The 72,089-nt window shown below is 34.3% G+C and overlaps 1 protein-coding gene, 2 long non-coding RNA genes and 1 other non-coding gene across 5 annotated transcripts; 3 read left to right on the forward strand and 1 right to left on the reverse strand.

The window, feature by feature from the left end:
* Window positions 1-3,896: 3,896 nt before the first annotated feature.
* On the forward strand, window positions 3,897-5,156 carry LOC107913914 (uncharacterized). The gene is made up of 3 exons (XR_001688662.2): window positions 3,897-4,137; window positions 4,379-4,402; window positions 4,475-5,156. It is a non-coding gene; the product is annotated as an uncharacterized lncRNA (long non-coding RNA).
* A 333-nt stretch (window positions 5,157-5,489) lies between these two features.
* Window positions 5,490-7,017, forward strand: LOC107913918 (uncharacterized). The gene is made up of 3 exons (XR_001688664.2): window positions 5,490-5,600; window positions 5,900-5,947; window positions 6,775-7,017. It is a non-coding gene; the product is annotated as an uncharacterized lncRNA (long non-coding RNA).
* Window positions 7,018-31,901: 24,884 nt separating this feature from the next.
* On the forward strand, window positions 31,902-53,386 carry LOC107913932 (callose synthase 3). Of its 2 annotated transcripts, XM_016842604.2 has the most exons (44): window positions 31,952-32,111; window positions 32,199-32,236; window positions 32,540-32,785; window positions 33,685-33,785; window positions 34,838-34,962; window positions 35,076-35,169; window positions 35,328-35,438; window positions 35,515-35,631; window positions 35,738-35,830; window positions 36,884-36,975; window positions 37,088-37,214; window positions 39,288-39,425; window positions 39,557-39,633; window positions 39,712-39,802; window positions 40,363-40,488; window positions 40,577-40,694; window positions 41,501-41,835; window positions 41,921-41,973; window positions 42,063-42,123; window positions 42,411-42,492; window positions 42,579-42,628; window positions 42,726-42,812; window positions 43,197-43,331; window positions 43,437-43,531; window positions 43,614-43,698; window positions 43,774-43,934; window positions 44,066-44,189; window positions 44,286-44,386; window positions 44,485-44,626; window positions 44,995-45,146; window positions 47,064-47,173; window positions 47,254-47,379; window positions 47,499-47,567; window positions 47,728-47,914; window positions 48,005-48,155; window positions 48,725-48,844; window positions 48,997-49,115; window positions 49,196-49,279; window positions 50,615-50,727; window positions 50,817-51,046; window positions 51,127-51,924; window positions 52,012-52,062; window positions 52,179-52,364; window positions 52,840-53,386. In XM_016842604.2, the coding sequence occupies exons 3-44, from the start codon at window positions 32,599-32,601 to the stop codon at window positions 53,086-53,088; spliced, it is 5,853 nt and encodes a 1,950-aa protein (XP_016698093.1). In that variant the 5' UTR covers window positions 31,952-32,111; window positions 32,199-32,236; window positions 32,540-32,598; the 3' UTR covers window positions 53,089-53,386. The 2 variants fall into 2 exon arrangements, with proteins under 2 accessions (XP_016698102.1, XP_016698093.1); XM_016842613.2 differs by having other exon boundaries at window positions 31,902-32,236.
* A 6,579-nt stretch (window positions 53,387-59,965) lies between these two features.
* On the reverse strand, window positions 59,966-60,072 carry LOC121220699 (small nucleolar RNA R71). Its single transcript, XR_005917916.1, has one exon. It is a non-coding gene; the product is annotated as a small nucleolar RNA R71 (small nucleolar RNA).
* Between the last annotated feature and the right edge of the window lie 12,017 nt (window positions 60,073-72,089).

Consider the following 72,089-nt stretch of genomic DNA (forward strand, 5'->3'; position numbering starts at 1 on the left):
TTAAGGTATTAATAGCTGCGAGTCAAAGAACTAGATGTTCCAAAATCAGTATTTAAAACTCGATATGGCATTATGAGTTTCTTGTTATGTCATTTGGTTTGAAAAACGCTCCTACTGTATTCATGGATTTGATGAACAGAGTCTTTCAACCATATTTGTATCGATTTGTGCTCATATTCATCGATGATATTTTGATTTACTCGAAGAATTAAGCCGATCATGATAAGCATTTGAGAATTGTGTTACATACATTGCGAGAAAAGCAACTTTATGCTAAGCTTAGCAAGTGTGAATTTTGGTTACCATAAGTCAAATTTTTAAGACATGTAATTTTTGTAAAAGGAATCCATGTTGATCCTAACAAGGTTTCAGCTATTGTGAATTGGAAATCTCCGCAGAATATTACAGAAGTACGTAGTTTTCTTGGCCTAGCAAGGCATTACCGACGCTTTGTGAAAGGCTTTTTGATTATTGCTTCACCGATGACGAAGCTTCTCTAGAAAAATGTTTGTTTTGTGTGGGATGATAAATGTCAATAGAGTTTTGATCGACTGAAAAAGATGTTTACAGAAGCCTCAATGTTGACACAGCCTGAATCAGGGAAATAATATACAGTGTTTAGATATGCTTTGCTGAAGGGATTAGGTTGTGTGCTTATGCAAAAAGAAATGTAGTAGCGTATGCCTCTCGCCAATTGAAATCACACGAAAAGAATTACCCGACGCATGATTGAGGACTTCCTACAGTAGTGTTTGCTCTAAAAATTCGGTGACATTATCTTTATAGAGAAAATTTTCATATCTACACCGATCATAAAATTGAATCTTCATCAATAGGTGGCTTAAGCTATTAAAAGATTATGTTTTGATTATTAACTATCATCTTGGTAAAAGAAAATGTTGTTAAGGATGCTTTAAGTCAAAAATCTTTATTTGCTTTAAGGATGATGAATACTCACTTGACTCTAAGGCATGATGGTTCTATTTTGCCTAATTGAGAGTTAAACTGACTTCTCTTCAGCGAATTACAGAGTTACAAAAAAATAATTCTTAATTGAATTTGAAGCATGGATCTACAGAAATGGGTCAAACTATGAATTTTAGTATTGGGGATGATGATAATTTGTATTTCAAAAGTCGTTTGTGTGTTCCAAATGATGTGTCACTGAAACATGATATTTTGAATGAAGCTTACAACAGTACCTTCACGATCCATCCTGGCAGTACAAAAATGTATAATGATTTGAAGCATATGTATTGGTGGTCAAGGATGAAACGTGAAATATCTTTGTGGCTAAATGTTTAGTGTGTCAACAAGTGAAAGCCGAGCATCAGATTCCATCGGGTTTATTACAATCTATAACAATTCCAGAATGGAAATAGGAACGTGTCACAATGGATTTTATTTTTAGATTGCCTCTAACTCCGAAAAGGAAAAATGTCGTTTGGGTTGTTGTGGATAGATTAACTAAATCAACGCATTTTATTTCAGTTAAAACAGACTATTCATTGGAAAGATTAGCTGAATTGTATGTCGCTGAGATAGAAAGATTGCATGGTGTCACTACACCAAAATAGGCTTTTAGCGGCGCTTTTAGCGGCGTTTGGATAAAAAACGCCGCTAAAGATTGATCATTACCGGCGCTTTATGGAAAACCCCACTAAAAATAGGCATTAGCGGCGTTTTCCAGAAAGTGCCGCAAAAAACCTAAGCCCAACGACGCTGTTTTTTGAGCTTTCAGGGATTTAGCGGCGTTTTTAAGAAAGCGCCGCTAATGCTCAGGGCTTTAGCGGCATTTTTGAGAAAGCGCCGCAAAAAAACCTAAGCCAAACGACACCGTTTTCTAAACTTTCGGGATTTAGCGGTGTTTTTAAGAAAGCGCCGCTAATGCTCAGGTCTTTAGCGGCGTTTTTAGGGAAGCGCCGCAAAAAAACCTAAGCCCAACGATGCCATTTTCTGAGCTTTCAGGGATTTAGCGACGTTTTTAAGAAAGCGCGCCTAATGCTCAGGTCTTTAGCGGCGTTTTTGGGAAAGCGCCGCAAAAAAACCTAAGCCAAACGACGCCGTTTTCTGAGTTTTAGGGGATTTAGCGGCATTTTTAAGAAAGCGTCGCTAATGCTCAGGGCTTTAGCGGCATTTTTGGGAAAGCGCCGCAAAAAAACCTAAGCCCAATGACACCGTTTTATGAGGTTTCGGGGATTTTGCGGCGTTTTTAAGAAAGCGCCGCTAATGCTCAGGGCTTTAGCGGCGTTTTTGGGAAAGCGCCACTAATGCTCAGGGATTTAAAATAATTTAAAATATTTGTTAAAAATGGAAAAATTAAAATACTATTATTTAAAATAATTTTAAAGTTTTTTGGATACATTACTGATTTTTTTAGTTTATATATTAAATAATTTCTTATATAATCGTAAAAGAGATAGTATTAATTTTAAAATATTGAATTTATTATCACTATAGTTTAGGGTATATGGTTTAGAGTTTAAGGTTTAGGTGTTACCATTTTAAGGTTTATGGATTATAGGTTTAGAGGTTATGGTTTATGGTTTAAAGGCTAGGGTTTAAGGTTTAAAGGTTATGTATTAAGGGTTTATGGGTTTAGGGTTTTAGGGTTTAAGTTTAGGGTTTAGGGTTTAGATTAACTAGTGTTTTCAAATCTATATATTAACAAATTTCTTATATAATTGTAAAAGATATAATATTAATTTGGTTCTTCAAAATCGATATAAGCTATATCCAAGGATATCCCCATCTTATCCCATCCAGGTTCAGTATTTTTAGTGCTCGGTTCAGTTTTTTTATCCAGTTCAGTTTTTTGCTTGTTTTGCCTTGCCCCTGCCATGATCAAATAATTATATATGGATTTAGGGATTATAGTTAATTTAAGGGTTGGGATTTAAGGTTTAGGGGTTAGTAGTTAGGGATTATGGGTTAAGAGTTAGTGATTTAAGGGTTAGGATTTAGGGATTCAAGGGTCGGGTTAGGGTTTAGATTAATTAGTTTTTTAATTTTTATATTAAATATGTTTTTATATAATTGTAAAAGAGATAATAATAATTTTAATATATTAAAATTATGAGTATAGTTTATATTATTTAAGAGATATATAATAGATAGACTTTATGTATATTGAATGGCTAATTTAGGGTTTAAGGTTTATTTGAGATTTATTAAATGATACAATTTTATACAATTAATTAATATTTTTATATTTTAAAATATTTGATATGGATATATAGGTAATTATTTAATTTGGATAGGTCCAAATTATAAGAAAAAAATACAAAAAAAATGATATGGGTATATAGGTAATTATCTAATTTATATAATTCTAACTTAATAATTAATTACAGTCATTTTATCATTTGTTTTCTTATTAAAATGTTATTTTGTTCAAAATAAAATAATTTTTTGCGGCGTTTTTATAAAAAAATGCCACAAAAAATAAATTTTCTTTAAAAAATAGCGAGATTTTTAGCATAGCAAAACAGTGTCGTTTTATTCCAAATGTAATAATTTTTTGCGGCATTTTTATGTAAAACACCGCAAAAGGTGAGGAATAGCGGCGTTTTTATAAAAAACGCCATAAAAAATAATTTTATTTTAAAAAATAACGAGATTTTTAGCATAGCAAAACAGTGTCGTTTTATTCCAAATGAAATAATTTTTTAGGGCGTTTTTATAAAAAATACCACAAAAAAATAATTTTAGTTTAAAAAAATTGCGCCATTTTATAAATTCCCCTTTAAACTAAAATTATTTTTTTGTGGCGTTTTTTATAAAAATGCCGCAAAAAGTGAGCAATATCGGCGTTTTATAAAAAACGCCACCAAAAAATAATTTTAGTTTAAAAAAATTGCGCCATTTTATAAATTCCCCCGGCGCGAAATCCTCATCTTTCCCCCCTAAAATCCCTAATTTCCCCCCTTGAAACCCCCAATATTACAAACATACCACCGTTTAAAACTTTTAACTCCATGCCCATTGCTATCTTTTCTTCCTCAACCCCAATTCTTAAACGCCCAAATTTGGGAAGCTATTTTTTCTTTCTCTGCAGAACTTTCCTGGTACACAGTTTCGCTGGACGGGCATAATTTGGAAGACTCAAAGCAAAGCACTGCTGATATGTCTGTTTTCGTGAGTTTACTCAACCCTATTTTATAGCATGTAACAATAACCTGCTTTTAATGTAGGCTGTTTTGCTAGTACCTTGAGGGCATATCCGTTGCTAGTTTTCGTATAGTCTCAACTTTTAGGTTGCAAAGTCGATCAATCCTAGTAAATGAGTATAATTATAGAAATTATTTACTGTGCTTCTCGAGGTCGTTTATTTTAGGGATTTAGTTAATGATTTTTTTGACTGATTGTTTTTTTTTAGGTGCAAAATCTTCTTCAACAAATGGTGAGTTATAACTGGACCCATTCTACAGTTGTTTGAATATATCTCAGTAATTGACAAATATTTCATTTGCAGCAATCCAGGTTTCAAACAATGTCAGAGTCCATCATCACAAAGAATATCCTTTTCGTATATTTATAGGGGGAATTTAATGAATTTGAAGTTTTTACTGTGCAATACCGGGCCTGGTTGAGATGCTATTAACCCTGAACCTTAATCTGTGGCAACCCCAAATCTAATATGCTAGATGATTTTTATTTTCTGAGATAATTTGTCCTAGCTTACATTCAATCTAGAAATACATTTCAACATTGTCTCTAGTTACTATGAATTGGGTTCATTTTTCTTCAATGTTTTAGGGTGATTTCGGTGTGGATTAGTTTTGGGTTTAGATGATTTCGATCTTAGCTTTCAGTTGTTTTTAATGTGGGTTCTGAGGTTTATTTATTGGGTGTGGTTTTAGATCATTAGGGACACAATTCACTTCAGAGTTATGTTAATTTAGTTTTGAGTTAAATTTTGTATGATCCAATTGAGTTGAGTTAAAAAAGGGTTTTCTGGGTTTTATAATTTGCTTCTTTTATAACTGCTTTTCTTTTTTTGTCCATTTATATTCTTATGTTTTCCATGTGTTTGTTTTAATGCCTGTTTGGTATTTCACATATATATATATGTTTTGTTGGCTTTGAAGGTAAGAAGATCCTCATCATGGTGAGGGGCAAAGCACAAATGAGACGCATACAGAACGATATGAGCAGGCAAGTTACATTCTCAAAGCAAAAATAGCTTACTAAATATTTGCTTTAGTTACTTAGGTCGGCCAAGATTTTGTTGGCAGACAACCTTAGGTAAAGTCACCATTTAGCCATGTGCTCCTTTACTGCTCAATATCTATACTTCCATCAACTCTCTGAATGACACAAGATTAACTACAAAGGGTATATAACAGTTTCATCTTCATCAGTAATTGTTTTGATTATATTAGACAGAATCAAAACTTATATGAAATCAAATATTTTGCCTCATTGAATCCCCATCTCAAAAAAAGCTTTTGTTTTTTTATTCTTTTAAATTTTGTTGTTTTAAAATTGCAGGAACTTAGAGAAGCTTCGGCTAATATTGAACCAAAGCATCGAAACAACATTGCAGATTTAATAAATAGTTACAAAAGTTTATACCCAAAATGGGTTTTTGATCTCAGGTAATTTAAAACTCTTATTTACTTAATGGTGTAATTTTGAATTGCATTGGAAACTTTAATTTGTTAGAATTTGATCCCAAAAACTCCATGTTGCTAAAAGAGAATATATTTAAATACCTGGCTTCTTGCTTTTTTATAATTTTCGGTTCGAATGGTTTCTTGCTTTTCCACCACCCCCTAAATAAAATTGCCGATTCTCTTGTAAATAATTTAGAGAAATAATTAAAAGAAAAAAAGTAAACCCATATTTGCATAGGATTTTGGACCTTCACCTCTTCTCTTCTTATCGTTATTTTCAGCTGAAAAAGGCATTTACATTAATCACCCTTGAAGTTACTTTTCTACAGGTAATAATAAATTTTCCTTTTTTTCTGTCTGCTTATTGGGTTTCTTTTAATGCATTCCTTAACTGGTTCATGTTGATTTTTTTTATTTTTTTTGCGTATCTTCTTCGATTTTCTTCTGAATTTTGTTTGATCTAAGCTTATAATGGGGAGATACCCATATTCTATTTAGTCTTAAATTTTATGATTTCACTTCCTATAGAAAAATTAATGCATGTTTTTGTCTTTCAATATAGGAAGCAGGTAAGCATGTGAGTTCAAACTATTTGGTAGATTTTTAATCAAATAGATTGAATTGCCAGGATTTATACTTTGCAATATATATATAGTTTTTTATTTGTTCAATGTTCTAACTGAAATTTATGCCAATGGAAAACTTCTATATCTTTGACCAAGTCAATTTCTTTATTTCTCTTTAGGATTTTAGTGTGCTTAAAAACTTTATTTTTTTTATGCTATTGAAGCATTGGATCATCTTTGCATGCTGCAGGAACAGGCTGCTTTGCTAACATGTTGAAATGTTGATTTTTGATAATTCCTTACATATTAAATATTGAAGTGTTGATATTCAAGCTAGTAATTTAACAATAAGGTTTATTAATGTTATCCAATTAATTGGGCTAACTTATCAGGTTTTGTAAATTAAAGGGATAAAATTCATAATTAGACCTTTACTTATTTATTTTTATTCCAAAGTGTTACCTTGAAAGTTAGTATTGGTTTAATTTTCCAGTACTTATTGTGTGTATGTTTTGCTTTTATTTATTTGCAGATGTGGTTTGTCTTCTAATGTATGAATCTGAAGTGCATTTCTATTCTTCTATTTACAGTTAAGACTTGAAACTGAAGACAGAGCAAGGAGACTTCTAAGTAATGTGTCATTTTTGTTGAAACCAGCGGGTTATTTTTTCGGTATTACTCCTGAAAAAGTGATTGCCAAAAATTGTTGTTTCTGGATTTGTGTATTTTTTTTTCTTTTGGTTACTGCTGCACCTGTTTCTGGGAGGTGATTGTGTAAACATTTTAGTGTTATTTAGTTATTGTAAGAATATTTTTAACATTGTTAATTTTAATATTATTGTAGGAATATTTTGAATTATAATTCAGTTATCAATTTATATCATATATTTTTCATTGAATTTGAAGTATCATTTAAATTTGCTGTTTTTGGTTGGATTTTATGTTACAAGAAGGACTGTATATCAATGAAAATCGGATGTTACAAATTTGCCAAAATTAGTGGCGTTTCTTAATAAACACCCTTAAAGAACCATACTTTTAGCGGCGTTTGTGACAAAAGCGCCACTAAAGATCATGTTCTTTAGCGGCGTTTGTGGGTAAAGCGCTACTAAAGGTCATGCTCTTTAGCGGCGTTTGTGGGTAAAGCGCCGCTAAAGGTCATGTTCTTTAGCGACGTTTGTGGGTAAAGCGCCGCTAAAGAACATGTTCTTTAACGGCGTTTGTGTGTAAAGCGCCGCTAAAGATCATGTTCTTTAGCGGCGTTTTTTTACATAAACGCCGCAAAAGTTAGCGACTTTGTCAATAACGGCATTTTTTGCGGCGCTAGTGAAAGTGCCGCAAATAATTTTAGTGGCGCTAAAAAGCACCGCTAAAGGCCTAAAAAAGCGCCGCTAAAAACCTATTTTGGTGTAGTGTGTTCATCTGTCAATCAACTCCGATCGAGACCCAAGATTTACTATTATATTTTGGAGTAAATTACATGAAGCTTTAGGCACCCAATTGAATTTTAGTACAGTATTCACCCTCAGATAAACGGATGGTCCGAGCGAGTAATTCAAATTCTTGAAGATATGTTGAAATGTTGAGTTATCGAGTTTGAAGGTAGTTGGGAAAAATTCCTACCTTTGGCAAAATTTCCTTACAACAATAGTTATCAAGCTAGTATCAAAATGGCTCCGTACGAAGCGTTGTACAGAAGAAAGTGTAGAACTCCATTGTAATGGTCTGAGTTAAGTGAAAGAAAGTTAATTGGAACTGATTTAGTTCAAGAAACTGAAGAGAAATTCAAGCTTATTCATGATCATTTAAAAATTTCTTCTGATCGTCAGAAGTCATATGATGATTTAAAGAGAAAGGAGATCGAATTTAAAGTACTTTTAAAGGTCTTGCCTTAGAGGAAGATATTACGTTTTGGTAGAAAATTAAAGCTTAGTCCAAGGTTTATCGAGTCGTATGAAATTCTAGAAAGAATCGAACCTGTAGCATATCGGTTAGCTTTGTCACCTAAGTTAGAGAAAATCCATAATGTTTTCCATGTTTCGATGCTCCGTCACTATCGATCAAATCCGTCACATGTTTTGTCATTAGAAGAAATTGAGATACAACCTAATTTATCTTATAGTGAGGAACCTATTAAAATTTTAGCTCGAGGAATACAAGAGGTAAGAAATAAACGGGTTCCATTAGTTAAATTTTTTTACATCGGCACGGAGTAAAGGAAGCTACATGGGAAACGGAAAAATATTTGAGACTTCAATACTCGAATTTATTCTCTGATAAGATTTTTTAGAACGAAATATTTTTTAGGGGGAGAGTTGTAACATCTCGATTTTCAATTGTGTTAGAAATAGTGGTTCCGAAACCACGATCCGAAAAGCGAGTTGGTAAATATTATTAATTTAATAATAAATAATATTTCTTAATGTCATATTAATTTTTCATTAAGAAATTTTAAGGTTTAGTTGGTAAATTAAGTAGAAAGGATTAATTCATGATAATTATAAATGTGATACTCCATAGTAAAAGTAGTAAATGTTTGTGGGACATTAAATAAAAGGACCAAATGGATAAAAATACCGCGTTTATAGATAGTGGATAATAAGGACTTGAATTGATAATTTTTATAAAGGCTAATATAGTAATTAAATAATGAATGGCAATGGACAAAATGTGTAATAATCTCATCTTTTTCATCTTTGGGGGTTTCTTTTACTTACTTTGGTTGAATACCATTGTTGGGGAAAGCTTCAAGCTTCGGTTGGGTTTTGAGCTTTGCATGTAAGCTATTTCTTACTTGTTTTTGATTATTTTTAGGTCTTTGAGTTTGTACTAGTTAAATCTAGTTAACCCGGGTGTTATTTTGCAAAATCATTAAAACTCTAAAGACTTATCATGAATGAAATGAATGTGTTTTGAATCTAGTTAGCAGATTATTAGAGTTAGTAGCTAAGAATAAATATTTTGTTAAGTGATTTTGAATAGTTTTAAGTTTAGGGATTTATTTGTGAAACAGTAAAATTTTCATGAAAATTTTATGATAAAAAAAAAGATTGAAATAGACTAAGTATAAATTTTATGAAATTCAGATGGTAAGTACCTTTGGGTAAATTTGTTTTTAGCTTATTGATAGCTTTATTAATGGATCTCTGTGTACTTTGTTTCTTTTTTTAATATATACTTTTAAACATATTTTTCTTGAAAAATGAAAACTTGTTGATTTTCAAACTTTGAACATATAGAACTAAAATAATTTCTTTGAACCTTATAATTATGTGTGGAAATCTCATATGGTAGTAGTATCTTCGATTGGTGTAAAAAATCTAAGAGTTCAGTACTTCCAAATTTCATTTAGGAAGTTGAATTTTAGAGAAGGGTTTGGATTTCATATTTTAGTATAAATGGTTTGATGGATTGCATAAAAGAATGACTATCATGATTATGTCCAAATGCATAAATTTGTTAGATTTGAGATTTGAATGGATTTAATTAAATTAAATTATTTTTTAGATCAAGAAGTTCAATGACCAGAAGAAACACGTATCGTGGCTAAGCCACAATGCGTATAAACTTGATTCTGGCACTTTGTCACATTCTGATCTAGCAGCTAAGCTGTGTCTCTGTAAAAGTGTCAAACAGACACTTTAAGATGTGCAGGGTTGGTTGGGTATTAAATGTCCTTAACGGTGTGTTGGGATGGTCGAAGACGGTGTGTAGTGGATGGGGGTAGGAAAATTGCTTCCGAATCTGATATGTATCGTATATGGAACTGAAATTGCTTATATATATATGTACCTAATCTGCTTTGAATCTAAACAGAAATCACTTCTGTATCGAACTAAATCTTTAAATTTAGAATTATTTTATAAGTGGTTCTTAGTCTTCAATGGGTCGGCACCGCGGGAGCTCGGTCAAGCTTTTACCTTCTTTTAAGTATTACGTTAGAAGTTTTGGCAAAACTATGATAGTATGAATTTGGAAGATTATGCACTTAACTAATCTGTGTGATGAACATTATGTGAAGCATGGTTTAGTATTATTGTTTTATTTGTGTGGTAATTAAGTATCGATGATGTAACTCTCTAAATTTAAACTGGACGTCTAGGCCGGGTTTAGGGTGTTATAGACTAGTTGAATAACGAGGAACCTAAAACGACAGTTGATGGAGATTACTGAAGCGAGCTAATCACCATGTAACACCCAAAAATTTTAATTTTGGGGATAACACACTGAGTTTACGTAAACTCACCCCTTCTGTTTAATCTGTACAGGTAATCCCCAGATTTAGGTGGATCGGTGCAGCGGAGGACTCAGTGGTGGCCACACGACTTCTTTTACACTGTTTACTCCCTATTTATGATTTTACTTTTATTTCAGAGTATTTTGCTGTAATTATGGCCTTTAGGAATTTTGATTTAAAATTTGGATTTTATATCGTTTTATGATTTAAATCTACTAGTGTTAGGTAAAACTCAGGTATCCAATTGAAATTAATGTTTTATCAAAAATATCACGAATAAGCAAACTGTTTAAAAGCTTCCACAATAAAAATAAAAAAATATTTTGAAATTGAATAACGATTTGTAAATGAATAATGTTTTGAAAACGAATGGCACGATTGGAAGTTAATATAAGATAATAAAAATGGTTAAATGGAAAAGGGGATTTAGTGAAGATATATTTTTCGAAAAGTACTACCATGTGACGTTGTCAGATTCGGTCATAACGTCTAGACCGGGTCTGGGGTGTTACATTTAGTGGTATCAGAGCCAGGTTGCAAAACTTAACTGTGGATGTGGGTTTTTAAGACGTGATTTCTGAAAACTGATTTCTAAATTTTTTACTAAAAGTGTGGTATATCGAGTCTCCGGCGGCGATCCAGTAAGTTTTCTAAAACTGTGAATTTTTTAAACTGAAACTGCTATAGGTAGTATATATTGAGACTACTATAGATAGACTATACTGAAAACACTTAAAATAGTGTATACTGAGACTGTAGTAAAAGTGATAGACATTGATCGACACTGCAATGGATAAAACAAACTTTACACTTCTGATACTGTTTTCATAAAATATTTGTTAATAAACACTGGAACTATAAACTGATGCATAAAATTGTTAATACCGATAAAATAAAATTAGACAATGAACCCTAGAGATACTCACGGACGGGGTACAAGAGGCCGTGGTAGAGGTTGTAGAGGTGCTCAAGCTGGGTCTTCGTCATCTGGTAATCTGTCAAATTTGGATACGAGTGAGACGCCAGTGTTGCCTACTACTGGGACTGGGTCTCAAGATCATATGGTTGGGAACAATGTATTGTCCCAGGCTATGCTAAGGATTTTGGAGAAGGTCGTTGGGCCCAATACTGGATTCGAAGGCCGAGGGTTGATTACAGAACGACTTCGGTCCAATGGAGCTGAACTCTTTAGGGGTGTCACTAGGGTCGTCCTTCACGTGGCCGAGTACTGGATTGATGCAACGAAGAGGATCATGGATTATCTAGATTGCCGCCCTAAGCAGAAATAAAAGGGTCCAGCCTCGCTGCTGCGGGACGAGGCTTTCAGTGGTGGCTGACCGTTAAAGAGGGCACTCAACCTGAACGCCTGACCTGGAAGTTCTTTAAGACCACCTTCTAAGGGAAATATTTCAGAGCTAGTTATATGGATGCATGTAGGAGGGAGTTTCTGAATCTTACACAGGGGGATCGATCAGTGGCCGAGTACGAGGTCGAGTTTCTGAGATTAAGCCGCTATGCGCGAGGTATGGTGGCATCTGAGTATGAGCGATATGTCCGCTTTGAGGATGGCTTCAGAGATAATTTAAGAGTTCTGATAGCCCCATAGAGGGAGCGATATCTTTTTGCCCTGGTCAACAAGGCGAAAATCGCTAATGAGGATATGGAGGTAGTCATGATTGGAGAACGTCGGAACTACTTATCTAATGTGATATCTGTACTGCTGGCAGAGAAGTTGGTTTGTAAGGGATGTGAGGCATTCTTGGCCTATGTAAGTGTTTCAGATTCTAGGGACTCTACACTTAAGGATATCAGAACAGTAAAGGATGTTCCAAATGTCTTTCCTGATGAGCTATCGAGTTTACCTCCGAATCGTGAAGTGGAGTTTGGGATAGAGCTCCTTTCTGGCACAACTCCGGTGTCTATCACTCCCTATAGAATGGTACCGAAGGAGCTTGTGGATCTTAAGGCTCAGATCCAAGAGCTTTTAGATCTTGGGTTCATCTGCCGTAGTGTGTTTGCGTGGGGAGCACCAGTTCTGTTTGTAAAGAAAAAAGATGGATCCATGCGTATGTGCATTGACTACAGGCAACTGAATAAATTGACCATTAAGAATAAGTACCCTCTACCGAGGATAGATGATTTGTTTGACCAGTTCCGATGAGCTTCGATTTTCTCTATGATTGACCTTCGATCTAGATATCATCAATTAAGGGTTAAGGATGCTGATGTTCATAAGACGGCGTTTAGGACTCGTTATGGACACTACGAGTTCCTAGTGATGCCATTCAGACTGACTAATACACCGGTAGTTGTCATAGATTTAATGAATCGAGTGTTCCAGCCTTATCTGAATCGGTTTGTAGTGGTATTCATCGACGACATACTGGTTTACTCGAGGAATGAGGATGACCATGATAAGCACCTTCGAGTCATTCTTCAGACTTTGAGGGAAAAATAGCTCTATGCTAAGTTTAGTAATGCAAGTTCTAGCTACGTGAGGAGACATTTCTTGGTCATGTAGTTCCGACTAAGCGAATTTAAGTCGATCATCGAAAGATTAAGGTTGTGTTAGAGTGAAAGCAGCCTAGGAACGTGTCTGAGATCTGTAGTTTTCTGGGACTAGTAGGATATTATCGACAATTTGTAGAGGGTTTTTTCATTGATTGCAGCACCTTTAACTAAGTTGTTACGTAAAGGGTGTGCCGTTTAACTGGACTGGTGCATAGCAAGAGAGCTTTGAGAAGCTCAAGACTATACTATCTGATGCCCTATTCTGATACAGCCAGAGCCTGAAAAGGAGTTTACTATTTATAGTGATGCATCAAATGTCAGTTTGGGATGTGTGTTAATGCAGGATGGTAAGGTGGTAGCCTCTGCATCTCGTCAGCTGAAGACTCATAAGGCGAATTATCCAAAGCATGACTTGGAGTTGGACGCTGTGGTATTCACACTGAAAATTTGGAGGCATTATTTGTATGGTGAGAATGTATCATCTACACTGATCATAAGAGCCTCAAGTATCTCCTCACTTAGAAGAAGTTTAATCTTAGACAGCGCATAAGGATTGAGCTGCTTAAAGACTATGACTGCACCATTGAGTACCACCTTGGTAAAGCCAATGTGGTGGTTGATGCACTGAACCGTAGGGCTATGACTGATTTGAGGGCGATATTTGCTCGCCTAAGTTTATTTGATGATGGTAGTTTGTTGGTCGAATTACAAGTTAAACCGACATGGATAGAGTAGATTAAGGGTAAGCAAAAAGATGATGAGTCGTTGGGACTTCATTTCCAACAGGTTGAGAGTAGGAATACCGAGGATTTTGGACTGAATAGCATAGGGGTACTCTGTTTTCTTGAGAGAATCTGTGTATTGAAAGATACTGAATTAAGGCAATCTATACTGCAAAAGGCGCATAATAGCTCTTATGCTATACACCTGGCAGAAATAAGATGTACCGAGACCTTCGTGAGTTATATTGGTAGCCAGGGTTGAAACGTGAGGTTACTGATTTTGTAGACAGACGTCTAACTTGCCAGCAGGATAAGGCTGAGCATCAGTTATCTTCGGGTTTGTTGCAGTCGGTTAAGATTCCCCTTTGGAAATGGGAGCGCGTAACTATGGATTTCGTTAATGGGTTACCTCTAACACCCACTAAGAAGGATTCAATATGGGTCATCGTGGATTGGTTGACCAAGTCTGCCCACTTTATACCGGTTCGTACTGATTATTCTCTGTACAAGCTGGCGAAGCTTTATATTTCTGAGATAATGAGATTGCATGGAGTACCAATTTCGATCACCTCTAATAGGGATCCTCGTTTCGCGTCCAGATTTTAGAGGAAGTTACATGAAGCTCTGGGTATAAGATTGAACTTCAGTACTGCGTTCCATCCTTAGACTAACGGTCAGTCAGAGAGGGTGATTTAGGTACTGGAGGTTATGTTGAGAAGTTGTGTGATTAATTTTCGAAGTAGATGGAAGGATTACTTGCCGCTAGCAGACTTTGTTTATAACAACAACTATCAGTCTAGCATTCAAATGGCACCTTACGAGGCTTTATATGATCATAAGTGTCGCACACCTTCATGTTGGACTGAGTTGGGCGAGCGGCGTGTTCTGGGCCCTAAACTAGTTTCTAATACTGAGGATAAAGTTAGACTGATTCAGGACCTATTGAAAGTGGCATCTGATAGGCAAAAGTCCTACGCTGATCTGAAGCATTGAGAGATTGAGTATTCTGTGGGGGATTTCATTTTTCTCAAGGTCTCGTCATGGAAGAAGGTATTAAGGTTTGATCATAAGGGTAAGTTGAGCCTTAGGTTTATTGGGCCTTACCGCATACTAAAACGTGTAGGACCGGTTGCCTACCAGTTAGAGTTACCTCTAAAATTAAATCAGATTCACAACGTGTTCCACGTTTATATGTTGAGGCGCTACCACTCTGGTCCCACGCATATTGTTCCTGTTGAGATCGAGGTTAGGCCAGATCTGACCTTTGAGGAGAAGCCAGTTCAAATTTTTGATCGCGACGTTAAGGTTCTGAGAAGGAAATCCATTCCATTAGTAAAGGTTCTATGGCATAATCATAACACTAATGAGGCCACATGGGAGCCTGAGGATGCGATGTGTCAGCAGTGTCCTCATCTATTCTGATCAGATAAATTTCGAGGACGAAATTTTCTTTAGTGGGTAGAATTGTAATGCCCCAAAATTTTAATTTTGGGTATTGTGAATGTTTGACACAAATAGTTTAAGCAAGAACTTGGGCAAGTTTAAGCTAGAACTTGGGCAAATTATGGTGTTTTTATGAATAAGCCCTATCTTTGGTCAATAGGCTTTTAAGTAAAAGTTGGCAAATAATTAACAAAATGGGTCTGCTGGTCTGGTGGATAAGTGGAGTGTTAGTGTGAGGGATATCATGGATTCGAATCATTGGGATGGCAAAGGTTGTATTTTTGCTCCTAATTCTGGCAAGAGTTGTGCTGAACTGGGTTGCTGAGTGGTGGATGTGTAGTGGGAACTGAGGGAACGATTGTAGGAGTGAATTAGGGGATTATGGGGGAGAATATCCAAAATCTTATCACTTTTTCCTTTTTCGAAAAAAAGAGACTCGTTTTTCCCTCCATCTTTCTGACGTTATCTCTTTCCCATCTCTATCGAATTTTTTTCTTCTTTGCTTCTTATGCGATTATCTTTTCTTTTCTTTCCTCTACTGCTGAAATTCCCTTGTTCCCCCTAAACCATTCTTTCCTCTTAATTTTGTAGCATTAAGCAACACTTGTGCAACACTTGGGTATCATTTTAAGAGATTATTTTGTGTCCAATAGTCTAATTCTGGGGTGTTGGCAGCAGCGTTTCGAGAGGATTAAGGTTCTCCTCGCGATTTTCGTAAACATACCGATTTGAAGTTTTTGTAGTAAGTGTTTATCGTTTTATGCGTAAGTATTTTGGTTTTGGGATTTTGATTAATCACTGGGTAAGACTAATTATGGTGTTATTTGTTCAATTATAGGCTTTGGAGTGCTCGGGGACTATTTTAGCATCAAACAAAACCAGGTGTGTACCCAAAACACAAAATTAATGGATTTGGCAAAAAGCGAAAATTGCTTGCTGTTTGGACAGCAGTAGTAGGCTAACTTTGAAAAATCACCATAAATTGTGGAAATTGAATTAGAGGATGAAAAAATATGGGATTAAATATATTTTAGTCTAGTTTCTCATAGAAGAAATGAAATAATCAAAAGAATTTCATATTATGAGATATTTGAATTTTAGTGAGATAGGGTCAGAATAATTTCGGAATCCCTTGTCTTGACTTTGGAAAATTATTAAAAATTGCATAAAAATAATTATGGGTTATAATTTATATGTTTAAAATCCTGAATGAGCCTATTTTCAAGATAAACAAATGGGAACATCATCCAAATTTTGTACGAGAAGATAATTAATTTTTAGTGCAAAAAAGTCAAAACTGTCAGACAACAGAATAGGGGAAAATTTAAAGAATAAACTGTACTTATTGGCTAAACCAATAATTCTGAAAATTTTATGGTAAGAAGATATGTGAGTCTAGTTTTATGAAAAATTTGCAGATCTTAATTCGAAATTCTGTAGCTTAAGATACAAATAATTTAGTAACAGTGACTCAAGTAGACAGCTTTGAAGGATCATATAAGTAAATAGTGGAAACACATATGAATAATTAACTAGCATGGGTTACATTAAAATGGATCACGAGGCCAAGGCTAATTTGGGTCATGTGGACCACACGGGTGAACATCATGGGCTAGTAGGCTCATTTTCACTCTTTGACTGATAAGGTTGCATGGGTCACCCAAGTCGACTATGAACCTACCGTAGGGTCGGTAAGTTTACCTAGACCCCTAATTGACTGAAATGACTATATGACTGATATGATTAAGCCTGATGATGTCCTACTAATTTGATACTGTATGCCCTGTTTACATGCATGATATTATGTTATAGCACGTCATATCTGTATATTGCATTGCATTGGGTTGGAGGATTATAATGTTCGGAAGAAGTGTACTGAAAGGTCTCGAGCCTAATTTACTGGCAGCTCAGCTGCAAACTACTGTCTAGTGTTGCATTTGGTACTACTTAGAGTGTAGGGATGGGTGGCTTAATTATATCCCCACATGGAGTGTAAGGTTGAACGGAGATGGTGTGTAGAGGCTGGATGGGTAGGATTTTTGTGACTGCATATCTGTTACTGCTACTAATACTGTGCTGGGCTAAAGCCCTACTGCACGACTGTTTTTGTACTGAGATGGGCTAAGGCCCAAACTAGACTGATACTGATACAAAAAAGGGCTTAAGCTCAAACTGTGATTATCTGTTTACTGTCTGTTCATTTGTATGGGGATTACACACTGAGTTTACGTAAACTCACCCCTTCTGTTTAATCTGTATAGGTAATCCCCAGTTTTAGGTGGATCGGAGCAACGGAGGACTCAGTGGTGGCCACATGACTTCTTTTACACTGTTTACTCCCTATTTATGATTTTACTTTTATTTCGGAGTATTTTGCTGTAATTATGGCCTTTATGAATTTTGATATAAAATTTGGATTTTATACGGTTTTATGATTTAAATCTACTAGTGTTAGGTAAAACTTGGGTTTTCAATTGAAATTAATGTTTTATCAAAAATACCACGAATAAGCAAAATGTTTAAAAGGTTTCGCAATAAAAAAAATGTTTTGAAATTGAATAACGATTTGTAAATGAATAATGTTTTGAAAACGAACAACACGATTGGAAGTTAACATAAGATAATAAAAAAATGGTTAAATAGAAAAGAGGATTTAGCGATGACATATTTTTCGAAAAGCACTACCATGTGATGTCGTCAGATTCGGCCATAACGTCTAGGCCGGGTCTGGGGTGTTACACACCCATCATCAAGATTTGATTTATTCTCCCTTTTTATCTCTTTAAGTTTATTCTTTTATGTTATTTTGTCTTTATTATTATAAAACCCCTAAAAATCCTTTATTTATGTTCATTCGTAATATAGTTTACTTAAATTACTAATTAAATCTATTGGCGTTTAGGTTAGAATTAATTTAGTACTAGCCTCCCTTACGTACGATCTTTGAAATACTTACTAAGTGTTTTGTTGTAAATAAAATATATTACAACATGACTCGTATACTTGCGAACGCTGCCCCAAATTCCATATATTTTGTATCAGTATTCACACTCTGGACGTTAGTATGTCCGGAGGCGGTCATTCATACCTTAAAAACACATTTGACAAGCCTAAAATATGCCAAAACATTCATCCTAAATGTCTAACCAATGTGTCCTCATTGACACCACAATTCAAACACCTAAAAAAAAGCATATTCATCTATCACAAATTCACTCATCAATTCATCCATTTAACCATTAAATACCAAATCAATATGAGTTATGCCATATATAACCAAAAGATCAAACTTGCAATATAGTTATTAGCACTAAACTTGTATAAAGATACATTACAACTCAAGGCACCAAAACATGTCCATATTCTTACAAAACAAACACCCTATTTACATGCCATGATTAACCATAGATTGAGACTTCAAAAACTACCAAAAAGAGATGAAGGAATGTGTATGCTCCAATAGTTCAAGATCTACAGAGAAATAATATCCAAAGTAAGTATAAGAAATACTTAGTAAGCTTACACAAAATCAACACACTACGTACTATGTTCATTAAGTAGCTATGAGCCTATAATCAATTGAACTTCAACCTTGTTTCAACATGATTCAGAAAATCACAGTCGGTAACATTTAAACATACGAATATTTAGAATTCATAACTTATTATACTTTGTTGGAATAAATCCATATCAAATAACTTTTATTATTACAATGGATCTTTGTAAAAGTACTCAATACGTAAGTCCAGAAACAAATAATGCTCATAAGAGCTAATCGAATACAGATTAGTTGCATCAGGTTACCCTTTCGAGTTAAACTAAAGACAACACAGGTAAACTAGCTTGGCTAGAGCTAGGTAAATGTATTAAACGACAACAGATAGCTAATTCAGGCTAAATCTGAGTCTCATGTTAACCCGAGTCTGCAACACATGTAGGAGCTCGGTCCATAACACATACTCAGACAATATTCTCATGTATGAAATTTTTACTCGATCCATCGAAATTTTTTCAGAAAATTTATTTCTACTCTTTATAGATCAAATTATTCACTATAATGACAACTCAATATGTATATAGGTATAATTAATAACATTAATATCAAATCATAACCAAAACATCAATAGAAACTTACTTGGTAGATAAATAAACTATCAGGGACTAATCAACGATTTTTCCTTTTCCTCGTACGTCCTCCACACCTTGATATTCTTGATCTAGAATATAATTTAATTTCATTAAATCCATTCAAATCTTATAAATACCCAATTTGAACAATTAAGTCCTTTTAATCACCTTTACAATTTTACCCCTAAACTTTCCTTTTTATTTAGTTCTTAAACTTTAAACTATCAAATTGAACACAAATAAGCTTAATTCATGCTAGCCGAATTTCTTATATTCCATGAACAGCCCGTACATTTATCCAATTCACAAAAAATTCATGAGATTTTACAAATTTAACAAATAAATCCTTAAATATCAAAATCATTAAAAATCACTTTACAAAATAATCCTATTTAGCTATCAAACTTATAAATCTATCATAAAACTTCAAAAATCTAACAATTTAAACAATAGCACAAGTCAAAACATTTAACAATTTCATAATTTGACACCCGGGTTAGTTGGACCAAGTTGCAACTATCTCAAAAACATAAAAATTACTAAAAACAGAATCAAAATCGACTCACATGCAAGGAAAAAAAAGCTTGGCCGATTCTCCCCTAGCTCATCAATGGAAATTGGTTTGTGAAGAAGAAAGAAACATCCCAAAAAGATTATGTTTCTTTAGTCTTTAATTTATTTTAATTTTTCTTTAATTTTGAAATTACTTCTTTACCTTTTTAAAAGTAATATAATTTCATGTTATAAACCACCTAATCAGTCCACCCTAATCTAAAATGGCATAATTACCAATAAAATCCCTTAGTTTATGATTTCATAGCATTTATCACATTTAACTAATATATATTAACTTTAGCAACTTCTACAATTTAGTCCATTTTTCTTAACTAACTAATTAAACATTAAAATTTCCTAACCAACTTTTAATACGACACTATTGACTTCGTAAATATTAAATAACTAATATTTATAGATTGATATGTCAAAATTGTGATCCCGAAACCACTGTTTCCGACACTTTTGAAAAACGGGATGTTACATCACATTTCCATTTCGAGAGTTCATTTCAATTGTCCCTTTGTACATATCTATCCATATAAACATTTCGTATAAAAACTCCATACAACTATTTTCATATAATCATTTCGTATATATGTTTCCATATAACTTATTCATATACCATTCTATATATCTATTTCATATAACCATTTCATTTTACACATTTAGCTCATAACCATTTTGTATATCACATTTCATTTTAATAAATCATATCAATTTCTCCATTCAATGTCTCATTCATTATAATAGTTTTGCATATCTGTTCTATTTTATACATTTAACACCCGATGAACTAAATGAAATAACGTTGGATACTCGGGAACAATGCTCACACAAAGTGTGATTGTAACTGTAACTGCACTGTAACTATAAATGCTCACACTAGCTATGAAATGGGCCTGCTCACACGAGCTGTGGGCAGGATGTTAGGCAACACGATGTTGCTCACACGAGCTATGGAGAATCTGCAACAAATGCAAGACCTCAGCCATCGGTAGGACATCCAAGACCAACACTCAAAACTATGAATAACCTCTAATGACATGTCATTTGTATCCTAAGCATTCACAATGTTCATACATGTCATGTTTCATATCTATATCATTTAGTCATATACACATTATTTCATCACAAGAATTCGTCCATGTAGTTTCTCATTTTCAAACATAAACTTTAATTTAATTATCATTTCAACTTAGCCCATTTCATCCTTAACCATTTAACCAGTAAATAAGCTCAATCACAACATATATAGATAGATAATATATCACAAAAACAACAACTAATTAATTTAACTAAGTTGCAGACTTACCTAATCACAATAGCTACAAACACTTCAACGACGACTACTCGACGACTTTTCCTTTCCTGCAATTATCAACCAATTGATCCGTTTCTTGATCTAAATATAATATTTTCATTCAATTAACCAGTTCAAATACTTTAAATCACTTAAACTCACATATTTGACCTTTTATCAATATTTTACACTTTTACCCATGTATGTAACACTCCCTATAGAAGCAACTCTCATAGTAGTTTCGTTGTAAAAATCTTCGTCAACTTTTATCAATTCATTCACTGATATAACACTTTCCTCTATTTGATTTTATAATTTTTTATAATATTTTTTACAATTTTATAAAAAATTATATTTTTTACGATTTTTATAAAAAAAAATACATTGTTTATAAATTCTTTAAGATTTTTATAATTTTTTCTATTTTAAATAAAATTTTAATGTTTTTTTTATCATTTTTAATATTTTCTATAACTTTTTATTGATTTTTATCTTTTATCATTTTTCGCCACATATCACATCATGATGCAATACGTGATGGTTTTAATTGAAAAAAATTGAGTGCCGCTAACTTTAATGGTCAATGGTTAAAAGATTTTTTTTAATACATTTTGACAGTTCAAATATCTAATTGAGTGGGAAAAAATAGGAGTTTAATTGCTTTTCTTACAAAAGTTTAAAAGTTGTTTACACCCTTAAACCTTAAAAAAATTAAAAAAGTAATGATATTTATATTTATTATTAAACATTTCCAATTATGTCTAAAAATATATCGTGTTTTATTTAAATTACTCATATAATATAAATATTAAAGTACGACTTAGACATAAAAAAATGTATTTTTATAGTTCAATTTTATGTTTATAATTTCATATCACCATATTTTATTTAATATTAATTTTTGATGCAACTTTTATGCATATAATATATTTAAAATAGTATAAATATATTATATTTAAAATAATTTTATACATACAATCAATTTAAAGGAAGGAAGGCTAGTTTAATAACTTCTTTCAACACTAATGTCTATTATTTAACTGCCAATAAAATCATAGTAAAATTGTTATTGGTTGACACTTGACACCAATGATCAAAACTCAAATTCTAATAATTCATTCACTCTCCAAATTTATAATGATAGAAAAAAAATTAATTATCATTCAAACATATCAGATTTACTTATAGACTGAAAATTATAATTGTAAATAATAATTATATTAGGTTAAATAATCGACTTTACTTTAGAATAGCGAAAGCTTTCCATTTGTTAATTCTGGGTTGTAATAGCTAAACTTATTTTGAGGAGAGCGTGGACTTTTGTGTATGATTACGGGGTTTAGCTAGAAAAAAACTTATATGGGAATTTCAGAGTTAGGACAAAACAAATCTACAATCATCTCCAACAGTGGGATATGATCTTATAAGCCTATTTTTCCTTTTCAAAATGCTTATCCCTTTCTTTTAATCAAACTTCTAGTTTACCATCAACCCAATCTTTTAAGCGCCACCTAATGAAGAGGGAAAATTCTGAATTTACAATACATATTGTAATAGTTACTCATCTGATCTTTTAAGTATGATATTGAGAGTTGAATCCCCACTCATAAAAATAAAGTATATTTCATAATTATCTTACCTCTAACTTAGAGAATTAGTCACTATTTCTTAAATACATGTCTCTTTCATTTATAATTTCTTACTTTTAACACTGAACATGAAATAAAATAACAATAAATATTGAATAATAATGAGTTTATTGAAGATAAAATGGTCCTTTTATATATTTGAAATGATTACTTTTTCTTTTTCCCCGATAACTTTGCTTCAGATTGTAAAGAATCTTACCATTTTCTTGAAATTTGAATTTATTTAAGCTCCGTTTGTTTGCCAGTAAAATATTTTCAGGAAAATAATTTCTGAAAAATGATTTACTTTTCTGAAAATGATTTACTTTTCTGATGTTTAGATGAATCTATGTAAAATATTTTCTGTTTGTGTTTGGATGAATTTATGTAAAATATTTTCTATTGTTTAGGAGATTTCTTGAAAATATTTCATAAAAGCTGTTTTAAATGAAACAAATATATATTTAAGAATTTATTATCTTTTCATTGTTTAATTGAGTTTATTATATATATATATTAATAAATTTATAATTTAAATTGTTTTTACATATATTGCAATGATTTATTTATAAATAAATAAATAAAATTAAATATATAACAATACTTAATTATTAAGCTAGAATATTAACCGTCATAAATTGAAAACAAGCAAAGCAAATAAATTATTTCTAGTTGTGTTATAAAAATACAAAAAAACAAAGATTGAATAATTATAAAAAGGTTGTTCCCTTTTTTTTGACTAAGTATATAACAAACTTGTGCATGCCAAAATCCAAGAAACAGGGCGAGATTAAAAAGCTTGTTATGGTAAATCTCCTCTGGTGAGACAAAATTGTAGCTTTTATATCAGTCATCCAAGGTGCTCATAAATCCACCCATTACAATTCCCACATAAAATCTCCCCTTTCCCCTGCAACAAAAGCACACATTAATTCTATCAAATGCTAATTGCTAGTACTTCTACATTTTTCATCCATGGGATTAGAATGTTACCGATTCACTGAAATAAAATCACTTCCAAGAATTTTGATGCTAATCCATGGTTGCAGGAAGATTAAAGCATGAGTGCATCACCATTGCCTATATCCTTGAATGACTTTAGCACTTTCTTTGGAACCAAGAATGTGCCAGTTTCTACAACTGGAAATGACAAATTCAACAGCCCATAAGTCCTAATACTAGGTATCAATTATCAATTACTTTGTTTTGCCAATAGAAAAGGTAAAGTACTAAAGTCATTCTCTTAGAGATCTAAAGAATCTACCAGTGAAAGAAAAAAAAACATTTCAAGAATCTGGTCTGAGCTAAACACAAATTTCAGATAAAAGTACTATGAATTGTGCTCAATTGAATTGTTCATAGATAAAAATTCTATTTTCTTTTAGAACAGAAATTCAACATCAGTATTCTATGTTGTTCTCAATACCAATTCAAAAAGGAAATTGAATTTCCAATCTTTGATGAATGCAGACAACAGAATAAATAACAAACTTTGAATGTGATCATATCCGGAAATGACACAGATGATATTACTGCTCGGTATCATTATCAGGGTAGGTAAGGGAAAAGAAAACGGTACCTGCAAAGCCAACACAGCCCACCAGCTTTAAATTGTCCATTGAAGTGATCAACTGAATTAAACCCAGTTCCTTTGCATTGAGAACATTGTTTTGCACCTGGTAGTTTGATATAAAAACTAGTTATTATTTGTCTGTTGGTCGTTTCAGAATAATAGAACTCAAACAATGAACTCTTGAGTTGAACATTGAAAAACTTTAAGAGCCTAAATGTTGACTTGAACATTTGTTAATAAAGGAAGTTGTCTGGAATAATTATCCAAAAAGTTAAAATAAGTTAGAGAAGACAAAGTATTCACACCTGATAAACATAGGCTCATAATGTGGAAGAATATAAGTTAATCAATAGGAAGAATTTTTTTTTTTAAGTTAGAGAAGAGTGAATTGAGAGAGAAACGCTTCTTCCACACTTGAGAAGAAATGAAATTGTTGTTCATTCTGTCCCTTCCATCAAAAGGAAACCATACAGCTCTGCAGCCCCATGTAATGAATCATTATGAACCATGCAACACCTAAGTATATCTATGTTTAACCAATCTAAGATCCTTACACGGCATCGAATGAATACAAGCACCATAGGCTACATATAAAAAGACGTGCTGGATGCTTAGATTTGCTTACTCTTCATATATATATTATATAAAGAAATTAGAATCATTACTAAACACTCTTATAATTGGGAGTTCAAACCATCCTTCTAGATTGATGTTTAAGATGCCATATTGCCATACACAATATTAACAGCACAGCCTTAAATTCTAACAGTTTAGTTACAGCCTTAAATTCTAATAGTTTAGTCGGTATCAGTAGATATCAAGAGAACAATGATAATCAACAAAATCTATAGTTATATGAAGCAAGAGACCTAATTTCAGGAAAAAAAAAGACCAGACAAAAAAAGTAATTACCTAAAATTTTCGTTACCATTTCCTTCGCAATCAGCACAAACGATGCTAGTTGGTTTAGTACTTTGATTCTTTTCAGCAGCCTGTTAAACAAAAAGCTATGTGAACTTAAAAAACAGAAAATTGCAGAAGGATAAGAAGAAATTAAGAACAGAGATCCTAACTATACCGAATATCCAGCTTAATAGGTGAATCAATTCCATATTCATAATCCCATAGCTGAATAGGTGAATAATGATGTGTATTCACAATCTAGGCCAGGTACCATAAAGTTGAATGTTGCATTGTTTTTCCTAGTTCTCCATGTTATCATTCTTCTCTATTATACCCAAAATCCTTAGCCATTTCCAGTAATCATTCTATCTTAGATAACAAAAACCAGAAATCATAACCAACTCTGCTTTACTTTAACCCAAAAGAAGTAACAATAAGCACTGTGATCGAATCTGTAATAAAGAAAAATTGATGAAGTTGGTTCAGCATGCAGCAAACTCGACAGCATGCAGGCCATGAAGACCAAGTCATGCAGGAGCTGCTGGAACGAGCTGAACTATTCCTATTTTGTTCATCTTGTAATCTTAAGTTAATGTAATGTACTTTAGTTCATTTAGAACTATGTTAGGTTTATGATTGATGTAATTTTGATGACAATTGAGCTGTTAAGTCAGCTTTGTTTAAGTGTGTAAGCTTAGTTTTTCAAGTTTCAATGTATTAGTGGTAGTAGGTGATGATTAGGTATCATTATGCAGATTTTGACAAGCAAATTGCTTGGTTTATGTATTGGCATTATGCCATTGTTCAACCGATGAATGAAATCAGCTTTGTTCATCAAAATTCTCTCAAATTTCCTCAGCTTATTTTCTTCTTTCTTTAACTCGAAATTGCTTGTTTGCTCAGCAAGATTCGAGGCTTGCTTGACAAGATACTTGCTGAGTCTGCTTGATTCTGCTGTTGCACCAACAATTGGTATCTAGAGCTTATTTCTTAAGGGACCTGTTATACAAATCCATGGCTTCATCAAGCTTTTCACCAGCTGCACCTCAAGTCTTCAATGGAGAAGGCTATCACATATGGGTGGTCAAAATGAAGACCTACCTGCAGGCTTTCGATCTGTGGGAGGTGGTCAACTCTGATGTTGAACCAGAGCTAGAGCTAATCCAACAGTGGCTCAGATCAGGCAGCATGCTGATGAAAGGACCAAGAGGCACAATGCTATGTCTTGCATCCAAAACTCAGTGTCTGATGTGATTTTCACAAGGATTATGGCCTGTGAATCACCAAAACAGGCCTGGGACAAGTTGCAGGAAGAGTTTCAAGGGACAGAGAGGACAAGGCAGCAACAGTTGTTAAACTTGAGGAGAGATTTCGAGAATTTGAAGATAAAAGAAGAAGAAACTGTCAAGCAATATTCTGACAGGATTATGGCTGTGGTTAACAGCATCAGGCTCCTTGGAGAGCAGTTCAATGAAGCTAGGATAGTGGAGAAGGTTATAGCAACTCTGCCTGAGAGGTATGAGGCAAAAATCTCATCTCTCGAGGACTCAAGGGACCTGTCCACCATCTCCCTGACAGAGTTGATCAATGCTCTATATGCTCAAGAGCAGAGGAGAGCAAGCAGACTGGAGGAGCACCAAGAAGGTGCCTTTCAGGCAAGAACAAATACTGCCTACAAAGGCAAGAAGGCCTGGAGAGACAAGCCAAAGGATGATGCTGCAAGGAGAGAAGGTCAGACTTGCAAGCACTGCAGAAAGGCTGGTCATTCAGAAGAAAAATGCTGGTTTAATCCAGATGCTGTGTGTCAGCATTGTAAGAAAAAATGGTCATGTTGAGAGAGTCTGTAAGAGCAAGGCCAAATCAAGGCGCAATCAGTCTCAACAGATGAAAGCTGAGGCTCGAGTAGCTAAGGAGGACAGTGACCAAGAGGAGCAAGTCTTTACTGTGTCATGCTCAGCTGCTCAGGAAAGGTCCTCATCTGGTTGGCTCCTAGATAGTGGATACACCAACCACATGACACCTGATGCTGCAATCTTCAAGTCTTTAGACAGAAGCTGCAGAACTAAAGTCAAGATAGGAAATGGTCATTTTATTCAAGCTGAAGGCAAGGGTGATGTTCTGATATGCACCCTTACAGGTACCAAAGTGATTTCAAATGTGCTGTTGGTGCCTGAAATTGACAGAAACCTGCTCAGCATAGCTCAGTTGCTGGAAAAAGGTTACTCAGTTGTGTTTAAAGACCACCAATGCCAAATCAGTGATCCAAGTGGATCCAAACTGATGGCAGTCCCTATGGCTGATAAGAGCTTTGTGGTTGACTGGACAAAAAAGTTAGACATTGCCTACACAGCCACTTCAGATGAATCCAAGCTGTGGCATCAAAGACTGGGACATGCCAACTTCAGATCGATGGCCCGAATGATCAGAGAAGACCTGGCTGAAAATTTCATCAACTCAGTGGACCATGATGATGTATGTGAAGTATGTCAGCTAGGAAAGCAGGCCAGACTCCCATTTCCCTCGAATCAAGCCTGGAGAGCCTCTGAAAAACTCTAACTGGTGCATACTGATGTGTGTGGCCCTATGAAGACTGAGTCATTGAGTGGAAACAGGTATTTCATACTGTTCATTGATGATTTCTCGAGATATTGCTGGATTTACTTCTTAAAACAGAAATCAGAGGTGGCCACTGTGTTTTGGAAGTTCAAAACTGCTGCTGAGACTGAAACAGGCTACAAGGTGAAGACCATAAGGTCTGATAATGGGACTGAGTACACCTCAGCTCAGTTCCAAGTCTTTTGTGATAAGGCAGGCATCAAACATCAACTTACCAACACATATACACCTCAGCAGAATGGGGTAAGTGAAAGGAAGAATAGGAGTTTGATGGATATGGCCAGGTGCTTGATGATTCAGAAGAATCTACCTAAAGCACTATGGGCAGAAGCAGTTAACACTGCAACATACATTCAAAATAGACTTCCAACCAAGGCTTTGGATCAAAAGACCCCATTCGAGGCCTGGTTTAGCTTCAAGCCATCACTGGCTCATCTGAAGGTCTTTGGATGCATCTGTTATGCACATATACCTGCTGTTAAAAGGGACAAATTGTCTGAAAGGGCTCGACCTGGTGTTTTGGTGGGGTATAGCACTGTTAAGAAGGGCTATAGGATTTTAGATCCTTCAACAAACAAAGTGTCAGTAAGCAGGGATGTGGTATTTGATGAGAGGTCATGTTGGAACTGGGAAAGACATGAACCTGAAGAAGTTTCTGAAGAACTTGCAGCAGACCAAGCTGAGCCAGACCAAAATGTCCCTGAAATGGATATTGATGATGAACCAGTCAGAGGAACAAGGTCATTGGCTGAGATTTATGAAAGGGCTCATGTAGCCATAGCTGAACCAAGCAACTTTGAAGAGGCTGAGGCTCAGCAAGGGTGGAAGCAGGCAATGGCTGAGGAAATCAGCATGATTGAGAAGAACCAGACCTGGGAATTGGTTGAAAGGCCAGTCAAAAGGAAGGTGATTGGGGTGAAATGGGTGTACAAAGCCAAGCAGAATGCTGATGGTACCTTGAACAAGCTGAAAGCAAGGCTAGTTGTCAAGGGGTTCAGTCAGAGGTATGGCTTGGACTACCTAGAGACCTTTGCACCAGTGGCCAGGCTCGACACCATCAGACTGCTGATTGCCTTAGCAGCACAGCTCGAATGGAAGATCCATCAACTTGATGTGAAATCAGCCTTTCTGAATGGTTTCTTAGATGAAGACATCTATGTTGAACAACCACAAGGGTTTGAAATAGCTGGCAGAGAGCATATGGTCTACAAACTGAAGAAGGCCCTATATGGATTAAAACAGGCTCTAAGGGCTTGGTATAGCAGAATCGATGGCTACTTGACTGATCTGGGATTCGATCGAAGCAAGAGTGAGCCAACACTGTATGTCAAGAAACAAGGGACACAAATACAGCTCATTGTGTCCCTGTATGTTGATGATCTTCTGGTGACAGGAGGAGATCGAGTAGTGTTGGCCGATTTCAAAACCAATATGCAAGAAGTGTTTGAAATGTCTGATCTTGGGGAGATGTCCTATTTTCTTGGAATGGAGGTGTCTCAAGTACAGAATGAGATATTTTTAAGCCAGAGAAGCTTTGCCACAAAGATTCTGACCAGGTTCTCCATGCAAAACAGTAAGGCAACTAAAACACCTGTTGCTGTTGGAGAAAAACTATCGAGCCAAGGTAATTTTGAGAAGGTTTGTGAAACAACCTACAGGAGTCTAGTTGGTTGCTTGCTATACTTGACTGCCACTAGACCAGACATCATGTATGCTGTAGGATTGCTCTCAAGGTTCTTGCATTGCAGCAATGAGAAGCATTTCCAAGCTGCAAAGAGAGTGCTGAGATATATCAAAGGCACTTTAAACTATGGTTTGAAGTACAGCAAAGAAGGAAATCTGAAGCTGGTTGGCTACACTGATAGTGACTGGGCTGGCTCGATAGATGACATGAAAAGCACCTCAGGGTATGCTTTTAACCTTGGTTCAGCCATGTTTTGTTGGAGCTCAAAGAAGCAAAGTCTTGTAGCTCAATCTACTGCTGAAGCAGAGTATGTGGCAACAGCAAGTGCTGTCAACCAAGCCATATGGCTAAGGAAAATATTGGCTGACTTGAATGTAGATCAAGAAGAAGCTACTGAGATCTTCTGTGACAACCAATCTGCAGTAGCAATTGCTAAAAATCCAGTGTTCCATGGAAGAACAAAACATTTCAGCATCAAGTTGCATGTTGTTCGAGAAATGGAGCAAGCTCAGGAAGTAAAGCTGATCCACTGTAAATCAGAGGATCAACTTGCTGACATTCTAACCAAAGCTCTTAGTGTCACAAAGTTTGAATATCTAAGAAAAAAGCTAGGTGTTTGCTCCATGCAAACCAATGAGGAGTGATGAAGTTGGTTCAGCATGCAGCAAACTCGACAGCATGCAGGCCATGAAGACCAAGTCATGCAGGAGCTGCTGAAACGAGCTGAACTATTCCTATTTTGTTCATCTTGTAATCTTAAGTTAATGTAATGTACTTTAGTTCATTTAGAACTATGTTAGGTTTATGATTGATGTAATTTTGATGACAATTGAGCTGTTAAGTCAGCTTTGTTTAAGTGTGTAAGCTTAGTTTTTCAAGTTTCAATGTATTAGTGGTAGTAGGTGATGATTAGGTATCATTACGCAGATTTTGACAAGCAAATTGCTTGGTTTATGTATTGGCATTATGCCATTGTTCAACCGATGAATGAAATCAGCTTTGTTCATCAAAATTCTCTCAAATTTCCTCAGCTTATTTTCTTCTTTCTTTAACTCAAAATTGCTTGTTTGCTCAGCAAGATTCGAGGCTTGCTTGACAAGATACTTGCTGAGTCTGCTTGATTCTGCTGTTGCACCAACAAAAATGGGTTCATGAAACTAGAGGATTTTTGTTTTATGGTCCTGTTTGTCTGTAAAAAAGAGCAGAACTTCAGCTTTCAAGTTTGTTTAATAGATAAATATCCTGTCAAAATCCCATAGATATTATATAAACTACAGTTAACACATGTTTCTTTTTTCCCCTTCCTCAAACCGGCTAACGACAAACCAAAGTTAAACATCAGAAAAAGACAACACCCTTTCCCCATATCAATTTTTTTCATGCTTACTTTCGAGAGAGGAAGATGAACGCCAGTGCAGATTTTGACAACGAAAGGCAAAGATGGGGAAAAGATTTGATGAACGCCGGTGTCTGGTGTTGAGAATCGGTGTTGGCTGACAGCAAGCAGAAGATCAGGTGTCAAGGATGGGGGAAGGGGAAGCAGAAAATCGATGTTGGCTTCTAATTTTTCGGAAAATGTCTTACCGAATTAGAAACGGTAAGACATTTTCCAAAATTAAGGGCTTTTTTTCCGTGTTTTGTAATTAATTTTACATTAGTAAAATATTTTTAGCCAAATAAACACTGGTAAAGGATGGAAAGCTTTTCAAGAAAATATATTACTCTCAAACAACCAGAGCCAATACCTTTGATGTTATTGGAATTTTCATTTATATTTGTCAATGTCATGTTGATAAAAGTATCATAGGCTGCTGCATTAGAAATTAGATTATATTTTATTTTTTTACTCAATAAAATAGATAAACTAATCAAAAAATAAACTTGTCATTTTTGTTTAAAAATTAATTCATTTATGTCATTAAAAACTAATATAATAGACGAAATAATTAAATATTTACACATGATGTATTATGTGTTTCTTCTTTTAACGTATAGAAACTAGTTTACTTATTTTTTAAATAAAGAAGACAAAACATAATTCCACTTTTAATAAAAAGATTTTCATAATATTGTTACCGTTTTTTGATATAAATGGTGAAATTTGTTTTTTCTGACGAAACTTTTTGTATAAATAAAATTTAAATGAAAAATTTATCCGTTGGTAATTTACATATCTTTTCTATTATCTTTCAATTTTAAAATTATAACTGCTCACTAAATAAAACTGTTATTTAAAAAGAATTTAAGGTAAACAAAAGATTGTTAGAGAGATTCTTTTAATAGTAGAAAATTTGCAGCGTGTATTTTAATTGAATTAAACAAGTAATTAATATAATAAAGAACAAAATGCTTTAAGCAGACAGTGGCAATTTCGTAATTTTAATAATCTTGAAACCTCATTCTATGCCCACCTCACTCCACCAATAGCAGTTAAAAGGAAAAAAGAAAATGAAAAAGATAAAAGGGAAGAGACCATAGCTGCGGGTTGTAATGTAAACTTGTGTTTTTTTCTTAGCTTCACTCTCTTTTTTGCTTCCTTTGATGCTAAGTAGCTTAAAGTAGCCGCCCTTCTGTTTCTCACTCTATATCTGGTTTTCTCTTCTCTCTTAGGGTTTTTTCTCTCTGTGAGCTCTCTTTCTAGTTTTGCTTTCTAATTTTCTCCTCACATTACCTTTACTGTTCCAGTGTTTACCCTGTTCCTATTTATGCAGATGATTTAATAGCTTAACATCTTCTTGCTAGTGACCTGGTACTTCACTTTCTTTTCCCAGCTACTTTATTTTATGATGTTCGATTAAGGTTTTACTTTGCTTGGCCTGTTAACTTTTACTCGGTGTTACTGTAGTTTATTTGCTCTCACAAGTCTTTTTCTTCTCGTTTGAATGCCAGATTTACTTGCTTTTGCTTTCTAGGCTTCCGAAAATTTCCCGTTTTGTTTTGCTTTTTTTGGTTTCTGGGTGTTTAAGTTGAGCTAGGGTTAAATTTTGGTTCTGATGTTGTATGTTTCTAAAAGGATGGTATAAGATGAAAATGATGTTTTTTTATGTTGCAGGGAAGTGAGTGTTTTTCCCTTTTTTCTGTTGAGATTCTGGGTGGAAGACGAGGGCAAAAATGTCCTCGAGCAGGGGGTCAGATCAATCACAGCCGATGAGGCGGATCACACGAACACAGACTGCTGGTAATCTGGGAGAGACCGCTTTTGATAGTGAGGTGGTGCCATCTTCTCTTAGCGAGATTGCACCCATTCTCCGTGTTGCCAATGAGGTTGAATCAAGCAACCCAAGGGTGGCTTACCTCTGTAAGTTTTTGCTTTAGTTTGCTTTTCTAATATGATTATGGGTTTTTTATGTGATTTTTGATTAATGCTGTTACTTGCCGTATTATTATAGCGTTTGTTTCTAGCTGTTAATATGAGCTAGCCTTATTCCGGAGCAGTTCTGAATAACAGGAAATCTAATCAGCTTTGTTAATACTTATTGTGTACTGCTGGATATACATTCTGTGTTATTGCACATGCCAGTGAAGATATACATAGGGTTTTGTCTCTTGACACGTTGGTGCACACGGTTTTCTACTTCACTGTGTTAATTATTTTGTGGTACTACTGCTTTTATATGCATTACTTTCTTGTTATGATACTTACTCTGGTTAGAAACATCTGCCTTGCTAGCTCTTGGGTTATTTCCAATTATATATTGTTTAAAAATGGATTTTTTGGTCTTATTGTTGCTATATTAGGAGTATCTTGAAAAAAAAAACCTTATTTTGTTCCCCTTTATCTGTTATAAAATAAGTAGCAAGAATTGGAACTCTGAACCAAAACTGTTTGTGACATTTTCTAGTGTTGGAGTTATTTCACCCAAATGGTCAAGAAATAGTACTTTTTCCTGTTTGCTGTCCTCAAGACCTTAAAATCATACTTTTCAGAGTGCGGTAATTTAATGTATGTTTGACATCCGTACATACTTAGTTTTGCTTTGGGGCTGATATATCAAATTCCGCATTTTATGTTTTTAACATACTTTTTACATCTATAAACATGTTTATTTATATGTCTATTTTCAGTGATAAGCATCTTGCATTTGCTTATTTCATTTCATTCTTGCTCTAATCCGCTTCTTGCTTCATGGTTACTTGCTGTGTGATTCTGTCATATTATCTGCAGTCTTCAGTAGAATTTATGCTATTTTTTTGTAGGCCGATTCTATGCATTTGAGAAAGCTCACAGGTTGGATCCCACTTCTAGTGGACGTGGCGTTCGCCAATTTAAAACAGCACTCCTTCAGCGTCTCGAAAGAGTGAGTATAGTTGTGTTCTCATCTAAAGATTTTGCTTAGCATATTTTGGAAAGGCCTTTGAAATATAGCAATGTTTTTGCAATTTGGGTAGATTAGTGTGACAATAATGTTGTGGTCTATAAGCATTGGCATTTAATTATCTTTGGTCACTTTACTTTTATCACACTTTCAAAAAATTGTATTTTGTTAAACATGTTCTTAGAGTAAGAGTTGCCACACTGAAATTAAGCTGCTTTATGCAAGAAGGGGGGGGGAGAACACAGACCGTTTTATACAATTTTTTTTTCTTGTTGTCAGAATTGTTCTTTAGAACTTTGGGATCAGTTGAAAGTCGGTTTCAGGCTTTTGGCTTCTTTCATATGAATGTGATTTACCATTCCTGCAGCTTAGGTTTGGTTTTGTTTTGTTTTTTCTTTGAGAAATCTATGCATGCCAAAAGGATTTTCACAAATTGGCTAATTGAGGATGAGCTTATGTGCTTGTTCAATTTCACTTGTATTATAATTCCTCTGAGGTTCCGTGTTAAACTAACTCTAAATTACTGTCTCTTTTTCCTTTCTCCCATGCATGGGATGCATCTGTTGTAACATTGTTTGTCCTTTTTGCTGAATGAATTTTTGTGCTTATTTATGTTTGTGGAAACTTATGTTAGCTCATACATAACTTTGCATTGGATGCTGTGTGTTGATAACCCCAAGGGTGATTATAGTTCCAACAGTGATTTGTGACATGAGACTTAGCAGTGACAACTGACATTTATTGTTTATGAATCATAACGAATTGCTTATATTTCCCTGGAACATAGAAAAGGGCATGCAATATTTGTTTAAAAATCATCATGGGCTGGAATTTTCATGTTAATTTATCCGATACTTAAGGGGTTTTAGAAAAACATATTATTTTGTTTGATCGTATGTAGTTCTTAGAAGTTACCATATTAGACTATCAAAGCATCCTTGCATGTCTTCATCTGTACATGTTTATATTTCTAGTTCTTCACATCCCTTTTTTTGTTCTTGGTCTCATGAAAAGATATGATCTTATTATTACAGGAGAATGATCCAACTCTACAGGGAAGGGTTAAGAAAAGTGATGCTCGTGAAATGCAAAGTTTTTATCAACACTATTACAAAAAATACATCCAGGCCTTGACAAATGCTGCCGATAAGGCTGATCGGTAAGTCATCATATTACATGTTTATATTTTTAATATTTAAGTTATTTGGATGATTGTTGTGGAATTTTATTCGTAATTTTCCATTTGATGGTAAAATTTTTGTTCCTTTGTAGGGCACAACTCACAAAAGCATACCAGACTGCAAATGTTCTCTTTGAGGTTTTAAAGGCTGTCAATTTGACACAGTCTATTGAAGTTGACCGCGAGGTGAAACTCTTCTAGATTTCTTGACCTGTTATCATTTTTTGATGGTATTTTGTTTGATTTAGATATCTTTCAATGGCTAAGATTAATTTACTAGAAACTTATGAACAATTTCAAAATTCTGTATGCGAAGGATGTTATAACTATTAAGGTTTATGCAGATTCTGGAAGCTCAGGATAGAGTAGCAGAACAAACACAGATTTTGGTCCCCTACAACATCCTTCCGCTTGATCCTGATAGTGCAAACCAGGCTATTATGCAATACCCTGAGGTATGTTCTGAATTTGTATTTTTGAACTAACAATTTACTTTTCCTTTTTTACATTCTGTTTTTTACCTAACTGCAGATCCAAGCAGCTGTTTATGCTCTTCGTAACACAAGGGGTCTTCCTTGGCCCAATGATCACAAGAGAAAGAAAGATGAAGACATTCTAGATTGGCTTCAAGAAATGTTTGGGTTTCAGGTGAAAAATGAACTAACTAGAGTAAATTAACAATAGAATACTGTTCAAGAGTCGGTTCAGTATGTTTTTTGCACCTATACTCATATCTCAGTTGTTATCTCTTCAGAAAGATAATGTGGCAAATCAAAGGGAGCATCTGATCTTATTGCTTGCAAATGTCCACATACGGCAATTTCCAAAGCCTGATCAACAACCCAAGGTTTGCTTGTCAAGTGGATAATTTTGTTTTCTTTGTGAGCATGAACTTTCTATGAAAAAATGGGAACGGTGATAGTTAGGTTTATCCCTTTTTGTCTTATGTATTGCCAATTTCATTGGTGAATTTTTATCCTAACTATGGGTCTTTCTGTCCCTAAACTTTTACTGAGGTGAATTAGTATTATGGGGCTATTGAGTTTGATCAAATAACCAAAAGGGCATTATTAGTTCTATGTGTACGCGTATGTGTATGCGCATATGCTCTCTCTCTCTCTCTTAATATATTTGATTTTAACTGATGTATATAATTATGTTTTGTCTCTCCATTTTCCTTTCTTTTAAAATAATTTTGCAACCTTATCTCATAGATCTTTATTGAAGTCCTTGTGTGGTGTCATTCTTGGCATTACTAAGTGAGCGATATGGTTTTTCTTTTTCTGCCAAAACTGTTATGGGTGCTGCTTGTTAAATTGAAATAAATTAAGCATTGATTTGAAAATTAGAAGCGCTAAATGTATGATATGGTAATTCTTTTTGTAAGCTACTGAAAATTTAATTTTAAGTAGATTCTGTATTTGACCTTTCGTAAGAGAGATAATTTTAGAGGTATCTTTTCATTTGATCAGAAGTCAAAAAGGGAAAATAAGTGTGGTTAGTAGGAACATATAAGATTAATGTAATTGAATAACAGAATTTTCCTTGAATAAAAGTAACTTAATGCATTAAGTAGTTTCTAGCTGCTGTAAGTTTTTCTACAGTTTCTGATCTTAAATCTTTCATTAAATCATATCTAAAATGAGTTATAAAGCGCAATGAAAAAATTTATTGAAAATTTAAACTTGCAAAGGTTTATCAAAGCTGTAATGATGATTTATGAACTATCACAGGAAAGCATAAAATGAATAAATCCTCCAGTCATAATCTAACTTCTCAAAGAGAAAAGATGCAAAATTCTTGATCTTGGTCTGTTAAAAAAATGTTTTGGATCTTATCTACTTGCTTGAATTTTGATGCTTTTATGTGGATAAAAATTGCGACTTTTTTTCTTGCACAGTTGGATGACCATGCCCTGACAGAAGTGATGAAGAAACTTTTTAAGAACTACAAAAAGTGGTGCAAGTACTTGGATCGCAAAAGTAGTCTTTGGTGAGATGCTAAGCTATTATCAAGCAGTCATGCTATGAAATAAGTTAATATCAACATAAATAGGTTCCCATATTTTTTTGTCTTTAATTCTTCTTGATATTTAAATCTGCAGGTTGCCCACCATTCAGCAGGAAGTGCAACAGAGAAAATTATTGTACATGGGTCTGTACCTTTTAATATGGGGTGAAGCTGCAAACTTGCGGTTCATGCCAGAATGCCTTTGCTACATCTATCATCATGTATGCTCTAAACACTGTTCTCTCTCCCCCCCCAAAAAAAAATCATAAATGTGCCTACTCATGTATTCACTTTTTAGGGTTTTAACTAAATGGGGTCGGGCTTGTCTATAGTGTTTATGGAGATAATAGTCATTTTCTTTTGACCCAACTGCTCTTTCCCATATTATTAGCATTATTTAGATTGACTTCCATAAGAAAAAAATAGCAACTGATATGAAGTTTGTTCTAAGAGTTTGCTTTTTATTCGATAGAAATCTTGTTTTTGTGGAATTGGACATTATCACACTTGAATGTTTTCATTGGTGCCCTGGATGGTAGATGTCAAATTAGAATAGGTCATCCTTTGATAGTATCACATTGCACTTTCGCTAATTAGAAGAGGTTATCAAACTTAATGCATGATGCGAGGTTTGATAAAATGTTAGTTCATTGGAGCCAAAAATGGTAATATGCTATTGGGGTTTTGAATTGCATCTGGTGCTAATTTCTATTAGTTAACTGATACATTTGTAAAATTGGTTAAGTCATCGTGCCACACTCAAGTTTTCATGTGTATATAGCAGTAATTTTTAGTGATGAATTGAGCATTGTTATTGCATACATTGGCTAAGTTTGGGATTGTGGTGTCTTATTTTTAATTTAATTCTTTTTACTTAGATCTAGTTGTTATTACTATTTCAAAGCCTAGTTTTCTCATTGCCTAGTTTGCTATGTTGTTGCTACTTGTTCTATCTTTAATGATGCAAGATTGTTTAAATTGCTAATATTGGTCCTATACATATAAGAGAGCATGTAAGTAATATGTCACACATTGGCCAAATTTGGGATTGTTGTATCTTATATTTAAGTTAATTCTTTTCACTTTATCTAGTTGTTGTTACTATTCATAACCTAGTTTGCTTGTTGACTAGTTTGTTATGTTTGTTGTTGCTACTCTCTATTTTTAATGATGCAAGATTGTTAAATTGCTAATATTGGGCCTACATATGAGAGAGAGTGTAAGTAATATATGTGTGGGTAAACTTGGTTTTTCATATAAGAGAGAGTGCAAGTAATATATCACATGTCGGTAAACTTGGTGTTTCATATGAGAGTGTGCAAGTAATACGTTTGGAAATTTTAACAATCAAAGCACGTTGTCCCCCATTATTGACCTTTCCAAGAGGGATTCTTATGCCTATGTTTTAAATTCATGTCATGAAGTAGGATTTATGATTTTATCCACTTGTCTGCTAAACATCAAGTACTTACAATGTCATAGGCCTATCATTCCTAAATTTGAGGCAAATGAAGATGGTGTTTAACACAAATTTTATGATGATTAAGTTTTAGATGTTTCTGGGATCTTTAAAATGAATTGAGACTGGTAAAAATTGAATCTTAATGATTAAGTTTGGAATCTCTTGGGGATTCTTTAATATAGTTGAGTTCTCATGGTCCATTCTGATTTGGTTTTGAGTTAAATGCCTTGTTATTTGTATGATTGGACAAGCTAATATAAGTTCTGTCAGCCCATATTTCAATACTGTTAGTGAAATGACTTTGTTTCCATGATTTAGACATTGGTGTCCACGGGTTGACTGTCTCCCATAGGCGCTAGCCTGGCCTGATTTATGCATTTGGGCTTGGGCATAGGTTTTTAGGCTTGAGCCATCCTGAATTTTTTTTATTACGAGTAAAAACATGTTTATTTAATTTTAATTAGAAAGCTTCTTTAGAAATGTTAATAATACAATATTTTATTGGTTTAACATAACCGGTATGTAAATTGATAAGCCTGTCTCAGTCTTGACTTTTAAAATGAAAGGTTTAGCATATGTGACCTAGCCTGATCCATGGACACCTCAACATGTGGCTTGTCAATGTTAATAAAAGAAGACTAGCCTTGTAATTTGTTTCCGTACATAGTGACGTTTTCAATGTTGTTTCTTCTACTTGTCTTGGACTGAATTTATGTAATGTCTGTATGATGCCTGGTTTGTGTTTCTGGCAATAATTTTTTCTGATAGATACTTTCCCAGATCTATTTTAATTTTGTAGATATTAAATGCTTCTATCCTTTGTTTACTGTAGATGGCATTTGAACTTTATGGTATGCTGGCTGGAAATGTCAGTCCACTGACTGGAGAGAATATCCAGCCAGCCTATGGAGGAGAGGAGGAAGCTTTTCTGAAGAAAGTTGTTACACCTATCTATGAAGTTATTCGAAGGGTATCATATGCATTTCCTGTCTACTTTTGCTCTCTCTCTCTCTTTCAGAGTTTGTGTACCATTTTAGTAAAAAAGGTGATGATGTTGGAGAATTCATCTTCTGACTGTGAAACAATTGACTTTCACTGCAGGAAGCTGAAAGGAGTAAACGAGGGAAATCAAAGCATTCACAATGGAGAAATTATGATGATTTAAATGAATACTTCTGGTATGGAATTTTTATTTACAACTTTTATCTGTCCACACTGTTATACTCGGCGATTTATTTACCTTTGTTTAATTTTAGGTCTGTTGATTGCTTCCGATTGGGTTGGCCAATGCGTGCTGATGCTGATTTCTTTTGCCTGCCAACTGAACAACTTGTTGAAAAAAATGGAGTAAGCATATTTTTGGATCTCTAGTCTTGCTCTTTCCCACCTAGGATTATTGCAGAACAGTTTTGGATATCAAACAGACCTCGCATTTGTTAAACAAAACGAAGAATGTTCAATTGGGAGTGAGGAGTATGTTTATCTATGGTTCCCTGCTCTTGCATCTGGAGGTTTTGTACAATTAAATCGATTGTGGCAATTCAAGTGATTTTGCAAATTGTCCTATTATTGGTTCTTGCTTTGCATGTTTGCTTGATTTACTTGGGTCATTTACTCTGTAGTGGACATTAGAGTTAAATAAATGTCAATCTCCTGTCTCTAATAAGTCTCAAATGTTCCGTTCCCTATTTCCTGTAATGGTATACAAGTCAGTCTTTTGATGGTGTTGTGGTCAAGGGAATTGAAGCATGTAGTCTGTAACTCCAACTTATGGTGGAGATTTCACGTTGTGTTAGTTGCTAAAAATAAGTTCGAAGGGAGCAATAATTGCACCTGTCTAATTGTTATTTACCAAGAATAATTTCTCTTATCATATTTACTGTTTAAATTTTGTGGCATGTGTGTAGGATAACAAGCCACCAGCTACTAGGGACCGATGGGTGGGGAAAGTTAACTTTGTTGAGATACGCTCGTTCTGGCATGTTTTTAGAAGCTTTGATCGAATGTGGAGCTTTTTCATTCTCTGCTTGCAGGTAAAACTTTGACACTTTCGCAAATCATTTTCCTCCTTCCTTTGAGAATATTTTTGCCATGGTGTTGATATTGTCTGATTCGTTCAAGGTTATGATCATTGTTGCTTGGAATGGCAATGGTCAACCAAGTTCCATCTTTACGGGTGATGTGTTCAAGAAAGTACTGTCTGTCTTTATTACTGCTGCTATATTAAAGCTTGGCCAAGGTGAGTGAATCCGGTTAATCCTATGTTATTATCCCGTCATTATAGCTTTAGTTGTTGGCAATTCAAGTTTTCCTGTTTAGGTGGAACAAACCTTTTAAATGGTAGAGAAGCCATTATTAAGGTAGAAAGAAAAGAAAGCATCCTGTTGCTTTCTGAATTCTGTGGTTACTCTGGTGAATATCTTCAAGTCCGTAGCATTAAGCAATTTTCTTTTTAACTCTAAAACCTTATTCCTAGATCTCGTGCATGGGTAACAATAAATATTTGTAGTTCGGAAACATTTACTGAGCTGGCAGATTTGCTTCAGTCTTTGGAGGGCAGATAACTTTTTCTGCATGCTGAATTGTAACTTCAAGTAGATCACAATTTATTGGTTGTCTTAATATAACTCCTCCTTGGTTATATATTGTAGACAATCTATTATTACTGTACAGACTGTTTCTGGCATTCGAAGTGGCTAACCTTATGTTGTTTACATGCGCATTGTTGGTTTAGCCTTAACATTTTTTTCATCATCACTAATAATATGACTGGTCATGATCTGTTATATACTGTTGATTAATGAAAGCCTCCAATTTAAGGTGCTAAATACTATTGGGGTTATTTTGAAGTGTCAATTATTATTGAGTGTTTTTTATTATGTCTGGTGTTTTAATCTGCATGCTTGTGTATCAATTAAGTTGGAATTTTCTTTTTTTACTGTGGGTCTATGCATACATGTTTAACTCTTATTTGCACAACCTTTTCATCTTATTGCATACCAGCTACGTTGAAGTTTCTACTGATGTTTATTTAATGTTTTGCAGCTGTCCTTGATGTAATCCTTAGTTGGAAAGCACAGCAGAGCATGTCATTTCATGTTAAGTTAAGATACATATTGAAAGTTGTTTCAGCAGCTGCATGGGTGATTGTTCTGCCCGTTACTTATGCTTATACTTCAGACAATCCTTCAGGAATTGCGCGAACAATCCAAAGCTGGTTTGGCAGTGCCTCAAGTTCACCTTCCTTATTCATTTTAGCTGTTGTGATTTACTTGTCACCAAATATGCTGGCTGCAATATTGTTTCTCTTTCCGTTTGTTCGTCGATTCCTTGAAAGTTCACACTACAAGATTGTGATGCTTATGATGTGGTGGTCACAGGTAGAGATAACTTCTCTTATATCATCATCTTCTCTCAAATTTGTTTCTTCTCTGGTTCACTTATTCCCTTGCTTGAATCTTTCAGCCTCGTCTCTATGTTGGTAGGGGAATGCATGAGAGCACATTTTCTCTCTTCAAGTAAGAGTTCAATGCTTGTAGGACCTACCAATTTGCTTTTGTGACCACTATTTGAGATACTTGATTTCTATTTGTATTTGAACTTTCAGGTATACAATGTTTTGGGTCCTACTTATCATCACTAAGTTGGCATTCAGTTATTATATTGAGGTGTGCCCTCCATTCATTTCATTCTAAATTGCCACATACAATCATACTTCCTATCTTTTCTTTCCACTGATCATTAATCAATCAAAATATTGGTACCAAAAGGCTGGCCATTATTATGGTGATTACGATCCTATGAACTTAAGCTACCTAGAATCACTTCCATTGGTGTTTCTCTTGTTTTAATTCTTAAAAAGATCTTTTGCCTCTTCCTTCTTTGATTAGCATGTCAGATTTGATGTGTTTTTAGAGACTGAATAATCCATCACTTCTTCCTTTTGGTGTTACAGATAAAACCTTTAGTTGGTCCCACAAAAGCTATTATGTCTGTTCGGGTAAGGCATTTCCAATGGCATGAATTTTTCCCCCAAGGTATGACTCTTAAAAAAATGTCACTCTATTATCTTTTTGACTTTTCGAGAACATGGAAGTTCATTTCTTGATTTCATTTATTGCAGCAAGGAACAACATAGGCGTTGTGATTGCTCTCTGGGCTCCAATCATTCTTGTATGGCATATCTCTTGATCATAATTAATCCATGTTTTTTTGTCATTACTTGGCTCTGATAGTTCAAGGTCTAATTTGCTGGTTTTTACTTTTCAAGGTCTATTTTATGGATACCCAGATTTGGTATGCAATATTCTCTACATTATTTGGAGGTATTTATGGTGCATTTCGACGCCTTGGAGAGGTAAGTTGAGCTCTACATAACTAGTTAATTATTACCATTGTTTTTCTATAACCTTTTCCTAGCGTGCTTATTTTTCAAATTTTCCAATGAAAATGTCTTGGTTTTGCCAAGCATTTTCATGAAACATGCACCATGGTGGTGGTCAACCATTTCCTTGCTCTGTTCACTTGTTTTATGCAGATGATGTAGCACATATGACATATTTCTATTTTGTAAACTTCACCTAATGAAACGTGGCAGTTTCTTCTTAAATATATCGAAAATCCTCTCATTCTCTGCTTCTTTATAATTATCATAGAATCTCTTCAGATTCTATATTAGTTGTTTTTCCTTTCCAGTGTTTGTACATTTATATTGTTTCTATATATTATTTTTGAACTCCAGATTCGAACATTAGGAATGCTCCGGTCTCGTTTTGGATCATTGCCTGGTGCTTTTAATGACTGCTTAATTCCAGGGGATAAGAGCGAGAAAAAGAACAAAGGATTTTGGCTTTTTTTCTCTCGCAGCTTTGGGCAGGTCAAATCTCTGTAATATTATATACTATAAACTTTTATCTGTCTGAGTTTTTGGCTGAAGAATGACAAAAATACACTTTCCATCTAATACTGTTCGATTTCTCAGCCACTGTCTAATAAAGAGAAAGAGGCTGCAAAATTTGCTCAGTTGTGGAACAAAATTATCAGTAGTTTTCGGGAGGAGGATCTTATAAGCAACAAGTATTTACACTCTGTGTTCCATGTTATATATGTGTTACATTCATGTTACTGTTTCTATGTATTGAGCTTGTTTTATTTTTAGGGAGATGAATCTGTTGCTTGTTCCCTATTGGGCAGATCGTGATTTAGATCAAATCCAGTGGCCACCTTTTTTGCTTGCTAGCAAGGTTTGCTTCAGCCTGTTCTTCTCTGGTGATCTTTAGAGTTGAGTATCTTGATTTTAGCTGTGAATTTTCATGTAGATCCCAATAGCGTTAGACATGGCCAAGGACAGTGATAGCAGGGATAGAGAACTGCAAAAGCGGATTGAAGCTGACCCTTACATGTTCTGTGCAATTCGTGAATGTTATGCTTCATTCCGAAGCATTATTAGGTTTTTAGTTGAAGGGCAGCGTGAGAAAAGGCAAGCTTCTCTTTAACTTAGAATGTTAGCGAAATATTTAGTTAATCTGCATTTTCCTCTTGTTGGAATTATTACTTTGTGAAGCATATTGTTGCTTAATTTCATTTGTATTGATTCCAATGTGTTTCCAGAGTTATAGATGACATATTTTCCAAGGTTGACAAACGTATAGCCGATGGTAGTCTGATTAAGACTTACAGAATGAGTGCTCTTCCTAGTCTCTATGACCACATTGTGAAGTTGATAAAACTTTTGGTAATATTCAAGAATTAAATTGGTTTAAGTAGATTTAATTCCTATTGCATTTGGGTGAAATAGGAAGTCGTAAAATAAGCATGTTGATTTTTGCAGTTGGAAAATAAGCAGGACGAAAGGGGTCAAGTGGTACTTTGTTTCCAGGACATGCTGGAGATTGTGACAAAGGACATAATGGCGGATGAAGAATTCTCCAGGTTTGGCATCTTCATGTGATTGTCTCCTCAAACACAAGTATGTTCTAGTGCCATAACTTACTATTATTTTATTTTATTTGATGCTTTCTCCTCTAAAGCTTGGAACATGGAGGGTCTGGGCATGATGGGATGATTGATCCACTTCATCAATTATTTGATACAAAAAAGTTAGATCAGTTATTTGCTTCTACTGGAGCTATCAAATTTCCAACTCCTGTTTCAGAAGCATGGAGAGAAAAGGTGAGCTCTTTGTTATGCTTTTCTGATCATTAAGTGGTTTTATCCCATATCAGTTGTGTATTAGGTTCCTTGTGGTTTCGTATTAAAGTTGGGCTCCTACACCTCTTACCAAATGGTTTTAGGTTGGATGTTGAACATGATATTAGTGCCTTGCCCTACCCTATGTGATGTTGATGATCCTTGGTGAGGTTGTCCATGTGTTGGCCCTGTGAGCTACACATGAGTGGGAGTGTTAGTGGTGTTAGCCCACATTAATTAAGTATTGGCTTTCTCTATGGCTGTGACTTATATTAAAGTTCGGTCCCTTCACCCATTGCCAATCGGTTTTAGGTTGTATGCTTAATGTTCCTTTTCTTTTTTTTTTGTAGATCAACCGGCTCTATTTATTGCTTACCACAAAGGAATCTGCAATGGATGTACCCTCTAATATAGATGCTAGGAGGCGAATTTCTTTCTTCTCAAATTCTTTGTTTATGGACATGCCTGCTGCACCTAAAGTTCGCAATATGCTTTCTTTCTCGTAAGCTTTCTCCTAGATTCATTGTTTCATTCTAATACTATTGTTTACTCTTTGTTATGCATCTAATAGGTTTATAACTAAAGAATATATCATGTTGTTGATTGGATAGGGAATTGGGAGAGCTTTCTTGTACTACTTTTTTATGCAATTATTGATATATAAATTGGGTGTTCCTTTGCAACAGAGCCATTTGTTTTGCTTGTTTTACAGTAGAAATCTCCATTTTATTTGTATTTGGGCTGTTTTACCTACAGAAATAAATAGACTGGTTGACTTCAGAAAAAGAGAGAAGCTTTTTCTATGCTTTTTAAAAATATTTATATCTTCTAAATAGGAGTAGATTAGACAAATTGGGCTGCCAGCTACCATCTATGACATTGATCAATGCCTTGCAAAAGTATTGTTCTAGACTTTGAGTTAAACTAGCTCAATTTTCAGCAAAATGTTAGGATATTCATAGTAATATAATTGCCATTTATTTTGGTTATTCATAGTTAGCACGAACTACCTAAAGAGTTAAATACTTAAAATTATTATTTATAAACCCTATGGTTTGCCCTACCTATCTGTCTATTACTCTCCCATGGAATGGAAGGTCTTTTGGTGTATTACTATTTATAAACCCTATGCTTTGCCCTACCTAGCTGTCTATTACTCTTCCATGGAATGGAAGATCTTTTGGTGTATGTTTATCCTTTTATTTTCTCCCTTTTCCTTTTTATTTTTCCTATTCTTGTTTTGTTTCTATTATTTACGCCAACTGTTCTATAAGAACACAATAGAAAGATCAATAGAATAACGAAGTAAAACTCTTTGTGGTTTTACCTTCAAAGTTTCTGTCTTCTACCTCTTTTTAGAGTTGGCTTTGTGTAACTCTGTGTTGTTAGGGGTGTATTATTGTTTTGTTACGATTATTTACACCTACTGTTCTATATAACACAATAGAAAGATCAATAGAATAACGAAGTAAAACTCTTCGTGGTTTTACCTTCAAAGTTTCTGTCTTTTACCTCTTTTAGAGTTGGCTTTGTGTAACATAGTGTTGTCAGGGGTGTAAGGCGCAAAAATAAGTGCTAGCCTGAGTGAAGTAAAAGCACATTATGTTTATGTGTGTGTTTTTCTGTGTCTATATAATATAGCATAAGACATTAGTAAACTCTAAAGTATGATCTATATCTACAAAACATTAAACTTTTTTATTGGTCAATGTACATGATTTCTTATGGTCCATGTTTATTGTTGAATACTCAAATATTTAGAAGCATAGAGTTTAATACTATCCTTTTCTTACTAGTAAAGGTATAATTGATGAAAAAAGTGAAAAATAAAAGAAATTAAAAAGACCTCAATGACGTGGGCTTTTTATGCCTATTTCCTTACTAAAGAAAGTGCCTAGGAGCAACAGGCATGCACCTGATTAAATGGGCCTTGCCTGAAAGGGTTTGAGGCACTTTTGTTGTCTGGTGCTGAAGTGCAACGCTGGCATAGGCATGCCTAAGGCTCATGCCTTGACTAAACTGCATCAAATAATGTAATTGCATTAAAAATAAACAAGTTGACACATTGAAATTTATAAAATTTAAGAACCTAATCGATTCCATTCCTGTCTTAAATAATGTAATCGCATGAAAAATTAAATAACTTAGCAAAATGAAATGTATAAAGTTTAAGAATAAATTAATTTACTTAATTATTAATATTCATTTTGGCCATGCTTATCAAGTTGGTTAAAATTGTTAACTTGAGGTAAACTCCCTTGCAATTGAGTTGACCTTCATAAGTTGCTGTAGTTGTAATTGTTGATCCGCTGGTTAGGTACCTCAAATGAGTTATTGTTCCCCATTTATCTGGTAAAATTTAATACTTATCATTATTTCAATCTATCTAATTGTTGAACCTCTGTTTTCTTTTTTCTAGTGTTTTAACTCCTTACTACACAGAAGAAGTTCTCTTCTCCTTGCAAGAATTGGAAGAGCCAAATGAAGATGGTGTTTCCATTCTGTTTTACTTGCAGAAAATCTTTCCAGGTTTACACTTGCTTGTATGCTGCAAATGTTATCTATGCACTGTTTTTAAGTTGTGGCTGATTGCCATTAATAATTTCCAGATGAATGGAATAACTTTCTTGAAAGGGTGGAACGAAACAATGAAGAAGAACTTAAAGAATCTCCTGAATTACAAGAAAAACTTCGTCTGTGGGCATCATATAGGGGGCAAACTTTAACAAGAACTGGTTCTCTTTCTCTCTCTATGTGTGTGTGTGTGTGTGTGTGCCTGCTTGTTTTGGCACCTGCGGCTGTGTTTGCGATTTGTTTCCATTTTTCTAGACTAATAGAGCACTATAAATGGCAGTTAGAGGTATGATGTACTATCGAGAAGCATTGGAGCTTCAGGCTTTCCTTGATATGGCCAAACATGAAGGTATATGTTCCTGCTTCCCGTAAACTTCCAGTATAATTGATTGTACGCTGCTAATCACTAATTAGTCGTACATATTGATTACAAATTTATCTGCTTGTAAGAATTATTAGTGATCTGAGATTTGTTCAATCTTACATTGTTTTAATTTCCACCTGCTTAGATTTGATGGAAGGCTATAAGGCCATAGAACTAAATACAGAGGATAGTAAAGAGAACAGATCACTGAAGGCACAGTGTGAAGCTGTAGCTGATATGAAATTTACGTATGTGGTGTCTTGCCAACAATATGGCATTCAGAAGCGATCTGGTAGTGAGCGTGCACAGGACATTCTGAGGCTTATGACAAAGTGAGCATGCTAACTTCCATTAGTAGTAGTAGAAGATTTCAGTTGCTTAACAAGTGTACATATTTTTCATTAAGTGGAGTTTATTGGCAGATACCCATCACTCCGTGTAGCATATATTGATGAGATTGAACAACGTAGTGAGGATAGGTCAAAGAAGCTTAATGGCAAGGTTAATTATTTCTCAGTGCTAGTGAGGGCTGTGCCGAAATCCATTGATTCTTCAGAGCAAAATCTAGACCAGGTAATGCAAAACCATGGTTTCAATATCACATGTTGCTAGCTGTTAGATTGTTATTTGTGTTTCCTGGGGATTATTTAAGAACAGTGGAATTGTTCAGGCCTTTCATAGTACTTTAGCCCATTTTGACATATGGCCATACATGTAGAAGTTAAGATGCCGTTTCAACATTTTGTTAGTTGGCCCCTTTTGACGGATCTGTAAGAAGATCAATGACCATTCTTGATAGAAATACAATATTGGCCTTTAAATTGCATCTTGCCAGATGTTTATTTGGTTTATCAAACATTGGTTAGATGACAGGGAGGTATCATCTAATAAGTGCTCTTAATATGCCTGCTCTTCTAGTGACAGCTTTAAAAGATTGAATTTGTTGCTTCGGGTATGCATTTTGTTCTTGAACTTTCATGTTGGTTATTTAAAATTTTAAATTCAGTGCATTTTTATCACTTGATTGTTCAAAGTACGCAGTTTTAAATATCCACTCTCAATTTGGATATCTATCACTTTCTCTGCATCCTAAAGCTTTTCATTTTTTAATTATCTTTTCATTGTGATCATTTCTGTAACAGGAAATTTATCGGATAAAGCTTCCAGGACCTGCTATCTTGGGTGAAGGAAAACCAGAAAACCAAAACCATGCTATTATCTTCACACGAGGAGAAGGCTTGCAGACAATAGACATGAACCAGGTTGCTATTTGTCATGTTTTTATTAAACATCATTGTTCATGATGCTGCCTTCTATTATTTTATTGCTCGTTCTCATGGGATAAAAATACCTTTACTTTTTTTGAATGCATTGCAAAGGATGCGTTTCTATCTTTTCTTATTGTATCACATAGGATAATTACATGGAAGAGGCCTTGAAAATGAGGAATTTGTTGCAAGAATTCCTCAAAAAGCATGATGGTGTAAGATACCCAACCATACTTGGGCTCAGAGAGCACATATTTACTGGAAGGTATACTGGCAGCCTGTTTTCTCTATGTTATTAACTATTTCTTTTTTCATAGGTTGTTGATACTCTACTGTTTGGTGCAGTGTTTCTTCTCTCGCGTGGTTTATGTCAAATCAGGAGACCAGTTTTGTTACTATTGGTCAGCGACTGTTAGCCAACCCTCTAAAGTAAGCTATTTTGTTAGACCTTTCAGAGTTATATTACTTTTATATTTGTTTATAGAGGGGTGGTTGTTGGGATTTTAATCTCTTATTGAAAAAGATAAGTGTGAATTCTTAGATATGCTTGTTCCTTTGGAATACATGATCAATTTACCCTTTCCCCTCTTCTAGAAGAAAACTAAGGACAACCTTTTTGAGCTAGTGATTAGTTTTTTAAGTTGGATATCAGACAAGGTGTTAGAGCCCAGGTTATTGTTGCTCTTTATTTTTTTTTATTTTTTGTTTCATTTTTGTTCTTTTATATTCATGACCACATTGGAGGCCTACTTTTTTGTCATTAGTGTTGAGCCTAGAGAGATTTTGTTAAATGGTATTACCAAAATTTGATCAAGTTTAGGAGTTGGTGTTGAGCCTATTGGATGTGAAGTGTTAAAATGGTAATATCCAACATTGATTAAGTTGGAGAGTTTGTTGTGTGGGTCACTTTATTAACAATAAACATGAGAACAATCCTAAATAGATTTTTTTAGGGTTGCTTAAATGCATTTTGTGAAGCATCCTACTTAAAACTACTTCGTATTAGGTGGTAGCCCAACTTTAATATAAGGCCACAAGAAGCCTAATATTTTATGTGGGATAACACCAATTAATGTTCTCCTTCATGTGTAACTCAACGAGGGTCTACATGTGCACAACCTCACATGGGTTAAGGCAGGGACAGTAGAACACACCTGGGCTCTGATACTATGTGAAGTATAAAACCCTAAAATCAATTGGTTATAGATAGAGGGGATGGGAAACCCAATATTCAATAGATGTGGGGATAACGCCACTTAACAAATTCTAATTCTAGAGCTCAAACTGCATGCATGAATAGTTAACATTTCATTTGCAATTATCATTGTTAATTCTCATCTAAAATTGATCAAAGTTTTGGGAGCCTTTTTTTGAATATGATTAAATCTAGATTAGATTTGAGCTAAGTTACAGACAGTGGGAAAACCTATACTTAATAGATGTGGGATAATAGGGATATCACTATGTAAAACATTCTAATTCTGGAGGTCATCGGCTTCTTGTTTATATACTGTCAAATTATTATATATATTAGACAACTCATCGCACTTAATTGTTTCTCTACTCTCAAATAAGATGTCATAAAATATCATCATTTTTTTTCATACTAATGGATCTTCCCTGTCCATGCTAGTATGGTACTGTGGGTTTTACTCCAAGCAAACAAAAAATGTTCCTTCATTCCTTTATCTCTGGCTCTCTTTACATTTTTATTACATTTGGTTAACCAATGCTGGATCACTTATGTGTTTCCTGTTTGTATAGGGTTCGATTCCATTATGGTCATCCAGATGTATTTGATAGGCTCTTTCACCTCACAAGAGGAGGTGTCAGTAAAGCATCCAAAGTCATTAATTTAAGTGAAGATATTTTTGCTGGTAGGAAGGCCTTGATTTTTTTTTTTACTGGGTTTTGATTTTTTGCCCGACTTTGATTTGCAACTTGTGTGATTTAATTGTGATTACAGGCTTCAATTCTACACTTCGTGAAGGCAATGTGACTCATCATGAATACATACAAGTTGGGAAGGGAAGGGATGTGGGTCTAAATCAGATATCTATGTTTGAGGCCAAAATAGCTAATGGCAATGGTGAGCAGACATTGAGTCGAGATATATACCGGCTGGGACATCGTTTTGACTTTTTCAGAATGCTGTCTTGTTATTTCACTACAGTTGGTTTTTATTTCAGTACTCTGGTAATTCCGCAAACTTTCCCCTTTTAACTATAGCTTTAAAATGTCATACAAACCAAACATCATTCCGTGTTCTTTGGCAGGTAACAGTGCTCACCGTCTATGTGTTCCTTTATGGGCGCCTCTATCTTGTACTCAGTGGCCTTGAACAAGAATTGAGTCAGGAGCCAGCAATCCGTGATAATAAGCCTCTTCAAGTGGCTCTTGCTTCTCAATCTTTTGTTCAAATTGGATTTTTGATGGCACTACCCATGTTGATGGAAATTGGCTTGGAAAGGGGTTTCCGAACTGCATTGAGTGAATTTATATTAATGCAACTGCAACTGGCACCAGTATTTTTCACATTTTCTCTTGGAACAAAAACTCACTATTATGGAAGGACATTGCTTCATGGAGGTGCTAAGTACAGGCCTACAGGCCGTGGGTTTGTGGTGTTCCATGCAAAGTTTGCTGAAAACTACCGGCTTTATTCACGTAGCCATTTTGTTAAGGGTATTGAGATGATGATCTTGCTTATCGTGTACCAAATCTTTGGTCATACTTACAGAAGTACAGTTGCTTATGTATTGATCACTGCATCCTTGTGGTTTATGGTGGGCACATGGCTTTTTGCTCCCTTCCTATTCAATCCTTCTGGTTTTGAGTGGCAGAAGATTGTTGATGATTGGACTGATTGGAATAAGTGGATAAACAACCGAGGTGGTATAGGTGTACCTTCAGAAAAAAGTTGGGAATCGTGGTGGGAAGAAGAGCAAGAGCATCTTCAATATTCTGGAAAGCGTGGTATTATTGCTGAGATATTGTTAGCTTTACGTTTCTTTATCTACCAGTATGGGCTTGTCTATCACTTGCATGTTACAAGGAAAACCAAAAGTTTTTTGGTAGGTTCCCTCTATTTCCATGGCCATTTTCCCTTGATTTTCATCCTGATATATTTACACTGGGTATTTTCATTTCTCTTGTCACAGGTTTATGGTGCATCATGGCTTGTGATTGTTCTAATATTGTTTGTAATGAAGGTAGGTGACTAGTTAATAGTTCCTTATTATCTTCCTGAAGTTATTAGACTATGCATAAGTTCAGGTATTAATTTGGAACTGAATCATCTATCTTAATAATTTTTTCTTTTTCGTAGACTGTATCTGTTGGAAGGCGGAAGTTCAGTGCAAGCTATCAGCTTGTTTTCCGGCTCATCAAGGGATTAATATTCTTGACATTTTTGTCCATTTTGGTTATTTTGGTCACACTTGCTCATATGACAATTCAAGACATTATAGTGTGTATTTTTATCTTCATGCCTACGGGTTGGGGAATGCTCCTGGTAAGCTTGTCTCCTCTCTCTCTTACAGTTTTACAATCATATGGCAATGGTTAACTTGCATAGTTCTCTTTAGCTCTCAAATGCACATTTTATATATTGAAGCTCAAAAGATGAGCTTCCACCATTGTGCACTGCTGATTTCTCAAAAAAATTTGCCCTCTGAATTAGAATGCTTGTGGTTTGCTGATCTGGTATGGGTTGTTTTGTTTTTCTAGAATCTATAGTGATCTGCTGCCACCTAAATGGTTCTTCAAAGCTATATAGAGATTTGCACCTAGAATTTTTGTGCTCTTAAATGGTAAAGGCAATTGGTCATAGTGCACCAGTTGCGCATTTCTTTTCTCTTGGCGCTCATTTTAAAAAAGTCAACAAATTGATGAATGCTTGTGGAGACTAACAGGAGTTGGCAATCTAATCATTCGTGGTAATTTTACTTCATAATGGATGTTAATGCTGTTTCCGTATCTGTCATCAGATTGCTCAGGCTTTGAGGCCTGTTGTTAAGAAAGCTGGCTTCTGGGGATCAGTTCGAACACTTGCTCGTGGATATGAGATTGTAATGGGCTTGCTTCTTTTCACTCCTGTTGCATTCCTTGCCTGGTTTCCATTTGTCTCTGAGTTTCAGACTCGAATGCTTTTCAACCAAGCATTCAGCAGAGGTCTGCAGATTTCTCGTATTCTAGGCGGACACCGTAAAGATCGCACATCTCGTCACAAGGAGTAATATACTAAGCAGCCGCAGTTTGTAATTATATTGATGTTATTGATCCCTCGCATGAATTCAATCTTGAAAATCTTGTCAATTGTTGTAATTATAGTATGGTTATGGATGGAAGAGGGGGCTTGGCAATTTTGGCATTTTGAATGCAACAGTGTTATGATATGGCTGCCAATTGTTTAACCCTAGCATGGCTCTGAACAAAATTTGTAAGTTTTACCAATGTATTATTCTGCTTATCTATTACTTTTGTCGGCTGAACGCCGCTGGGAAATAGACATGAACGTTATTAATTGCTTTTCAAGGGCAGAGTCTTAGGCAACTCAATTCCCTTGCACCCTGCATTAATATTGTGAACAATAAAACGTGCTTATGGGTTAGGTTTGGCTTAGCAGTGGCAAATAGACGGGTTTTGGCATGCTTGGACCGAGTTGTCTTTGGATTTAGATTATTTTGTGTTTATTCCAAAGAGATTAGGAATTTTCTAGGATGATTACACACTAATGATAAGGTCATTGGATGAGCACTAATTGAGAAGGTTCTCTAATGATATATAATTAGGAAGAGTTTAGTAATGAATGATTTCGTGATTAAATGGATTTATAATTAATAGATAAAAAATTAAAATTTAATTATAAATAATTTGAGCCTTAATATTTTATGGTCAATTGATCTTTCTAAATCAGATAATTGATGTTCAAAAATAGAATTAAATTAATTGGTTATTGTAAATTAATTAAATATGAAAATTAAATATATTCTCAGAGATTTTTTTGTGGAAAAATTTTAATAAAATTAGAATTGAGTTGAGAATTTAAAAAAATAAGTTATCTAATTAAATTAAATTAATAAATAATATTTATTTTGAAAAAAAAACCATGTACTGGGTTGGAAGTATTGGTTTTACAATCCAAAAAATACATATAATTGGACTCGATACAGGAGGCTCAAAATTCCCTCATAATATATATGAGGGGCGGTGACCCTAGCATATTTAACTAGGGTGTGCTGTCCTCTTCTTTTAGTTAAACCAAAAGACTAATTTTTTTATTAAATTAATATTATTTGAGTTTTTCTAATTCAATCAATATTCTTCTATCTCTCCTTATAAATTGATGGCATTGGTAGAGCTATTGACACAATAGTTTTTAATATTGTTGTTTTGCTCGAAAATAGTGATAATTTATTTTCTAAGTGTAAATTCTATTTTCTGAGAACAACAATTCTATCGATTTCTATGTAGAGAGAGAATTACTTTACTACTAAAAGTAATAAGTCGTTTTCTGTGCTTGATTTATGATTGTTTAAGCTCATACTCGAAGCGATTCGTGGCACGAGAATAGTTAAGGGTGTTCGGTTGAAAGTCAAGAACTCTAGGATTCGTCCCGGACAAAGCACAAATACTTTTCGAGAAAAGATATTACTATAAATAGCAAAAATCGGGTTAATTTTCAAAATTTTGATTTTCCATTGTGATAGAAAATTTTTTTCAAACTAGATTTATTCCAACAGTATTAACTATTTTCAAGCACTTACTTTGTATTCACTTAGATTCTATGTTAGCAAGCCAAATTTAGTTTATGCTTTAAGGCTTGTCTAGGTTTATATAATGAGAGCTTATTGAGTGTATTCTAATTTTTCCATTAAGAAATGTTTTTATAAGAGAGTGCAAACTTTTATTGTAAACGTTGGTGAGGTGTTTAATGTCCAAGTTCTCGTGGGGAGGATTTGGAGGTAAGTGTTCTAGTCTTTACGTACAAATGTGAGATATCTATAATAGGGAGTGATGAGGTGTGATTCACTTGTTTTATTTGTGATAAAAGATAGTGGAATTACTCACTGAGCTACGATCCTATGGCCATCAAAATGTTGCTTCCCGTGACCACTCATCTTGACATCAAATTGTATTTAATAGATTTCAAGAGTGCCTTTGTAAAAGACTACTTGAAAGAGGAGGTATATGTGGCACAATTGAAAGGTTTTGAAGACCTTACACATAGTAAATATGTGTATAAATTGAGTAAAGCCTTATATGGTCTTAAATAGACACCTCATGCAGGGTATGAATGGCTAACACAATTCCTTAAAACTGAAGGTTTTGAAAGGGGCTTTGTTGATAAAACCTTATTTATCATAAGGTAGAGAGGATCAACAAATGGAAAAATCTAGTTTAAAAATGATTTTCTGTCATAATAAAAAATTAAAAATTGGAAAATCAAGCTGATTTGTGATATTTATAGCAATAAATGTTTCACAAAAAATGTCTATGCTTTGTCCGAGACGGATCCTAGACGTTCCCGACTTTCAACCGAATGTCCTCTGCTATTCTTGTACCACGAACCGCTTCGAGTGTAGGCTCGAACAATCATGAATGAAACTCAAAACTAGAAATAATTTTCCTACTTTCAATAGGAAAGTAAATCTCTCTATAGAAACCAGTAAAATTGTTATTCCTAGAAAATAGAATTTATACTTAGAAATAAATTCTGACTATTTTCGGGTAGAATAACAATATTTAAAACTTATGTGTAAATAACTTTACCTGTGCAATCTATTTATGGGGAGAACTATAAGAATCCTGGTTGAATTAGTAAAATACATATAATACTTATATGAAGAAAAACAATCCCTAATTCTACTAGGAGAGAGGAGAGATTAACCCTAATTAATTAAACTATGGTTACTACCACTCATACATATTATGAGGGGTTTTAGGCCTTTCCTATATTGGATCTAATTATATGTGCTTCTTAGACTTTTAGCACTGCACTTTATAATTTAATCCAGCCTAGTACATGTTTTTCTATTTCTCAAAATAAATATTATTTATTAAATTAATTTAAATTAAATAATTTTCTAATTAAATAATTTTCTCAATCCAAGTTGAATCAAAGAAAGACTGGGTTAAACAACTGTTAGTATCTATTAATGTTGAAAAGTCTAAAAAGGATGTAAGTATTCCAAACTATGGCTTTGTGGTACGAAGCACATAAGTGAATGCTGGAAGAAAACGGGAGCATGTTTCCAATGTGGATCTTTAGAGCATATCACTCGAAATTGTCCAATAAGTGTTAATGATATTCCTATTGTTATCTAGAGATCTGCTCCTGTAGCTAGAGGTCGGAGAATTGACTGTGGTGGTTCAGTTGAAAAGGGTAGTTAGCGAGGAGAAATCGATTCAATAGTATACCTTCCCCATCACATTTTAAGTAAATTTCGGGAGGAGGAATTGTAATGACCCGAAAGTTAGTGGTGTCGAAAATGTGGTTTCGAAATCTCATTTCCTTAGTTCAAGTCTGTAAATATTAAATATTAATATTTACGAGGTTAATATAGAAATATATTAAAGTTTGGTCTAGTAATTTTGTTGAATTGATAGTTAATTAAGGCGCAAGGACTAAATTGTAAAAGTCTTATCACTATAGATTTTTAATTAGCTAAAGAACCAAATTGGTAATTAAACCAATACTTATTAAATAGATAGTGGAATATGATGTTTGAATCCATTTATAATTGTTAATGAAAAATTAATTTAATATAATTAAAATTAAGTTAATTTAATTAAGTAATTAAGGTTTTAATTATAATATAAAAGATAAAATGGTGGAGAATTATCATGTTCTTCTTCACCACCATTCGTGCATAAGAAAAAAAGAAAAAGAAAAGGGTTTTGAGTTTCAAACTATTCGGCCCTTTAAATTGCTAAGTTTTCAAGTCCTTATAATTTTTATGTTTTTGATGTCGTAGGAGCTTGATTTAGCTAGCCTACTTACCAATTTGCAAAACTGTTGAAAATTTTGAAAGTTTCCATTGTTGATTTCTTAAATAAATTGGTGTTAAATTGATAGATTTTAAGCTTAGATGTGAAAAAGAACTAGATTGTAAAATTTAATTGTTAGTTTTGTTCATAAGGACCAAATAGAATAAAATGTAAAATTGACTATAGGAATAAGAAATAGGAGGTTCTGTAACGCTCAGTTTGTGCAAGTGTACACAATCATTCAAATAATAAGTAAGTAAATGAGTTATCGTCTCCATAGGGACTGTGTATGTTAATTGACTAGTTGTAATATTATAAGTTAATAATTTGGTGATAAAAACACAATAATTTGATTGATGATGATTAAACTAGATTAATTTAACTAGATGCAAAATTAATCCCTAATGCAATTTTAATCTAAGTATGCAAATTATCTAAATGTATGAATGGATTTAGCAGCACAAACACAACTTCAACAATCAATAACATGAATAGGCTAGGATAACTACATTAGTCAACTTGATTCATTTTCATCATGCTTAACAATGTTCGGAAAACATTCCATGACAACGCGATCTTTCATAAGTTTGGAAACCAAATTAATTCCTTTCGGAATCTTTTACTTAGTGAAACATGCATTTTACTGATCATATTAAACTAAGAGTTTCTTAGTATTTATGTGAAGTAACAGGGACGGGTTATGTTTGAAACAGTTTAATCACATAAACCTAAAAACTATGTAAGATAATAGCGCTCGTTAAAGTTATTATGAACCTTCAATTTAGAATAAATTTACACAAATTTGGTTTATTTTCGACAGTTTTGCACAAAAGGTGAAAATTGGCTCAATTGACACCTCGAGAGGCTTGAACCGTTAGGATAATGTTGTGCATCAAGTGATCAAGAGGAAGGCCAATAATATTTTCCAACCATGGATGGTCCAAAAATATATATTAAAAATATTTTATAATTAATTTTGATCCAAAATTAATTGGGTTAAAAATTAATTATAAGCCTAAAGATGAACAGAGGCCTAATTGTGCTAAGTAAAGAAGACTGATCCACTTAACAAACGGGGAAGCCCAAACCGTCCATATAGCTAACCCAATCAGCTAATTTTAGCTGATTTCAACACTTGCAAAACAACCCTTGAAGTTTCCTTAAAATCCTATCCAAACCCCTTCACTTTTCGTGCCTTTAAACTTTTGCCCCTAGCTTAAAATAGCAAGTTTGAGCCATTCAAACTTGCACCATATGTGGCTGGCCCAGGGAAGAGAAGTGTTTGCTATTTATTTGCTATTTTTAGCAGTCATTCCCACCTATAAATACCCCTCTTCCCTTCCTCATTGAACACACCCTTTATTTCCCACACATCTTTCTCCTTTACTTGTTTTTCTCTCTTCCATTCCCTTCCTTATTTTCCCATTTCCCTTGTCGATTTCCCTCTTGAAAAAGAGCCTTATTCCACCTTGAAATAGCATCATTCAATTGTTCATAGATGCCTCAGTTCAACACAATGAGAAATACTTGGCTTCAGAGAAATACTGGATTTGCTTCCTAATTCTCTTCTCTTTAATTTTCTTGTTTATGTTGTGATCATGAATATAAATAATTGTTTTCTTTTTTTTTGTTCTAATTAAAATGGATTAAACTAATTCGTATTAGATTGATTGCATTATGTCCACTTCAATTATTAAAATCATGTTTGTGTTGTTATAAGCCTTGGTAAGTTCTTCAATTAAATAAAATCATGTTTATGTTATACTTGCATTATAAAATGTAAGGTAACCAATGAATTAATTATTAAATGTATTAAAATTATAATTAATTGACACAATATTTAATTGGTGCATGCTTAATCTTCTAAGGTAGCTCAAGGTTAAATTAATGACGGTATTAAACTGTACATTAGCCTTGCATAACTTGCAAAATTATTGTGATTAAACTGTTTCAATATATAAATATATTGTTACCTCACTTAATCTTATATATGCTTATGAAGATTGATTAATTATTTGCATTGGCATTGAAAAATGTTCAAGAGATTGGTTAATTTAGTAAGTATGTATTTGTAGTAGTTAACAAATTACCAAGTTGTTGTGAAAATATTTGTAACAACATGAACATGAGTTTAATAATTCTAAGTTAAGGAATGTAATCGATCTAGCACAATTATTTCATATTGATTAAAACTCCTCTTCTTGAAATCGTGCTTTGGAATTTTTACTTTTTATTTCTATTACTTAGTTAATTTTTAGTTTTTAAATCACTTCTTCACAACAAAATATTTTTTCTATAACCAAATTGTTTGATTTACATTTCATAAATATTTTTCTTTCACAGTCCCTCTGGGTACGATAACTCGCATTTACTTGTCACTTTATTACTTGTTGCGATTGTGTACACTTTCACATTTCCGTCATTCCAAGTTTTTAGCGTCATTGTCGGGGACTGTTTTAAAAGACATTATTTTTTAAATTGTTAGTTTTGCATTTTAGCCTTTTTTTCTATTAATTTTTAATTCCAATATTTTTTATATTTTTTTGTGTTTGTTTCAGGTGTTTATGAGTATTGATCAAATTATTGACTTACTCACGTAGACCCTGAAGTTGAAAGGACTTTCAAACAAAAAAGAAGAAAGTGAAGAGATGAATTTCAACAATCAAAACCTAAAACAAGGAGGAGCATTCTCTTATAATACTCACAATCCAATTATTGTTGTCGATGACAGAAACTGCACCATTTGACAATATGCATTCCTCTCTTCAACGAGCTCAATTTGAGTATTGTGAGACCTGAAATTGAGGCACCGCAATTAGAACTAAAGCTAGTCATGTTCCAAATGTTGCAAAATACGGGTCAATATAATGGGATGCCTACTGAAGATCCACATCTTCATCTTTGACTATTCATGGAAGTGAGTGACTCATTCAAACTAGTCGAGGTGACCGAGGACGCATTGAGACTAAGATTATTTCCATACTCATTAAGAGATAGAGCACGAGCGTGGTTAAACTCCCTACCGTCAGGTTTCATAACTACACGACAAGAGTTGGCTGGATGTTTCTTAATGAAATACTTTTCTCCATTTCTAACCGCCAAGATCTGAAATGAAATCACTTCATTTTCTGAAATGAAATCACTTCATTTCAGCAACTTGACGAAGAATCTTTATATGAGGCATGGGAGAGGTTCAACGAGTTCTTACGAAAGTGCCCTCATCATGGCATTCCTTACTGCATTCAAATGGAGACTTTTTATATTGGTCTCAATATTCATACTAGAATAATAGTGGATGCTTCAGAAAATGAAGCCCTTCTTTTTAAGTCTTATAATGATGCTTACGAGATTCTTAAAAGAATTGCCAGGAGTAAGTATTAGTGGCCAACCAACGGACCAGCCTTAGAAGGACGAGTAGCAGGAGTACATGAAATAGACACATTGGCTTCTTTGGTAGCCCAGGTATCCTCTATGTCTTCTATGCTTAAGAAAAAAATTATTTTCAATGGTAATCTGACCAATCAATAGCCAAACTAGTTCGAGAATATTTCTTGTGAATACCGTAAAGATAGCCATTTCTTTGAAAATTTCCCATCGAATCAAGAGTCAAAATATTACATGGGAAATTATAATTGGAATGGTCTACAATCAAATTCTTACAACACTTCATGGCAGAATCATCCAATTTTTCCATGGAGTAATCGTTGGGCAGACCATAGCGACTATTCTATGCCCTCTCAACCAAATTATCCACCAGAATATTCTCAGCAAGTGCAACAAACCCTACCAACTGAATCTTCAAGTAATCTTGAGAATATGCTGAAGCCGTACATAGCAAAGAATGATGATCTAATCTAAAGCCAAGAAGCAACATTGAAGAATTTAGGAAACCAAGTAAGACAGCTAGCCAATGAGCTCAAAAGTAGACCCTAAGGTATTTTGCCGAGCATCACAGAAAATCTAAGAATTTCAAGTAAAGAACATTGCAAAGTAGTCACTTTTGCCAAGTGGAAAGACATTAGAGCCCAAGGTGGTTGAGGTTTAAGATTAGCCTATTGTAGCTCAAGACAAAGAGGAAGTTCAACCAAATGTTGAAACTCCTGTTTCACAGAAGTCAAATTTGGTGATCCTTGATGAGGTAAACTTTCAACCATTCAGTTCTGATAATCTAACACCTTTGTCAGATACAGAGAAATTGCCACATAAGAGCTATCTTGTCAAAGCTAAATTTCATCACCACCATATCCTTCATGAATCTAGAAGTAGTAACAGGATAATCAGTTGAAAGAAAATTTTGATGACAAGGTGATTTTTAATGACTTAGATGCTGCTAAATCCCAAGATGTAGTTGAAGACGACCCAGCTATTTCCTAGATGGAATCGCTGGCTTATACAGAATTAGAGCTCAATTCTTTAGACGATCTATTAGAACAAATTCTACTAGTAGATTTTCCAAGTGATGATGAAGACAAGGAATGTTTAGATCTGTTAGAAGCTAATCGAAGGAATTCACTCAAGAAGTTCCACTTGAACCATTAGAGTTATCATCTCAGGAGTATAGGCAACCAAATTCATTGATTGAAGAGCTAGCTAAATTGGAATTAAAGATTTTGTCTCCTCATTTGAAATATGACTATTTGGGTCTGTCTTCGACTTTACCTATCATTATTTTAGTTGAGTTCACAAAAAATTAAGAAGAAAAGGCACTTGTGGTTTTGGAAAGTCACAAGAAGGGTACTGGATGAATTATTTCAAATATTCGACTCACGAGTTGGAGGATTTGTAGGAATTACAGGAAGTTAAACAATGCCACCAGAAAAGATCATTTCGAGTTTTCTTTCCCTAATAAGATGTTGGGCAGATTTGATGGGAAAGAATATGATTACTTCCTAGATGGGTATGGTTCGTATGACAAATGACCATTTGACACCACCATGGTTCATGACGATCCAGAATAAAATGGAGAGAGTGATATTCTCTTTCTCTATTGTTATTTTATATTTTTAGTTTTTTTTTTCTCATTTGAATAAAATGGTAAACTTAGATAAAATTTCTTTTGGGTCATTACTTAATTAAAATTCTACCTAGGAGATTGGGGCTTAAGCGGGACCATCTGTGACCCCTCAAGTCCTTTCTAGGAGTTTAATTTAATGTAATTTTTTGAAAAATGTTTTTCTAAGTAGCCCAAAGAATTTAAGTATTTGTTTTGTTAAATAAAGGTTCAACTTTTAACCCAAGCATTAATTTCTCTGAGTTTTTTTAGTTTACTTTTAGAACAAGAGCTTAGGATCCAAAAAGGAGCTACCATTGAGCTTAAGACACTACTAGGAAGGGAAATATTCAACCCTTTTCTGCACAACCCTATAGCCTTTACCTTGCTCCACTGCCACTCTCAGGTAGCCCCATACACCCCTTAATGACGTAGTGCTTAACTCCCTAAAACACCACCCCAAACACCTTGGTTCGAAGCCACAAACTACCGCACCTAAACAATCCTTAAAACTACCACCTTTTCCAACTCTAAGCCTTACCATCGGCTACTCACCTAGCTACCCAATATAGAAATTTCCCTTAACATAATTTCTAATTCCAACACCAAGGGTCCCTTCATCTAGAACCATTCCACAAAGTGAATAGTCTGCTATAAAGGCTATTATGCAACATATGTAGTGGTAGCAAGAATTTTCTTAGAGATATTCAAAAATATGGGATGACTTAATGCTTTTAAGAAAATCTTTTACAACCCGTTTATTTTTGTGTCTAAATTTCCAGACTTTATATTCGATCCATAGACTCCAATGTCAAAGAAGGAACGAAGCGATTCAAGAAAAAACAAGGATGATAAAGCGAAAGATGAGTCAAATTCTGAGGGGTCTGCAAATAAATAAAAGGGGGATCTTGTCTCTAATTTATTTTATTTTATTTCTAAGGATATTTTAAGTTTTTAGGCTTAGGTTCTTTTAGATATTTCAATTTCTTACAAAATAAAACAAGAGGTTGAAATCATAAAAATTGAACAAGTTGCAAAATAAGAAGTGTGGCAATATATATGTATATGTCTAGGATTGGATTTACTTAGGAAAAGCTTGGTATTTAAGCAGTCAAACTTGACTCACCTCCTTTTCCTTAGGTCCTACCTGGTGTATACTATCTATTCACTTATATATTTCTTTCTCTCTATTGTTTTTAACAATGGGGACACTGTTCATTTTAAGTAGGGGGGCCAAAAATTGAATTAGTTTTTTTTCAGAATACATTATTCTTATAATTATGATTAAGTTATATTTTGTTCAAAAATTTGATTTTTTGTTAATTATGCTAAACTTCAATATAAATAAATTTCTATTATTCTCAATATAAATAAACTTCAATATTTTAGCTGAACTATGACATAAATTTTATTCTTAATAAAGTTTGTAATCATACCATAAAATTTTTATGACTTTAGGAGAGCTAGACATGCATGAAAGTTTGTCTCTAGAATTGACTTAGTAATTTCTTGAGGTGAAATCCTATGAAGCATGGAATTTTGAAAATGACTTATGCAAAATTTTGTTTGGATCATTTGAGCCTTTCAAGCTAACCTTAACGAATATTTATCCCTTGAAACCCAACTTTGAAACTATATGGCCTGATTTTATTTGAACCATTGCAATATTATGCCATCACTTCTCTCATAATTATCTCTAAATTATCCCAAACATTAGATTCAGTCTATCCAAAATATTCTTCGAAAATAAGTTTGGGGGAGTTGAAAAGAAGTATCAAAGGCTCAAAAAAAAATTTACTACATATAATAATATGTAACAGCCCATTTTTAGTGAAATCGGAACAATGGTTTCAGGACCACAAACCCGAGTCCGTAAGAAAAATTATTTTAAAATTATTTTATGGTCTACCGTATGATAGAAATATCGTATAAAAATTTCTTTAGGAAAATTTTACCAATTACATGATTAATTGATAAAAAGACCAAATTGCATAAAATAAAAAAGTTGAGTTCTAGTAGCTATAAGTATCAAATAGCTATGGAATTCAAAATTGGAGGTCCTTATATGGAAAATAGACCATTAAGAGGAGTTAGTAGATAAGTAAGATGATTCATCCATGGTAAATTAAGAAAAGAAAATTACTAAATTGGAAAGTAAAAATAATAAAAGATGATAAGTAATTAAATAATGAAAATATCATCTTTTTCATTATCTTTCCCAAATTATTTTTATGGAAACCCTAGCTAAGAGAAAAGAACTCAAGCAAGCTTATTTGGCTTAATTAGGTAAGTAATCTTGTCTCGTTTCTAGTAATTTTTATGTTTCCTAGATTGTAATAACTTAATCTAGCTATCTCGGGGATTAATTTGCAAAATTATCAAAGCACTAGGGTTTTTCCAAGGATGAGTATGTATGAATTATGAAATTTATGGTAGAAAATGAAAGGTTGTTGATAGATAAACAACTTTTGTAAAGTAAATTTTGATGAAATTGTGATTTAGGGACTAAATTGTAAAGTTGTAAAATTCATGGAAAAATTCTAAATTTTATGAAATGCATGGGCTGTAAATGTTATATGTAAAAATTAGTTAGGCTTGGAATAATGATTAAATTGCATGAATTTCATTTTCCGTGCCTAAGGATGAAATCGTAATTTATCAAAAGTATAAGGGCAAATAGTAATTTTGCCTAAAATGTGAATTGGATTGAATTGAATATGAATTGATGTTAAATTCATTTATATAGATCCGGATAGACCAAATACAGATTTAGAACGAGGAAAAGAGAAGATATCAGATTTGTAGATTACAAATACACGAACATTTGTCGAGGTAAGTTCGTGTAACTAAATTGTTTATATTTATATGTTTGAATTGAATGTTGTATATGTGAATTGTATAAATTTCATAAATATATAAAATTGATCACATATTCGATAATACTCGATAAACATTAAGTCCCGTTTGAGCAAAAGAAATTCGATGGATACAGGGTTCCCGAAATGGTTGTGGTCTTACATATATTGCGGACACACCACATCGCGAAAGAGCGTTCTGATATTTTCCCTCTCGAGCTTCTTGTTATATGGTTCTTGCGAGCTTCACGTTAATAGTTCTTCGAAGCATCTCGATTGGTTGTGATTCTGCATGTGTTGTAGACACACCACAACTCTTATGAGCGTCACACTATATGGCTCTTCGTGAGCTTCCCGATATGACTCGCTTAAACTTCTCGACATATGGCTATCCGGAGCTTTTCGATTAATGGCTTTTCGGAGCTACCCATTATTGGCTCACATGAGCTTCCTGATTATGGCTCTTATGATATTTCCGTTATACAGCCCGGATAAGCTTCCCGTTACATGGCTCACATGAGCTTCCCGTTATATGGCTCGAGAGAGGGCTTCCCGATTATGTGCTTTAATGAGCACTCCTGAATATGAATTGACGAATTATAGATTTGTACACTTCGTGTATACTACCCACGTATCCATTGATATTTTAAATGATTCAACTGGTAAAGTTTCGATATGAGATTATATGAATCTGAGATAAATTGTTACGAGTTTATACTTGAAATACAAGGATATGATTTGTACATGTTTCATGAATACTTGATGCGAAAAGTATAAGCATATGGAAATAGATTATTGATGAGCTCAAATAGGTTTCTTGATATTCATGTGAATTACATGACTTAAGTAACATGTTTGATAAGGATATGTGTTAGGGCTTTTGGCCAAATTGCTTGAATATGCTTTGAATACTTACCTTAATGTAATTGAATGGTAAGTAAAATTTCTCGTTATACGAACTTGCTACGCATAAAATGCTTACTCTATTTTATTTCCTCTATTTTATAGTAACTTGAAAGCTCGTTGGATTGGAAGTTTGGCGGAGATATCATCAAACTATCAATCGGCTCATCTTGGCATATTTAGTAAAACAACTTTAGTTATAATGGCATGTATAGGTTAATTAGTCAATGTTGACACATACATGTTTGGATGTAAATAGCCATTTGAAATGGCTTGAGATTGATATATATATTGATGTATATATGTACGTCTTATCTAGTTAATGTGTATGGCAAAAAGATTGAAGTTGAAGTGAGTATGGATTATGTATATGAATATTTGATCAAGTAGGTAAGTAAGTAAGTTTGTATACTTCGTTATATGAAGTAATATATAATGCATAAGACTTGGATTTGGCTTGGTTTAAATGTTTTGAATTGGCTAGGGAATGTGTTGAATTGTTAATGTAGGTGCAAGGAAAATTTGGGTGAGAAAAGTGGCCTTGGAAATGGCCTATTTTCGTCCATGCGAGCAGAGACACAGGCTTGTGTCTCAGCTGTGTCTGACACAAGACCTAGCACATAGGCATATGTTCTGGCCGTGTGTCCCCTATATCTTAAAAATTTCAAAATAGAATGCTCAGAATTGATCACATGGCCTGGCACACGGGCGTGTGGCTTGGCCGTGTGACCCCTGCACCTACACACGGCCTAGCACACCGGCGTGTGACTTGGTTGTATGACCCAAGTCAGAGAGTTACACGGGTACGGACATGGGTTGGGACACGGTCGTGTGGCCTATTTTGAATACCCATACGACGTGAGACACGGGCGTGTTTCTTGGCCGTGTGAGCCACACGGCTTGACCACACTGGCGTGTGTCCCCTGCACCTTGGAAAAATTTTAAGATTTTGCAAAAATTTCTCTAAGTACCCGGTCTAGTCCTGACTTGTTTCTAATGCATGTTTTGGGGCTTAAGGGCTTATATAAGGGACTATATGAGCGGTAATAATTAGTTTCTTATATATATGTTAAATGATACGAAATATTTATATTTGATTTGTATATTCTGGTAATACTTCGTAACCCTATTTTGGCGACGAATACGGGTTAGGGGTGTTACATAATATGCTCAAAAAAAGAAAAAATAGAGCATATGTACTCAAAAGAATATAGATGTACAAAGAGCATTTGGACTCAAAATGCAAAATAAGTTGGTGAAATTGAATGAATTTATTCCGAAGGTCCGATACAAGCTGAGTCTAGGGTTTTTCCTTATTGGACGTAATTATTCCCATCAGCTTTATTTTAATTCTAAAAATCACGTCTTTCTATCTTTTTCTTTCACTCACTCTAAACCCTTCTTCAGTGTGCCGACTGTGAAACAACCAAGCAACCATTTTTATTAACTTTCTCTTCCCTAGGTTCATACCTTTACACCTTTAAATCATCTTCACTCCACAAAACAAAAAAAAATATGACAAGAACGAGAGGATCGGTCAAGAAAGCTACCAAGACTGTTGAAGAACACTCATCCTCTGCAATTGCAGTTCAGGAGTCAGAATCCTTCATGCTAACGAAAAAAAAGGAGTCGGTGATCTTTTAATTGAAAGCAGTCAAGGATCGATTTCAAAACAACATCTTAAAGCGAAATTTCCACCCATAACAGGGCATTCTCCTTTCGCAACAGCAAGACTAGGGCAAACAAGTTTCCAGAACCATCTCTAAGTTGAAGTGGGAAACTTTCTGTATGCATCCTAGAAGCTATTCTCCTTCATTGGTATGTGAGTTGTACACTAATCTTTATGACCATGAGTTGGAGTTTATCTTTGTTCGTGAAGGTTTAATCTCATGGAAAGCTACAAAAATCAATGAGCTGTACAGCACTAAGGTGGATGTCGACAAACACTCCAAGTTTATTGAGGACATCACAGACGACAAAAGGGACCTCCTGGTGAGGGATTTATGTGTCGAATAAGCATTCTGGACGTGTTCACATCAAAAGAATTATACGATGCACCGTCGCTTCCTGGCACTGCAAAGCAAAATCTGGTTTCATTTTGTCAACTGCAAGTTACTGCCATCCACTCACAGCATCGCAGTCAACCTCAATAGAATGTGCCTCATACATTCTATTGTCAAGGGCAGAAGGATTGATGTCGGTCCAATACTCGACCAAGAAATTGCTGACTGCACTAGAAAGCAATTTGTAATTTTGGTTTTCCCATCATTAGTGATGCTACTGTGCCAGTAGAAATGGATCGTGCCCCGTGATGATAAAGAAGTCTTAAAAAATAAGAGCCCGATGAATGAAGCATCTATTGAAAGAATGACTCGTGGCAAAGATACGTCGACAATGAAGGAGGAAAAGACTAGAAAGATAATGAAGGGAAAAACCAAGGCAAAGGCTAAGAGAGGCATCGTTGTTGCGCAAAATGAAGGATATCGAAAAGTTGGCCAATTCCATCGGTAATAAGCAGATCAAGCTTGTCGCGATAATAGAGGATATGGACAGATCGCAAATTTTGTTCTACACTTATACCAGGGCCTATAACAATTTTATTGTAGCCATATTACGTTAGTTATGCCTAACCCCACTCCCAGAAGTTCCAGTATTCCCACCGATTATCCGAAAGTATGAACCTTCCATCGAGGAATATGACCTAGGGGACTGAGATAAATCGAGAGAATACCTTTCCATTGTGCATATCTATGATGTTGAGAAAGAAGAAGACTCAAAGGACGTTGAGGAGTGTATGCGAAAGATTGATAGCCTGGTCGAGGGTGACTTCCTTGCTGGTCAAGAAATGCCTGCTGTTGAGGAGGAAGTTGTTGTGGGAGAGGAGAAAGTCTATTTTTTCATTGTGAACGAGATGGCTAAGGAAGAAAATATTGAGAAAGAATCTGCTAAGAACATTGACAATTCATCCGAGTTTGTGGGTACAACTACTAATAACCTGGAGCGAGATGGAGCTAGACTGGCGGAAACTGCAGAGGTAACAAGTGAGGAGCACCACAATTCATTGGCGATAGTGGTCTATACCAGACTACTCAAGGTGACCCCTCCTACACCAGAACCGGGCGATGATACCGGGGCAGCACCGAAAACTGAAGAGTGATCCGAAGACTGTGCGAAGCCCAAAGAAAAGAAGAGAAAGTGCTCCAAAGACAAAAAACACAAGAAGGAGGAGAAAAAGAGGAGAAAGAAGAAACATCGTGCAGCCACATTGATGGTCGAGGAAAATTGAGTTAGTTTATTTTAAGTTTTAGCTATAGTATTCATGCATTACATGTAGCTGTAATTTTTATTTTGTTAATGAACAGTGTCGTATTTTTATTATCATCGCATTTTAATCTTAGTGCATTGGGGACAATGCAAACTTTAAGTTTAGGGGAATGCATATGGGGTTTGGAAATATACCCGCATTTCAAAACATATTAATATTAGTGAAACATACAAGGTTTATTTGTGGTCAATGCAAATGTATTGAAAATTTTTGTTACATTCGATGCTTAATTCTTGAATCATGTGAACTATCAATAAATGAGTTGGATAAATTTGGCTGAATGTGGTATCTTCAATTCTTTGATGAATGATTTAGGTAGCATTAGTAATGGATGACTAGTAGCATTCCTTGAATCTTGAATGAATCTGCCTTTTATAGCTACTCATATGTATATATTTATGAATAAGAGACACTCCAAAGTGGGTGTATTGTGAAATGTTAAAAAAGGACACTCCAATGCAAGCGTTAGAAAAATGAATCTGGCCTAAGGCTCTCGCTACATAAGTGTGTGTCGGCGTAATTACGTATTCTCTGGGGGTTTATTGCACTCCATCGTCACTTCTCAAGAACAAGGGTACGGTAATTCAACGATATCCCTTATTCACAAAAAAAAGACATATATTGTACAATAAATGTTGTATTGGTAGATAGAATTTAAGATTTAAAGCATGTACTGGTTTTAATGTAGTTGCAATCTTATTCATTCATACTTATGTATTTTCGATACAATATTCTGTAATCTGAATGTGACTCATTCATTTGGATTTTAGGTGATTCAAGTTGCTAGAATGAACATTTGTCTTAGTGAATTCTTGTGTAGCCTTGCTAGTTTCTATTTTAATTGAAGACAAGTAAAAACTTAAGTTTGGGAGTGTGATAGTACTAGAAAGAATATATGTTTTCTCTCTACTTATTGGTTAATTTGTACCCATTTAGTTATTTTAGCACATATTTTAGCATTTTCAGTTCAGTAAATTACATTTTATAACTTAGGGGATCTCAGCCTATTTATCCTTAATTTTGTCATATTTTGGTATTGATGTCGCTACATGAGTAATTTCAGATTGTGCCCAGAATTGTCGCTGCACCTGACAGCTATCCATTATGGTACAATTAACTTGTACGTACAGAGACAGCATGATTTGATGAAAGGACACCTGGGATATTTGGGGAAATATATAAATATTCACAAAAGAAAAAAAAAGAGAGCTTTTTTTAGATTATGTTCTTCAACTTACCTCTTGAAGCTTTCGGCTATGGCGGCTTAAGCTCCGACGGGTGAATCGACGTGAAAAGGATGCAGACTAGCTCTTAACGAGGAGCCCTAAGTGCGACACAAGGAGGAATAGACATATCCAAGTCGAGTTGTCTAGGAATAGTATTCTCCACTTGTTTATTTTATTTTCCTTTTCTAAACGCTGGTGATTACTTTCTATTTCATGTTAGTTTGGAAGTACACATGATTTCTGGGTTAAATTTTATTTTATTCAATATTGTTTCTACGGTTTAATCTTCGGGTTTGAATATTTTTAGCATGGAAATGTTATTACGATCACTGACGTTGGAAGGTGCAGTGACAGTTCAAGCTAACAAGCATGACAACGGAAGTTGCTTGAGGATTAGAGGAATTTAATCCATTTTGTTCTTAATAGTGTTCCATTGCCAGCATCGGAAGGTGGGGTTAATGTGCATGTTTGAGTCTTAGATTAAATATAGAAGTTAATCTTGGTAAGATATTCATTACAGTTTAATGCATCAACAATCACCTATCCTTTTTACCTTGTGAGCACTTAGCATTCTTTTGAATATTCACGTTGGGGATCCTAGTTTCTCACTATCATATTTTATCTTATTATTTTCAAGTTATTGCTTCGAAAGCTACTCTCACAATTTATCTCATTTTATCTATTTATTGCACTGACATTAATAGACAAAAGACAACCATCCTCGTAGGATCAATATTCGACAGACTCATATCTATTTACTATACTTGCATCAGTAGTGTATGCTTGCACATTATTGTTGTGACGTTAAACAGTCGATCATAGACATTTTTGGTTGATTATTATTATGTCTTAAATGGTTGATATGATTTTGGACTTTTAGGAATTGATTGATATTTAATATTATGTTATTGGTTCTGTCTTGGCTTGAATTATTGATGATGTTTTAAACTTCAAATATGGTCATTTTGTTGTTGAATATTGAGTGGTGGATGCATGTTGAAGTGATAAATGTTTGAATATGTTAAATATCCTATTTTGTTGTGATTTTGGGTGAAATGTACAGAGGTATCGATAATCGGGGCATTTGACGTTGAAACAAATGTGCAAGAAGTTAGTAGCTTAATTTGGTATCGATGCCCTTCTTCGAGTATCGATACTCGGGATGAAAATGTAGATACTTTTGCTTTGTATTGATAATTTTTCTTGGTTATAAAATTTGAGGAGAAACATAATGCTAAAATGGTACCGATTTTATTAATGGTATCGATAACTATCTTCTTAAATATCGATACCTGTGATTTAGTATTGATACCGACGTGATTGTCTTTGAAAATTTGTTAGATGGTTCCTAAGCACATTTTTAAATTGTTCCTAATGTTGATTAATGGTTGTTAAGCCATTTTCGATGCTGCCTAAAGTGATTTACATTTAATACTCCTATAAATGTTTGAATGTGACGACTAGTGTACGTAATTGAGACTATGTAAATATGTATGAGTTTAATGTTTGATGTAGCATCCTATTACTTGGGCTCGGCAACCGAGTCGAGTATAGGGTGTTACAAATATGTTCCTATTTTATGTCATGCTAACCATTACATCTGTAACACCTCGATACCCAACCCGATCATCGGGTTTGAGTAACTGAATGTCACATTTGTTGTCGCAGCAACTTCCATTAAGATCGCTTAATTTAAGATCGTTTAAGCACTCAAACAATTCATAATACAGTATTACACATTAAAAACCTTTCCGAGACTCAATTGAGCATACGAAAACCCAATTACTAAACCGAACATGAAAATATGACCAATTTGCACAAATTTTAATTTTATGAACATGTATCGATACCCTTTATAGGTAATGATACCATTTTTAGTTTCGATGTTCAGAAAAAATCAACTTAAATCAAATGGTATCAATACTAAGCTTATAGTACTGAAACTTAA

The sequence above is a fragment of the Gossypium hirsutum genome, chromosome D08 (genome assembly GCF_007990345.1).
Source record: "Gossypium hirsutum isolate 1008001.06 chromosome D08, Gossypium_hirsutum_v2.1, whole genome shotgun sequence".
NCBI lineage: Eukaryota > Viridiplantae > Streptophyta > Magnoliopsida > Malvales > Malvaceae > Gossypium > Gossypium hirsutum.

Bases quoted from the DNA above. Each gene is read 5' to 3' on its own strand.
- LOC107913932 (XM_016842613.2), top strand. From the start codon at position 32,599: ATGTCCTCGAGCAGGGGGTCAGATCAATCACAGCCGATGAGGCGGATC. The intron at 42,493-42,578 runs GTATGACTCTTA...CATTTATTGCAG, and splicing joins GCATGAATTTTTCCCCCAAG to CAAGGAACAACATAGGCGTT. The intron at 44,627-44,994 runs GTGAGCTCTTTG...TTTTTTTTGTAG, and splicing joins CAGAAGCATGGAGAGAAAAG to ATCAACCGGCTCTATTTATT.